At 38.8% G+C, this 72,089-nt stretch overlaps 2 long non-coding RNA genes across 2 annotated transcripts; both read right to left on the bottom strand.

The window, feature by feature from the left end:
* Nucleotides 1-34,080: 34,080 nt before the first annotated feature.
* LOC131612212 (uncharacterized) lies at nucleotides 34,081-35,554 on the bottom strand. Its single transcript, XR_009287320.1, has 3 exons — nucleotides 35,138-35,554; nucleotides 34,953-35,063; nucleotides 34,081-34,686 (listed from the first exon to the last, which is right to left on the bottom strand). It is a non-coding gene; the product is annotated as an uncharacterized LOC131612212 (long non-coding RNA).
* A 15,577-nt stretch (nucleotides 35,555-51,131) lies between these two features.
* On the bottom strand, nucleotides 51,132-52,606 carry LOC131612211 (uncharacterized). Its single transcript, XR_009287319.1, has 3 exons — nucleotides 52,190-52,606; nucleotides 52,005-52,115; nucleotides 51,132-51,738 (listed from the first exon to the last, which is right to left on the bottom strand). It is a non-coding gene; the product is annotated as an uncharacterized LOC131612211 (long non-coding RNA).
* Nucleotides 52,607-72,089: the final 19,483 nt, after the last annotated feature.

Genomic DNA, 72,089 nt, shown 5'->3' with positions numbered 1-72,089 from the left:
TTGCATAAGACCAGTTCCAAAAGAGTTCTAACTCATCCATAGGTTCCCCAACAATCCAAATACGAATCCTATCATAATTTAACATTCCATGGCATACAAAAGCATCAAAAGAACACAGATTTCATCCATAAAATCAACAAGCAAAGTATTGGTCATAATCTAAACCCTTAATCATGCTAGGTTCCAAAATTCTACCCCAAGTTCCTAACTAATGGAACTCACCTGATAAGATATTCTAATTCTGCTTATGATCGCTTGTGCCGCTCCAAAGCTCGATAATTCGCACGCAAATTTTCTGCATAATTCAGCTTCAGACCCCCAACTTCAAACACACATTCCAACCTCAAAACAAACATCCACCTAACAAAATTAGTGTCTAAACTGAAGGGAATTTTGTGTAGATTCCAGAAAATCAAGATTCATATCGATACGAGTTACAGAGAAAAAGTTATCACCTGTTTAGTAGAGGCTAGTCATGGAATCCGAATTTTGCACCCTTCATCAATTTCTTAGAACACCCATTCATGTTTCTTAGTTCTCAAACCCTAAATCTCTTGAAGTATAGATGAAGATGAATATTGATGATCCCTTAAATCTCTTGGTAGTAATCCACTTTTATGGTAGCTTGCTTCACTTGGATGATGAAGATTCTTCAAAGATTCACACATGCAACCCATTTGATCAAGCAAGATGAACTCTTCCTCCCTCTCCTTCCCATTCACGTTTCCTCTCTACTTCTCTCTCACAATTCTGATTTTTTTTGTAACAAATGAATGGTACCAAGTTATTCTACCAAACAACCCCTTACTACACTTATTCAAGTGGAATTGACCAACTTGTCCTTTAACTATGTATAAACTACAAGTTTGCCATTTGGTCTAATTTCAACTAACTTCTTTGATTCCAACCAATCTTCTCTTAACAACTCATAATATATACACTTATGCTTAGACAATTAAGGATGTTACACTCTCCCCCCCTTAAATAGAATTCGTCCTCGAATTCCTTTCAATTATTACGACGATAGTTTCTCACATCTTCTTCTAACGAGGGAATGAATCATTGCTAAAACTCCTCTTTCGGATAACTACGCGATTTCACCTGGAAGTTACTCCACCTAAAGAAAGACAATCAACCAATACACTTCTGTTCTAACACCTTGTCTCTACACATGGTACTGATTCACACTTCTTTTCCTTTGGCTTTTTCCTTTATCTCAAATCCACACTCTTCTAGTGCAGCATCTCTCTCTAATGACGACATTCCAACTTTACTTCCAAACGAATCCTTATTGTGTCATCCAGATGCTTGTTGAATTCTTTGTCCTCACTTCTAATTCCCATATGATCAGATCGACTTGCTCCTCGTCTACCTCCTTGTACTACCAAGCTTCTTACTTTGATTCTTCCTTCAGCCTTAAATGGCATAACTGCCCTGCAATCCACAAGGGTACATAATTCCTGCTACTATCTATCTTGATAGCTAAATACTTCACACAAGGTCTTGCCAACGAAGAGAAAGCTCTAACGGTTGACCTGCAACATCGCTCAAATTCTCCACATACTCTCACAAGTTCACCCGACATAGTCAAATAAACTTCGTCAAGTAAAATCCTCTACTTATTTCCAACATCTCCAATGGTCACAATACTCCTTCCAATATTCATAAGCCAACCCATGAAACTTCCGATTATACCTCGACCACAGCGTCCTTCTATACCAGTCCATCCGCGGGTTTCTCTAGATTATGGTGGATCCTTGAGTCTACAATGAATGAAACATTACTTTGTCGAGTTCATCTTCAGAAGGTATCCCCACACATACCTACTACAGGCAAATCTTATTCTTCCTTGTCTGTTGCACTACTCTGATCTTAACCAGTCACACACTTCATAGAACCCTCTAAGACATATTGTGTCCATAACCCACTTAGCTTCATTACTCTATTACGCTTAATCCCTTAGTAGCAACAATTCCTTCTCGGCATTCGTCCAATCATGACACGTGCTCGAGTCTTAATCACACTTACCAACACTACTATTCGAGGTCGAGTAGTTCTTAACATCAAGTCACTAAGTACTCTGTCATCCTTGGAAAATTCTCCTTAGAATACAACCATTGTGTGGACCTCCGTTTTTTAATCCGGGCCATACCTCTGTTCGGGAGAGATACGTGAACTGACTCTTTTTTATCGCTTAATGCTTTCGCATTTTTGAAAATTCACAGAGTCGCCACCTGACCTTTTATTTTATCCAATTAAGGAAAGGTTTATAAAAGAAACAGAAAAAAGACCTTTAAGAAATTCTGGATAAGGGGGTAGGTTATACAAAGGGAAGGTGTTAGCACCCTTTGTATCCATGGTTATCCATGGGCTCTTAAGTTTGCTTAGCTCACTTGTTTTTCGATCACTTTTCAATTGCTTTAGAATGCTCATATGTGGTTTCAAATACTTTTGTAAATTGAATTTTGTAATGATCCGTGTGTGGATGTATACAAAATGCTTGTTTATCTTTCGAAAGATGTTTTTGAAAAGAACGTTAACTTTGTAATAATCCGTGTTTGGACGTATACAAAGTATTGTCTTTTTGGAAAGTTTTGAAAAATCAACAGTGTATGAGAATTTTGTTTGTTTTGATTTGAGCAAGCAAACTAGGAGGTCTACCCTGAGTTGTAAGGTCTTTATCCTATTTCCTTTAAAAATCTATCCTTTCATCGGATATAAACGCAAGGTTCGATTTTGTACTCGAAACAGTAGAATTTTGACTTTTGATTTTGAAAAGAATGAGAAGGGATTACCTTAAGAGGTGCAAGTGTGATTGTGATTGGATTCAGATATTTTATCTTTGAAGTTAGTGATCTAACGGTTCAATTTTATCTTTGACATACACGCAGTTTATATTTGCTGGAAATTAAAATGCGGAAATGTAAAGTGCAGAAAGTAAATCTACGCTATTACATCGATTGTGCAGGAAATGTAAACTAGCCTATTTACATGAATTTGACATCCTATACATTTATCTAGGAATTTAAATTGCAAGAAAAATAAAAGGCATGTTTTTGGATTTTTTTATGATTGATTTTAATTATGATTAATGCATGATTAATTAAATTAAAATGAAGGAAAAAGATGAAAATATGATTTAAACCTAGAAATTAAGTTTAAAATATGTACAAAATATTTGTCAATTAATTTTAAAACAAAACTAATTTTTTGGAATTTTTGGAATTGATTTGAAATTGATTTAAGTTAATTAAAACATAATTATGCAAATAATTATACAAATAATTAAAACTTAAAGATAAAATTATTCAAAATATGTACAAAATTAGTTTATAATATATAAACAATATTTAACATAAAGAACAATTTTTTTAATGATTTTTTGGTTGATTAGAATAATTAAAAAGTAAAAATATGAATATATACTAATTAATTATGAAAAATATTGAAATTTTGAAGAAAAATAAAATATTTTTATTTCAGAAAATAATATATTATTTTAGAAGTCTAAAAATATTTTTTATGCATTTTTTGGATTTTTAAAACTATTTTTAATTAATTTTACAAAGAAAATTAAAATAAAATAGAAAATAAAAGGATACTGATCAGGTGTGGTTGGATTGAGAGTCCATGGTAAGGATTGCTTGATCTGGTGCGTTGGATGAGCCATTAAATGAGATCAGACGGCCCAGATGGTGAGGGAACATCACTTATGACGCGCCTGCAAAACACTGAAACCAAGGGTTATATTTAAAAAAACGCGCGCGTCAGAACCAATAGGGGGGTGACACGTCTTCGTCTTCAACCTTCAGACAAGACTTTTAATAGCGCTTTTATGAGAAAAGCGCTGTAATTGGTTACTTACTAAACCTGCAAAATAGCGAATAGGGTCAAACGAACAAATAAATTTGGCGCGACCTATCCATTCAATTCGTCTGATCCATACGAACTCAATGGTACCAATTAGAACCTCTAATTTTGCCTATTTCAGAAAGCCCTAATTTTGAGATGAAGAACCCTAAAATGGTATTTTCGTGTATACGTGTTCAAACTTCAATTAAGTTTCCAGAAATGATCTACACCTCAAACCAAACTTAAATATATGTCTACATCTTGTTAAGCATGCGTGAATAACCAGATACAAGTTGATTTAGGTTCGAACAAATTATGACCTGTATAGCTCGATTTAGTGAGCTTCAAGGCTTGCAATTGATTGGGATACGTTTATTGATGTTCAAGGATGATGTTTGAATGCTTAGTTTGAACTGAAACTAGTTAGAAACTAAAATTCGAATTTTGAATTTCTTTCAAAAAGTTCCAAGTGATTACAAGTGTATTTTGAGCAAGGCTTTGTTTTTGAACTTGTCTCCTTTGTTACTGAAGCATGCTAGCCTATTTATAAGCATTGAAGTGCTTAAAATCTAAGCTAGCAAGCAATAAGTGCTTTTGCTAGAATCTTGACTTTTCCACATATGTAGCTTGGCATTTAAGCCACTATGGCTTGATTTTCTTCTCTCCCTCTGCTGTACTTTGCTTTGAGACAGAGTTGAATGAGTCATATTGATGAGTCATGCTTGGAATACAAGCTATCCATTATCCATTCATTTTCTTTTTAATTTAATCTTAAAATAAGATAAAATTATGCCAAAAATGGATAAAAAAGGTGTGGGCCTTGTCTTGGTCGTGGGAGTCCCATAATAACATGGCAAAGATGTTTGAACCATGAAAACTTGGCCCCATTTGGAAAAAATACATTTTTGAGCAATGTTGTTTTTATGCATTTTCCAAAATTTAGCCAACTTCAACAAGGTGTAAATCCTTCAATTTTTGTCATATGAAGGAGATCATGCACTTTTTGGAAACCTCAAAGAGTCCTCTAACTAATGTCTTTGGTCTCATGTCAAAATGATTTTTGATGCTCCTTGTGTGTCCTTTTGAAAAAAGTGTCTTTTTGTTGACTTTGAAAATGACCTGTAATGTCTTTGGTCATATTTTTCAAATGGTGAATGCAATGATCATGGGATCAATGGCATTTGAAAGATAATTGAATTTCCTTCAAAATGAGCTTTGGTTTGAATTTTTTGGATGAAGGATGAGAGAGTTATGATCAGTCAAAGTTGAGTTGACTTTTCAGGCAAAAACCCTAATTTTGAATCTTAGGGTTTTGTTGATTTTTGATCTTTCCTTGATGAATTATGATCATCCAATGATCAAATGATGAATCCTTTGACAAAATATGGACTTTGACAAAAAAATTCATTTTTGACTGTCTGTTGACTTTTTTGGTCAAACGGGTCGTCTGTTGACTGTTTGAGCTGCTGACGGTGCGTCTGAGTGAATTGAAGTTTGAAAATTTTTATGATGGTACTTTGAGATATATGGATGTGTATGAAATCCATTTGAGCTCTCAAAAACTTGTTTCTCCTGAAAAAACAAGAAAACCCTAGTCAGGGACTGTTTGTGTAGGAGACAGTTAAGCGTACCTGATTTTTGTGCAGTGTTGAGTCTCTGCTAATCGCGTGATATTCAGAAGACTTCTAGAACAAAAATATTGGAATTTTGAATTGTGAAAGATTGATTTGATTGATGGTACAAAACACTGAGAATTGTACTGCCAGCAGTTTGGCTGTCAACTGACTGTCCAGGTATTGATGTAGCAGTTAGAGTGAAAAACCAACAGTCAAAGTTAATTTTCTTTTTTGTTGTTTTTGTTTTTGTTTTATGTGAAAAATGAAAGTTTATTTACATGACTTGTTAGAAAAACACAGACATAATAAATAACTAATATTTACTGTATGCGAGCAAAATTACCGATAATAACCCTGAAAATCATTTAATGCACAGAAAAATGAATATTTGACTGGCAGAAAACACACAAAATATTATCTGAGTAATTAAGCAATATTATGACAAATAGTACAACATTTAATACTGAGAGTACAAATATTACATACTATATTGAACAGTACGACGAATAAACGGTACATTTAAGAAATAAGAAATACAGCAAATTTTAAGAATGACGATTGATAACCCATGCTACAAATAGTAACATGTAGATGATTGGGAGCATAAGCATCCCAGGTCCACAGTGTTCCGGGCTATGTAGACAGAAGAAAGACATGATCACCGTAACAATGGTGATGACCATAAGAAAACACGTTTCCCACCGCTTCGCCATTTTGTCGGGGAAGAAGAAAGGATGGATTATGAAGTGGAAATTTGAGAGATGAATTAGAATTTGATGTGAGATTTTATGGAAGAAAATGGGAGGTATTTATAGAATGGAAAGAAGGATAGAGACGTTGGGGAATGATGTGATTCCGTACAAAAGGAAAATTTGAGTGGAAATAAGATTTGAAAGAAAGTGTATGATAGTGTTGGGAAAAAGAGAGATGTAGAGAATAAAGTTAGGATGTGATTTTTGAAAAAGAGATTTGGAAAGATTTTTGAAAATAATGGAATATAGTACAAAAATTAGTGGGAAACAAAAGATAATAATAATCTACTTGTTACCAGTACAGTCTGAGTTTCCTGATTCTGCGCCTGCAAAAAGATTTAACTCTGTACCAATTGTGTCAGTACTATTTATCTGTAAATAAATAAATAGCATGTGTGAAGTAATAAACAGTATTTGGCGTTTGCGTAAGAATAAATTCAACTGCAAGCCAAAATACTGTATAAGAAAAATTCTAAAAACTAAGTATTTCATATGTCAGGATATTTGTTGAAATAAAAATCCATGATTATATGAGACTCTTAATTTTCAGATTGGAGTTTTCTTAAAAAATGATGCGGGCAAATTTTGGGGTATAACAGTTGCCCCTATTCAATCTTCTTAAACCTGAAGAGATTGTCTGAAATCTGAAGGTAGAAGATGATTGAATATTTAGATGCCCTGAAAATTTGCACTTACCTTGATCAGAAGAGATGTTGGAAGTTGCATTTGAATGTCGTCTGCGAAATGTTGTTGGCAGATTGAAACATTACTTGAGATGGGCTTTCAGATGCCACCTGGTAAATGGGTTGATGGTTTGTTCATCAGAATGAATCCATTGATTATATCTTGATGAAGGATTTGAAAGTCTTTGTGTTGACTGTTTCGGAACCGTCCAAGGTTACCGCTTTAAGTCTTGGAAGATAATCGTTACGGAACTTGTCCAAAGTTTTTCCGATTTAGATTTTGGATGTTGATCATTGTGGAACCGTCTGAGGTATCGCTTTAGATCTGCAATGTTAGATCGTTTTGGAACCGTCTGAGGTATCGCTTTAGATCTACAATGTTAGATCGTTCTGGAACCGTCTGAGGTATCGCTTTAGATCTGTGATGTCTGTTTTTGAGTTGGTAAGTGATCAGAATGAATCTTCGGCTTGATTATATCTGAGAGAACCGTTCATGGAATTCAGGTGAACACTGCATGTGATTAAGAATATCTTTGTTGAAGATATCTGTCTACCTGAAAAATCAAGTTAGTGATATGCAATGTTTATGATGCATGTAATGTAAGATATTCCCGGAGAAATAGGCATGTTATGTTGTGTATGAATATGCGTATGAATATGCGCATGATGCATGATGTATGAATATGATGTATGAATGTATGAATGTATGAATGTGAATGTGTGATGTATGAATATGTGAATGTGTGATGTATGAATATGTGAATGTGTGAATGTATGAATGTGATGTCAAGCTTCTATTTGGGAAAATAAATTTCCGCCAGTCATCTGGATATGACTATATTGTGATCGTTGATGATCTTTTGTCTTGTTTGAGTACCCTTGGCTGGGGAAATTCTTTGAGAACCCTGGTATCCTGTTGAAGGATCTTTGACTATTGCTTGGGAATGAAAGGTAGCTGGAAGTTCTGATGCCCTTTCAAATGGGAATGAGGAAGATGCATAATCCTCCGATGCACTATCTGACCAAGTCCGGGTGTGGGGATCACACCTTCTGAAGATAGTAATCTGGAACAACCCTGCTGGGGGATAAGACTTCTTTTGAAGAGAAAATCTTTTTGAGGAATTTGCTGAGAAATGCGTTTCTCTTGGTGGTTTTCTTCTGATGGGATGATGTCCAGATAATTGGGACATTTCCTGAATACCATTCCCGTTTTTCCTGGTAAACATCAATCATATTCAAATGCACATGCTCATCCAAAATTATCATTGGGACGCTTACGTATTTAAACAGAAAAAGTGAAAATGGTGATTTTTGAGCCTAAGCTGCATTGATTTTTGAAAAAGAGACATGATAGGCTGGTTAGCACAGGGAGACAACAATCCTAGAAGTAGGAAACTGTCAGAAAGTTTTGGAAAATATTTATAGAGATAAATAGCTATGTGAAAATGATCCAGTCAAGTTTCAATTCTGCTATTGCCAATCTGTCTTCGAGCATCTCATCCCTCACTTGTTGGAAGAAAGTGATTGGACTGATCGGTGTCTTTGAGGTGTTGAATCTTGATGGTGAGTAGGCAGCTGAACGGAACACAGTTGTATGCTTCATTCCCTAACTTTTGCCTAGGCTGTCCTTTCAGGTTTTCAGCCTACCGGGATAGTATTTGTTTAGTCTCTAATTTTTGCCTGGACCGCCCTTTCGGGTTTTCAATCCACCGAGACGCTCATTTTTTTGCCTAAGTTGCCCTTTCAGGTTTTCAACTTAGCGAGCTATTTTTTTTTCTTTTTAAGAGAAGTATTTTTTGACTATGTCAGCATTCACAGGATGTGGGAAATCCTCACCATCCATGGTGGTAAGCAACATGGCGCCGCCGGAGAATATTTTCTTGATTATGAATGGTCCCTCGTAGGTGGGAGTCCATTTGCCTCTGGGATCACCTTGTGGTAAGATGATGCGTTTGACAACCAAGCCACCAGTTTGGTATGCTTGACTTTTGACTTTTTTGTTGAAGGCTTTGATCATACGCTTTTGGTATAGCTGACCATGACAAATGGCTGCGAGCCTTTTCTCATCAATCAATTTTATCTGGTCCAACCGTGTTTGAATCCAATCGTCTTCGTCTAGATTGGCTTCTTTCATAATCCTTAGGGAAGGAATCTGAATTTCAATTGGAAGAACTGCCTCCATACCATAGACTAAGGAGAATGGAGTTGCCCCTGTTGAAGTACGCGCAGATGTGCGATAACCATGAAGAGCAAAAGGCAACATCTCATGCCAGTCTTTGTAGGTTACTGTCATTTTTTGTATGATTTTCTTGATGTTCTTGTTGGCATCTTCCACCGCGCCGTTCATCTTTGGTCGATATGGAGAAGAATTATGATGTTTGATCTTGAACTGTGTGCAAAGTTCAGTAATCATTCTGTTGTTTAGATTTGTGCCATTGTCCGTGATAATCCGTTCAGGGATGCCGTACCGACAAATGAGATTGTATTTGATGAACCGGGCCACCACATTCTTGGTAACAGAAGCAAATGAAGCTGCTTCTACCCACTTTGTGAAGTAGTCAATAGCGACCAGGATAAAGCGATGTCCGTTAGAGGCAGTAGGTTTGATTTCTCCAATCATATCAATACCCCACATTGCAAAAGGCCAAGGAGCCGTCAGGACGCTTAATGGAACTGGAGGTACATGTACTTTGTCAGCGTATATCTGGCATTTGTGACATGTTCGGGAGTGATGATGGCAGTCTGTTTCCATGGTAGACCAGTAATAACCTGCTCTCAGGATCTTTTTAGCCATTGTATGTCCACTGGAATGAGTACCGAAGGCACCATTGTGTATTTCTTTCATGATCTGTTCTGCTTCCTTCTTGTTTACACAGCGAAGTAAAGTCGAGTCATGGTTGCGTTTGTATAGGGTTCCATTGCTTAGAAAGAATTTGGCAGCAAATCTCCTTAGAAACTTTCTGTCGTTAATGGATGCCCCTTCAGGGTACTCCTGAGCTTCGAGATATCTTTTTACTTCATGGAACCATGGTTTTTCCTCGGTTCCTTCGGTATTGATCTCATTGCAATAGGATGGTTCATCTTGCCTGTAAATGGTGATCATAGGCGCCTCGTTGTCCCACCTGACTTCGAACATGGATGACATGGTAGCTAAAGCATCAGCTAGTTGATTTTCCTCGCGTGGGATGTGTTCGAAAGTGATTTCTTCGAAGTAAGGAATCAAACTCAGCACATATTCTTTGTAAGGAATTAGATTCGGGTGCTTCGTGTCCCATTCCCCTTTGACTTGGTAGATTACCAAGGCCGAGTCTCCGTAAACTTCCAGGAATTTGATTCTTAGATCGATTGCAGCTTTGAGACCCAGAATACATGCTTTGTATTCGGCTATATTGTTAGTGCAATTGAAGCATAATCTGGCAGTGAACGGTGTGTAACTTCCTGCAGGGGAAATGATCACAGCTCCGATGCCATTGCCAAGTGCATTAGAAGCTCCGTCAAAAACCATAGTCCACCGGGATCCTGGCTCGGGTCCTTCTTCTGGTCCTAGTTATTTGTAGTCATTGACTAGCATAATGTCTTCGTCTGGGAAGTCAAAGTTCAATGCTTGATAATCATCCACCGCTTGATGAGCCAGATGATCAGCTACCACACTTCCTTTGATTGCTTTCTGTGAAGTGTATTGAATGTCATATTCTGTTAAGATCATTTGCCATCTCGCTATTCTTCCAGAGAGAGCGGGTTTTTTGAACACGTATTTGATGGGATCCATCTTGGAGATTAGGAAAGTGGTGTGATTTAGCATGTACTGTCTTAGTCGGCGAGCCGCCCAAGCTAAGGCACAACAAGTTTTTTCGAGTAGTGAGTATCTTGTTTCACAATCGGCAAACTTTTTGCTAAGATAGTAGATTGCGTGCTCCTTTCGGCCGGATTCGTCATGTTGTCCTAGTACACACCCCATTGAGTCTTCTAACACAGTTAGGTACATTATCAGAGGTCTGCCTTCCACAGGTGGCAACAAGATTGGAGGTTTTTGGAGATATTCTTTGATTTTGTCAAAGGCTAACTGGCATTTGTCATTCCACCTTTCCACTTGATCTTTCTTCAAAAGTTTGAAGATCGGCACACAAGTAGTAGTCATGTGGGCAATAAATCGGGCGATGTAATTTAGACGTCCCAAGAATCCCCTGACTTGTTTCTCGGTACGAGGTATAGGCATTTCTTGAATGGCTTTAAACTTGGCGGGATCAACCTCAATACCTTTGCTGCTGACGATGAAACCTAAGAGTTTGCCGGATCTTACTCCAAAGGTACACTTATTTGGGTTCAGTCGCAACTTGTATTTCTTGAGTCTGTCAAACAACTTGCGTAAATGACCCAAATGTTCTTCCTCGGTGTTGGATTTTGCAATCATGTCATCGACATACACCTCTATTTCTTGATGAATCATATCATGAAATAGCGCTACCATTGCACGTTGATAGGTTGCTCCTGCGTTTTTCAGACCAAAGGGCATTACTTTGTAACAAAAGGTTCCCCAGGGTGTTGTGAAGGTTGTTTTTTCCATGTCTTCGGGTGCCATCTTGATTTGATTGTACCCTGAGAATCCGTCCATAAAGGAGAATACCTTGCATTTTGCGGTATTGTCAACCAGTACATCGATGTGTGGTAAAGGGAAATCATCTTTGGGGCTTGCCCGGTTCAGATCTCTGTAGTCTACGCACATTCTGACTTTCCCGTCTTTTTTAGGTACAGGCACGATGTTAGCTATCCAAGGAGGATAACTTACAACTTTTAGGAATCCGGCATTAAACTGTTTTTCAACCTCGTCTTTGATCTATTTTGACATATCAGGCCTACTCCTTCGTAGTTTCTGTTTGATTGGAGTGCTGCCTTCTTTGATTGGCAGGCAATGAACTACAATGTCTGTGTCAAGGCCTGGCATATCCTCATAGGACCAGGCGAATATCTCGACGTAGTCTCGCAGCATTTGAATCAGTCTTTGCTTGACGCTGTGTTCTAAATCAGCCCCTATTTTGACTTCTTTCTTTTTTTCGTTGCTGCCTAAGTTGATGACCTCAATTGGCTCCTCGTGAGGCTGTATGGCCTTGTCTTCTTGTTCTAGCAGCCTTGCAAGTTCTCTTGGCACTTCACAATCTTCCTCACTTTCGTCCTCAGTTTGGTAGATCGGATTTTCAAAGTCATGACGGGCAATAGCAGAATCGTTGTTGACTGGATCCAGAGTGTATGTGAATCTGCAAGTTAGTTATGTGAGTGTGTGTGAAGAAAAACATAGCTATTTGAAAGCGAATAAAGAAAGAAAAAGGATCACAAAATTTAAATATGCAAGCGTCCCATGATTTTATTGAATGCACATGATCATGATATGATAAGCCCTTATAGAAGGACCGGTGTGCTAAGGCACACGGCTTTCAAGCTCATGGTTCGATTGTTCAGGAACCATTTTTATCTTTGCACAATATACACAAAGAAAACAGGAAATGGCATTTACTCCTGGTCAAAGGAGATCACATCCTCAGCTTTCCAGTTGTTCAATCCACTGTTGTGAGCAGGGAGTATCCAGCTGTTCCAGTTGCAGTTGTCTTCTTCATCTTCCACAGCATTGATTTCATTAGTGGGAAAATGAGCCGGTGATCCTTCGGGATAAGTGATATACTCTACTGGATACGAGAGCCCAGGCTGAGATATCTCTGTTGGCTGAGCAAGATGCTCGATAAGGCCGTCCCATGCAGTCGGGATGATGTTTTGAATAGAGACTTGTGCATCCGGATGAGGAGTGTATGCTGACAGAAAGCAACCCTCGTTATTTGGTATTTCCCTGGCTTCTTCGAAAGCGAAATTGTCATCGTAATGTTCATCCCATCCAGTTGGGACAATGTCCTTCATAGCAATTTGTGAGCTCGGAGGAGCGGAATATTTCACCATATAGTCATATTTGCCGCTGGGTTCTCCTACCGTGTCCCATACTTCTTTGGGTGGATTTTGATATTGCTCAGTGACGGGACTTGTGAAACTTTCGTCATTTCCAATTTGATCACCCCATCCAGTCGGGGTAAGGTCCTCCATAGCAATATAAGAATTCTGAGGTGCGGCATACTGATAATTATACCCGCCGTTTGGTTCTCCCACAGCGTCCCACATTCCCATGGAAATAGGTGGAATTTCATCTGGATATGGCTGAAGGATATGGTTCATGAACACTCCTTCATCTTCAATAGCGTTTACTTCTTGGCTGACGAAGTGTGACATTAATCCTCCAGAACGAGGACCTTGATCATTCTTTTGATCTTCACTATCATAGCCCAGGCCTAGCTTGTCAGATTTGTAGGGTATATCGGGAAGCTGTCCCCATACTGTGCAATCACCCTGTTCAATCACGGCTTTGGCATCTTTGAGAGAAGCCATAGTTGTAGTTGGAGTAGCAGGAATATGCTTGGTGGTAGAGACATCTGGGGAGACTACCTCAAATGATTGGCATGGAGTTTCGATGAATTCGTCCTCCAACTCAACATATTTGGAATTGCTTAGGTGACTGACCACATATTCCTCTTCGCCATAGACTGTGACAATCTTTCCTTTTACTGGATATTTTAACTTCTGATGCAGGGTAGAAGTTACAGCGTTTGCCCCATGTATCCAAGGGCGTCCAAGTAAACAGGAGTAGGCTGGGTGAATTTCCATTACGTAAAAGATAGAATCAAAGATTTGAGAACCCACTCTGATTGGGAGATTCACTTTTCCGTATACCGTTCTGGTTGACCCGTCAAAGGCTCTTACCACAACATCACTTGGCTGTAACACAATTCCTTCGAAGTCAAGCTTTTCTAGTACTGTTTTCGGTAACACGTTCAGAGAAGAACCGTTATCCACTAGCACATGAGATAGAGTGGTGCCATTACATTCAATGGAGATATGTAAGGCTTTGTTGTGATTTTTTCCAGCAGGGGTTAGATCCACATCAGAGAAACCGAGACCGTTATTCACGGTTAGATTGGCAACACAATTCTCAAATTGGTCGACTGAGATCTCTTGAGGCACATGCGCAGCTTTCAGGAACTTCATCAGGGCTTTGGCATGAGCTTCTGAATATTTTAGCAGAGATAGCATTGAGATTTTTGAACCGGTGTGCCCCAGTTGCTCAACAATATTGTAATCACTCTTGAGAATCATTTTCAATATTTCCTCCATTTCTTGCTTTGATGGATCCTCAGCAGTGATCTCCACCGGGGTTTGAACTTGTTCAACTTGTGGCTCTTTGCCTCGAGCGTTGATATTTTGATTAGGAACTGGGAATCGGACTGGACCAGCAGCAACATTTGGAGAAATTTCTGGTGAAAAGATTCTTCCACTTCTCGTGATCTTGCTGGTACCCACAATATTACTCACAGTTGGAGTAGTTAACTTTGCGGTCTCTTCAGTCAAGGTACTCTGCTTAACTCCATGAACATAAACATTAGTGTCATATCCCCATGGGACAGCTTTGTCTGAGGAGTATGGAAATGGAGTTGGACTAGCAATGACTACTGATGCCACTTTGAGTGTAGCAGAAATTTTGAATGGAGCCTTGGCAGAGATTTTGAATGGTAAGCTGGAGATCACTGAGGCATCCTCTATTCTCATCCCGTTTGCAAAGACTTCGCACAGCACGTCCATAGAAGGGAGCCTCTCAAACATAATGATACGGCGATCCATCCACTTTTGAATTCCCATCCTCAGATTTTCACAACCATTGGGCCAGTATGAGCAATAAAAGCAATCGGGGTCACATCCTGGGAAGTAACCAGCTCGGATTAGCTTTCCTTTGACTTCGCAGAGTGGAGTTGATACTTCGTTCACATCATAAATGTAAACAGTGTCCAGGATAGCGTTAACAGTTTTGTCATGCTTTGGCATAGGTGCAGTGATGACATTTGGAGTTTTTGGAGGATCGAACTCAATTTCACCAGCATCTATCATATCTTGTATTTTATTTTTCAGGGCCCAGCAGTGATCTGCGTCATGTCCTGGAAAGTTTGAGTGATAGGCACATGTCGCATCAGGGCGATAATTCGGAGAGGAAGTGTTGACATTCTTTGGAGGACCTCTTAAGGTGATCAGATCTGCTTTTAGCAAGTGCTGCAATGCCTGAGAGATTGGCATGTTGATTTTGGTGAAATTTCTTCTTGGTGCATCTGGTCGATGCGTATATTTTGGCTGTTGATCTTTTTGAGGTGCAGATGCGGAGATCAGGACTGCCCCTACAGATTGATGCTGCTCACTTTTGCGACTTTTCTGAATTTGTGTTGCATTGACCTCATTTCTCCCGTTGATGGGCCTTTTTGTAGTACCAGAGGAGGAACCTATTTGAATTTTTCCATTTTGAATGCCACTTTCGACACGTTCTCCGGTCAGTATCAGGTCAGTGAAACCTGATGATGAACTTCCCAGCAAATGGCTATAGAAAGGGCCAGTTAAAGTGCCCATGAACATGTCAACTAGTTCGCGATCAGATAAGGGTGGTTGAACCCTTCCAGCCATATCTCTCCACTTTTGTGCATATCCTTTGAAACTTTCTTTTGGTCCCATAGACATGCCCCTTAGTTGAGTACGGGTTGGCGCAAGATCAGCATTGTATTGGTACTGTTTGTAAAAAGCAACAGCTAATTCTTCCCAAGTATGAACCTTGGTATTTTCCAGCTGGTAGTGATAGGAAAATAGCAAGTGTACTATTTTTGCCTATGTAGTAGTAATGGGAAAATCCCAAGTATCGAATCTCAAGGACTGCTTGACGATATAGAGTTTTATCAGTGTTTCAATTAAAAAAAAAGTTCAAAAGGTTGTTTTGATTGGTTTTGCAAATAAAGTAAATAAACAAAATAATAGAACGATGAACAGAGATGAGTAGATTGCTAGGGACGGTGAATGATTCTTCATGCAACGAATTCTCTGTCTCAATACAATAACATGCTTTTCATGGTTAATTATCGGTTCTTTAGAGTATCTAATCCTAAGGCCTTAGTGAAAAGATCTTTGACCTCACAACCTAATTACTATGTCCATAGACAATTACGGTTATGATCAAGCATTCCAATAACAAGAAATTCCGGTTACAATATGATATCCCTAGTCCTAGGTGATATAAATATTATATGTTCTTAATCGTGTCCACAAATAATATGCCGTCCAGCTACACTATTCATTCATATTCAGAATCCGTTTTTCCGACGGATAAAGCATTATTAACGGATGAAGAACAAATTAACAAATATGAAAAGTAAAATAGTTATTGCATCAATTGAATAAATTCATCACAATCAGAATCAGGGTCACCCCCCTAGCAATGGGGGGTTTAGCTACTCATGAAAATAACAAAAACCATAGTGTAAATTGTAGACATTACAGATAAATGAAGGAAATCCAATCTTCAATGGCAAAAGCTCATAGAAATCTTCAATCCTTGCATAGAATCTGAGTTCTCCAGCCTTCTACAGTGTATTTTCGCTCCCAAATTCGTTGAACCCTTGTCCAAACGCATTCTGGTTCTTTTATTACTGTCATTCTGGGCTTTTCAGCAACACAGGCCCAAAAATCACGTGCACACGCGTGTGGACACGCGTCTGGCTCTTCTGGCACGCGTCTGGGGACGCGTCTTGGCAGAGGGACAATTTCCTTTGCAATTCTGGCTGCTGGGACGCGTGTGGACACGCGTGTGGAATCAGGAAACGCGTCCAGGGACGCGTGTGGGCAGGAGGAGCACTTTTCTCTTGCTGGACGCGTGTGGGCATGCGTGTGGACCTAGGAAACGCGTCTTGGGACGCGTCTTGCAAGAGAAGTGCAGTTTGGCTTCAAGAAACGCGTCTGGGGACGCGTGTGACCAGCATATGTGCTTTTCTTCAGTTTCTTCACTTTTTTCACTGATTTTCTCCACTTCATTCATCTGAGTCTGCAATCACTTAAACACAAAACCAAAGCATAAAATGACGAATAATGAATTAAAACATAAAATAAAATACTTCAAAGATAACTAAAAATAACGGTAAAAATACGTGTGAAAACCACTGATCAAACTCCCCCAAACTTAAACCGTTGCTTGACCTCAAGCGACAATTACAAGAGTTAATGACCTTCAAGGCACATCGGTATTCATACGCGAGATATCCAGTTTTATTGATCAAGAAACAGTTGGTTCGGCATTCACATGACGCGACGAGTTTCTGCTCCCACTTTAAACCTTAAGCTCCCCTTTTCGATACCTCTCCAACTATGCTTTGCACTTAAGTCTCTTTCCGATTTTCCTCCTCTTTCATTCAGACAATCACATTCCGGCACTGTATTTCTCATAATAATCATCACATGCATGAGACAGATCAAGACTTTATATTTTCTTTTTCTCGCACCAAACAAGCAGCATTTTCTACTTTCTTATTACTGATGAAATTTTCAAACTTTACAGTTGTATATTGTCCTTTTGGACGACGTTTGGGGATCAACCTTCTTTGGGCTGAATAACCGGGTAAGGGTTACCCAACTTAGCGAGCCGGCTGCCTTTTACCGCCTTTTCATCATTTGGTGCCAACCTTATATCCTTTATTTTATTTTTTATTTTTTTTAACCAATCATCATGCATGTGAATCTGAATTATGCCAGACTGTATCAATAAACTACTCGAGGAGTACTTCTCAGGATACAAGTACTATGGTGCAAATCTACACGTTGGACTCGTATTTCATTTAAGGAACCAAGGGTGTTTAACCAAACCTCTTCTTGTCACATTATTCCGAACTTCCTGTCCTCAAACAATCCTCCCTTCATCTCTATATACTATTCCCGGTCGCTCTTTAAGATCAAAACTCTTCAAAATTTAAAAATTTCGGTTAAAATTTGGGAGAATGATTTTGTAAGTCTTACACATATTATAGCAGCAATATAAATTAAAATGCAAAGAGTAAAACCTCCCCCAAACTTGAACGAAACATTGACCTCAATGTTTTAGAACAAGCCTGAGAGAGGTGACTCACAGAGGGTAATGCACTCCATAGCTTCCACTTGAAATGCCCCTTTTATTTCCTGAAAATAAAACAAACAACAGAGAAATTATTAAAACCGTGGGTTGCCTCCCACGAAGCGCTTCGTTTAACGTCGCATGACTCGACGGTCCATTACCCTTTATTATGGAGGGTATTTCCTATTCCACACCTGGTTGCTTTTCACTTCCGCAACTAAAAACTCATGAAGATGAAAGGCATGGACAACTTTTCTCTTCAATTCACTCACCACATTCTTTTTGACTTTCTTAGCCTTCTGCGGACTTTTGATAGCTTCATGAGTTATCACCACCCGAGAAGCTATGCTTGAAACTTTTTCTTGGAGCTGCTCAGGCCTTTTGTCTTTCTTCTCAGTTTCTATCATACCACCAGAAGTTTGATCTTTTACAACCGCCCTATGGTTCTTAACTCCTAACATCTTCAATGTTACTTCTTCATCAAAAGATCTCAGCAATAGTGTTCCTTTTTCAATGTCGAGGTTGCAGCGGCCTGTCGACAAAAATGGTCTCCCCAGAAGGATAGGAGTTTCTTCGTCCTCCGGAATGTCCATGATGTGGAAGTCAACAGGGAATACAAACTTATCAACTTCCACTAGTACATCTTCAGCTACCCCATATGACTTCTTAATGGTGTGATCAGCGAACCTTAACTGTGTCTTACTCTCACTAATCTTTTCCAATTCAAGCTTTTTGAAAATGGACAAAGGCATTAAACTCACACTAGAACCAGAATCGAGGAGTACCTTTTTAAATGTTATATTATTGATAGTGCATGGTATCGCCACCGCTCCAGGATCTTTCCTTTTTATTGGGATCTTTCTTTCTGACGAGATTATTCCACACTTCTCGGTTGCAATTTTTGATTCTCCTTCCACTAATCTCTTTTTCACCAACACTTCCTTCATAAATTTCTTATACAAGGGCATGTGCTCAAGTGCTTCAAAGAATGGTAGATTTACCTCTAGCTTTTTGAACAATTTAGTGAACTTCTCGAAGTCTTTCTCTTTTGACTTCTTCTTTGTCACTCTGGAGGGGAAAGGTAGTTTGATCGCCGGTTCAACATCTTTCTTCTTTTCTTCAACTGGTTTAACCGGTGGTATCACAACTTCTGGCTCTTTCGGATTCTCTCTTATTTCTAAATCCACCTCTATTACCATAGGGTCATCTATTTCCTCTTTCTCTTTTTCTGATTCAGCCACCCTTTTGCTCCTTGTTGTAACAGCATTAATCTTCTCTTGATCTTTCGGATTTTTCACAGTTGCACTCGGAAAGTTACCTTGTGCCTGTAGAGTGATATGCTGTGCTATTTGACCCACTTGAACTTCCAGATTTTTTATTGAAGCTGTGGTGTTCCTGTGGTTGTTTCTTGTCTCTTCTTGAAACTGAGAGCATTGTCCAGCTAATCTCTCGATAGCTACTTCCCACTCCGCTTTCTGAGGGCCTAGTTGTTGTTGTTGTTGATCTTTCCAAGCGAAGTTGGGATGATTCTTCCACCCAGGATTATAGGTGTTAGAATAAGGATTATTTTGCCGCAAGAATTTGATTTCTTCAACTTGCTTGGGAGTTGCGACACAACAAACAGTTTGATGAGGACCATTGCAAATTTCACAGATTACCTGTTGAGCTTGTTGCACTTGAGCAACCTGTTGAGTACCTATATTGATGGCCTTTAGTCTCTTTTCTACCTCTGCAGCTATCGCATCTTCAACTCGGATTTTTGAGGTTTCCAGCTTGAGATCAATGATTCCTTCTGGTTTGCTAGCACACCTATCATACAGCTCCAAATGCTCATTTGCAGCTATTGCTTCAATGATTTTTGTGATGCCGGAGGCTGTTGTGAAATTTGTTGAGCCTCCTGCTGCTGTATCGTTCAATTGCTTTGTTTTCATTCTGAGCCCATTGACAAATACTTGCATCTGTTCGGTCTTGTCCATATTATGAGTGGGACATGCTACTAGAATTCTTTTGAATCTTTTGTAAGCATCTCCTAAGGGCTCACCCTCCTTCTGCTTGAAGTTCAAAATGTCATACCTCTTTCTTATAAAGACCGAGGCGGGGAAATACTCATTCAAGAAAGCCTTCTCCATCTCTTCCCATGATGTGATACTGCCTGCTGGGAGAGAATAGAACCACTCTTCTGCTTCTTCGGCTAATGTGAACGGGAACATTCTCAGCTTCTTTGCTTCTTCTGTATGCCCTTCAATTTTTAGAGTTGTGCTCATGGTCAGAAATCTCTGTAGGTGCTTGTTTGCATCTTCATTAACCTTTCCGGTGAAAGGTTTTCTTTCCAACTGATTTATTGTGCTCGGATGCAATTGAAAATTTGTCGCATTTACCGGTTGGTTGACAATTGTGAGTCTTCCTCCCGGGTTGTTTGCAACACCGTAGTCACCAAGAAGCCTCTCAGGAGGAGGAGGATTTTCACCCATGGTTTCTTCCTCACTTTCAGACTCTGAATCGGAATGAACTGACACAATTTCCTCTTCAGGTTCCAGATTAGCCAACTGAGCTTGTCTTCGCCTTGCGTGCAAAGTTCTTTCAATTTCTGCGTCAAAAATAAATTCAGCTGAGGCCTTACCTCGCATACACAGATTAGACAAATATTAGAATTAGGAAAAATTAATAGTGCAGAAAATAAAATTTTAGTCGCAGAGCAACAAAATTTTAATTGAAATAAATCTAAAACTCAATTATCTTTGGCAGTCCCCGGCAACGGCGCCAAAAACTTGATAGGAAAATAGCAAGTGTACTATTTTTGCCTATGTAGTAGTAATGGGAAAATCCCAAGTATCGAATCTCAAGGACTGCTTGACGATATAGAGTTTTATCAGTGTTTCAATTAAAAAAAAAAGTTCAAAAGGTTGTTTTGATTGGTTTTGCAAATAAAGTAAATAAACAGAATAATAGAACGATGAACAGAGATGAGTAGATTGCTAGGGACGGTGAATGATTCTTCATGCAACGAATTCTCTGTCTCAATACAATAACATGCTTTTCATGGTTAATTACCGGTTCTTTAGAGTATCTAATCCTAAGGCCTTAGTGAAAAGATCTTTGACCTCACAACCTAATTACTATGTCCATAGACAATTACGGTTATGATCAAGCATTCCAATAACAAGAAATTCCGGTTACAATATGATATCCCTAGTCCTAGGTGATATAAATATTATATGTTCTTAATCGTGTCCACAAATAATATGCCATCCAGCTACACTATTCATTCATATTCAGAATCCGTTTTTCCGACGGATAAAGCATTATTAACGGATGAAGAACAAATTAACAAATATGAAAAGTAAAATAGTTATTGCATCAATTGAATAAATTCATCACAATCAGAATCAGCGTCACCCCTCTAGCAATGGGGGGTTTAGCTACTCATGAAAATAACAAAAACCATAGTGTAAATTGTAGACATTGCAGATAAATGAAGGAAATCCAATCTTCAATGGCAAAAGCTCATAGAAATCTTCAATCCTTGCATAGAATCTGAGTTCTCCAGCCTTCTACAGTGTATTTTTGCTCCCAAATTCGTCGAACCCTTGTCCAAACGCATTCTGGTTCTTTTATTACTGTCATTCTGGGCTTTTCAGCAACATAGGCCCAAAAATCACGTGCACACGCGTGTGGACACGCGTCTGGCTCTTCTGGCACGCGTCTGGGGACGCGTCTTGGCAGAGGGACAATTTCCTTTGCAATTCTGGCTGCTGGGACGCGTGTGGACACGCGTGTGGAATCAGGAAACGCGTCCAGGGACGCGTGTGGGCAGGAGGAGCACTTTTCTCTTGCTGGACGCGTGTGGGCACGCGTGTGGACCTAGGAAACGTGTCTTGGGACGCGTCTTGCCAGAGAAGTGCAGTTTGGCTTCAAGAAACGCGTCTGGGGACGCGTGTGACCAGCATATGTGCTTTTCTTCAGTTTCTTCACTTTTTTCACTGATTTTCTCCACTTCATTCATCTGAGTCTGCAAACACTTAAACACAAAACCAAAGCATAAAATGACGAATAATGAATTAAAACATAAAATAAAATACTTCAAAGATAACTAAAAATAACGGTAAAAATACGTGTGAAACCTGATGATGAGCTTCCCAGCAAATGGCTATAGAAAGGGCCAGTTAAAGTGCCCATGAACATGTCAACTAGTTCGCGATCAGATAAGGGTGGTTGAACCCTTCCAGCCATATCTCTCCACTTTTGTGCATATCCTTTGAAACTTTCTTTTGGTCCCATAGACATGCCCCTTAGTTGAGTACGGGTTGGCGCAAGATCAGCATTGTATTGGTACTGTTTGTAAAAAGCAACAGCTAATTCTTCCCAAGTATGAACCTTGGTATTTTCCAGCTGGTAGTACCACTCGAGTTGTGTACCCGACAGACTTTCTTGGAAGAAGTGAATCCACAATTTGTTATCTGTTGTATGAGGTTGTATCTTCCTCACATAGGATCTCAGATGTAGTTTCGGGCAAGAAACTCCATCATATTTTGCAAAGACTGGAACTTTGAATTTTGGAGGGATAACAACATCCGAGATGAGCCCTAGATCATTGAAATCTAAGCCAGGTATTTTTTGTATCTCCATAGCTTTCATACGGTCTTCCAGCTGTTGGTATTTTTCATCATCCGGTTCGTCCCCAGAATGATCATTTTCTTCATTTGAAGAGAGAGAGGGTTTAGCAGAACCCTGGTTGCTTTGATTGTCTTCTTGTTCATCATCACTGACTGTTTCAGGGATCGGTGGCTTTTTGAACTTTTTGACTGGGATTTTGATCTTCCTTCTCAGGTGACTCACGCCTACAGATCCTTTGGGCTTCTTTTTCTTCTTGATTATCAGGGCTTTCAGTTCTTGTTGCCCCTTTGCCAGTTCCAGAATTGCCACTTGAACTTGGGCATTCTGTGCTTCGAGGTTCTTGATGCTTGTCTCGGATTCCATCCCTTCTGACTGAAATAAACAGCGAGGAGATGAGAAATCCGTCATGTGAACCTGTTATGCAATGTGTATGACTAGATGCCATGTGTATGCAATGTATGAAATGTATGTGCAATGTATATGAATGCAATGTATGAAATGTATATGCAATGCATGAAGTGAAATGTGTGTGCAATGTTTCAAGGATCTTAGAGTTTAGATTTGTTAAAGAAGAAACAAACGTTAGTTAATCAATTTATTTCTCTTTTTTTTTTGCTTCTTTTTTTCTTTGCCTCATTTGGGCTTACAAGACAGAAATAAAATAAATGATCCTTCAGGTCTCCCGTGGACGCTTTCTCTTTGCCCCCAGGAATGTGTTGATCTGTTGTTCTTCTTGAAGCTGTCCGGTGAGCTCCAATATCCTTCTCTCATAGTCTTGACAGTATGATTTGAAGGTGTCTCTTTCCTCTTTGAGTTGAACCCAAGATTTTTGCAACTCTTCTAGGTCAGTTGGCATGTCCGGGTGTAAAATAACTTGAGGTTCATATCCTTCGACCTCTGGTTCAATAGTCACAGGTAGAACAGCAGGATATGGCATAAGGAGTTTCTGAGCATGAGTGCGGACCCATCTGAGGTAGGGTTCCATAGGAATAAAATTCCATTGCCCCAGAGTTTTGCTTTCTATTCTATAGACACTGCCCCATGCATGTATGAACCTTCGTCGGTGTCTATGAGAATCATTCTCGTAATCAAACACAATGCCATGGATAATCATGTCATGAGGACCGTTGCTCCTTGCATATCCGAATTGGCGTAGAGCTAAAGAGGGATTGTAAGTGATGCCTCCTTTGATGCCAAGGAGTGGCACATTAGGGTACTCTCCATAATGATCAATGATAGTAATGTCTCTTTGAAAGAAGTTGTTCCACCGGATATCTGAATGAGACAAAGACATAATTCTGCGAGACCATTGCATTCTTTGTTCATTTCTCAACACTGATCGGGGAAGATGAAATGTAAACCACCTAGCCAGTAGTGGTATACAGCACATGAGAGTTCCTCGTTTCTTTATGGTACGAGTGTGTAGAGAATGTAGAATGTCTCCCAGCAAGGTTGGTACCGGGTTACGGATTAGGAAAAGGTTGATGATGTGTACACTTATGAACTGGTCGGGATTAGGGAATAAAACCAACCCATAGATCAAAAGTGCCATAACTTCCTCAAAAGCTGGATAACTTTTGTTTTCTAGCAGTAGTCGAGCCTTTTTCAACAAGAACTTGGCAAGCAAACCCTTAACTCCACTTTTTGTTTCCCAATTGGACTCGATTTCTGATTTTCGCAGATGTAAAGCAGCAGCAATGACTTCAGGCTTTGGAATCCTTTCTAAACCAGTGAAAGGTAATTGATTTCGAACAGGCAATCCCATTAGTTCAGAGAATTCTTCCAAAGTGGGTACCAACTGGTAATCAGGAAAGGTAAAGCAATGATGTTCAGGGTCAAAGAACTGGAACAGGACCCGTATCATGTCTTCTTCAAATTTTGAGGTAACCAAATGGAGTAGGTGACCATGCCTTTCAGTGAATTGAACATTCCTGGGGAATTCTGACACTAAGTCTTTTAGTTCAGATGGTATCGTTGAGATGTTGATTCGGATGTAATCTTTGGTGGCGGGAGCCATTACCTGCAAAAACAAAGGTAAACTCTTTGATCCTTGAAGTGTTTGGTGCAAAAATGATATGCTTATGATGCAAACATGTGGCACACAAAAACAAATCAAACAATAGCCTTAGGTTTAAAGGCTTGCATGGAGCTGATAGGTGATACCCTCCCCACTGAAGTTGAGTTGGTTAAAACCTGTCCTAGAATAGTATTCGGGTTCTATGATCCTTGGAAGTAACATCTCAATACGGCGCTCGAGCGGCCGATCAAAATATTCCTCGAGGATAACTAACTTCGATCAATTTCAAAGCTAGCCACTTAAAAGGCCACAAGTCAAGTTCAACTAAAAAGGTTCTAAGACAAATTAGTGTTTAATGACATTTCGGAAGCCTAATATACTCCTTGATCGTTTTCAAGGGACATCAGTATAAACCAAAGTATCGCACTAATGATGACTACCAGATCAACCGTATCGGTACATGCCGTACAGTTTCCTTGGTCTATTGTCATATACTTAAGGTATCTCGAGATTCGGGTTAGAATCTTTCACACAAGCAAAATACCCAAACAAACCTTTGAAAAATAGAGCAATCAAGTCAATCAATTGAAAACATCGAAGTGATCTATTCTCTTAAGGTAACCCCTTTTGAAAACATTTTGTTTTTGAAAGTAAATCCCCAGCAGAGTCGCCAGTTCTGTGGACCTCCGTTTTTTAATCCGGGCCATACCTCTGTTCGGGAGAGATACGTGAACTGACTCTTTTTTATCGCTTAATGCTTTCGCATTTTTGAAAATTCACAGAGTCGCCACCTGACCTTTTATTTTATCCAATTAAGGAAAGGTTTATAAAAGAAACAGAAAAAAGACCTTTAAGAAATTCTGGGTAAGGGGGTAGGTTATACAAAGGGAAGGTGTTAGCACCCTTTGTATCCATGGTTATCCATGGGCTCTTAAGTTTGCTTAGCTCACTTGTTTTTCGATCACTTTTCAATTGCTTTAGAATGCTCATATGTGGTTTCAAATACTTTTGTAAATTGAATTTTGTAATGATCCGTGTGTGGATGTATACAAAATGCTTGTTTATCTTTCGAAAGATGTTTTTGAAAAGAACGTTAACTTTGTAATAATCCGTGTTTGGACGTATACAAAGTATTGTCTTTTTGGAAAGTTTTGAAAAATCAACAGTGTATGAGAATTTTGTTTGTTTTGATTTGAGCAAGCAAACTAGGAGGTCTACCCTGAGTTGTAAGGTCTTTATCCTATTTCCTTTAAAAATCTATCCTTTCATCGGATATAAACGCAAGGTTCGATTTTGTACTCGAAACAGTAGAATTTTGACTTTTGATTTTGAAAAGAATGAGAAGGGATTACCTTAAGAGGTGCAAGTGTGATTGTGATTGGATTCAGATATTTTATCTTTGAAGTTAGTGATCTAACGGTTCAATTTTATCTTTGACATACACGCAGTTTATATTTGCTGGAAATTAAAATGCGGAAATGTAAAGTGCGGAAAGTAAATCTACGCTATTACATCGATTGTGCAGGAAATGTAAACTAGCCTATTTACATGAATTTGACATCCTATACATTTATCTAGGAATTTAAATTGCAAGAAAAATAAAAGGCATGTTTTTGGATTTTTTATGATTGATTTTAATTATGATTAATGCATGATTAATTAAATTAAAATGAAGGAAAAAGATGAAAATATGATTTAAACCTAGAAATTAAGTTTAAAATATGTACAAAATATTTGTCAATTAATTTTAAAACAAAACTAATTTTTTGGAATTTTTGGAATTGATTTGAAATTGATTTAAGTTAATTAAAACATAATTATGCAAATAATTATACAAATAATTAAAACTTAAAGATAAAATTATTCAAAATATGTACAAAATTAGTTTATAATATATAAACAATATTTAACATAAAGAACAATTTTTTTAATGATTTTTTGGTTGATTAGAATAATTAAAAAGTAAAAATATGAATATATACTAATTAATTATGAAAAATATTGAAATTTTGAAGAAAAATAAAATATTTTTATTTCAGAAAATAATATATTATTTTAGAAGTCTAAAAATATTTTTTATGCATTTTTTGGATTTTTAAAACTATTTTTAATTAATTTTACAAAGAAAATTAAAATAAAATAGAAAATAAAAGGATACTGATCAGGTGTGGTTGGATTGAGAGTCCATGGTAAGGATTGCTTGATCTGGTGCGTTGGATGAGCCATTAAATGAGATCAGACGGCCCAGATGGTGAGGGAACATCACTTATGACGCGCCTGCAAAACACTGAAACCAAGGGTTATATTTAAAAAAACGCGCGCGTCAGAACCAATAGGGGGGTGACACGTCTTCGTCTTCAACCTTCAGACAAGACTTTTAATAGCGCTTTTATGAGAAAAGCGCTGTAATTGGTTACTTACTAAACCTGCAAAATAGCGAATAGGGTCAAACGAACAAATAAATTTGGCGTGACCTATCCATTCAATTCGTCTTATCCATACGAACTCAATGGTACCAATTAGAACCTCTAATTTTGCCTATTTCAGAAAGCCCTAATTTTGAGATGAAGAACCCTAAAATGGTAGTTTCGTGTATACGTGTTCAAACTTCAATTAAGTTTCCAGAAATGATCTACACCTCAAACCAAAGTTAAATATATGTCTACATCTTGTTAAGCATGCGTGAATAACCAGATACAAGTTGATTTAGGTTCGAACAAATTATGACCTGTATAGCTCGATTTAGTGAGCTTCAAGGCTTGCAATTGATTGGGATACGTTTATTGATGTTCAAGGATGATGTTTGAATGCTTAGTTTGAACTGAAACTAGTTAGAAACTAAAATTCGAATTTTGAATTTCTTTCAAAAAGTTCCAAGTGATTACAAGTGTATTTTGAGCAAGGCTTTGTTTCTGAACTTGTCTCCTTTGTTACTGAAGCATGCTAGCCTATTTATAAGCATTGAAGTGCTTAAAATCTAAGCTAGCAAGCAATAAGTGCTTTTGCTAGAATCTTGACTTTTCCACATATGTAGCTTGGCATTTAAGCCACTATGGCTTGATTTTCTTCTCTCCCTCTGCTGTACTTTGCTTTGAGACAGAGTTGAATGAGTCATATTGATGAGTCATGCTTGGAATACAATCTATCCATTATCCATTCATTTTCTTTTTAATTTAATCTTAAAATAAGATAAAATTATGCCAAAAATGGATAAAAAAGGTGTGGGCCTTGTCTTGGTCGTGGGAGGCCCATAATAACATGGCAAAGATGTTTGAACCATGAAAACGTGGCCCCATTTGGAAAAAATACATTTTTGAGCAATGTTGTTTTTATGCATTTTCCAAAATTTAGCCAACTTCAACAAGGTGTAAATCCCTCAATTTTTGTCATATGAAGGAGATCTTGCACTTTTTGGAAACCTCAAAGAGTCCTCTAACCAATGTCTTTGGTCTCATGTCAAAATGATTTTTGATGCTCCTTGTGTGTCCTTTTGAAAAAAGTGTCTTTTTGTTGACTTTGAAAATGACCTGTAATGTCTTTGGTCATATTTTTCAAATGGTGAATGCAATGATCATGGGATCAATGGAATTTGAAAGATAATTGAATTTCCTTCAAAATGAGCTTTGGTTTGAATTTTTTGGATGAAGGATGAGAGAGTTATGATCAGTCAAAGTTGAGTTGACTTTTCAGGCAAAAACCCTAATTTTGAATCTTAGGGTTTTGTTGATTTTTGATCTTTCCTTGATGAATTATGAGCATCCAATGATCAAATGATGAATCCTTTGACAAAATATGGACTTTGACAAAAAAATTCATTTTTGACTGTCTGTTGACTTTTTTGGTCAAACGGGTCGTCTGTTGACTGTTTGAGCTGCTGACGGTGCGTCTGAGTGAATTGAAGTTTGAAAATTTGTATGATGGTACTTTGAGATATATGGATGTGTATGAAATCCATTTGAGCTCTCAAAAACTTGTTTCTCCTGAAAAAACAAGAAAACCCTAGTCAGGGACTGTTTGTGTAGGAGACAGTTAAGCGTACCTGATTTTTGTGCAGTGTTGAGTCTCTGCTAATCGCGTGATATTCAGAAGACTTCTAGAACAAAAATCTTGGAATTTTGAATTGTGAAAGATTGATTTGATTGATGGTACAAAACACTGAGAATTGTACTGCCAGCAGTTTGGCTGTCAACTGACTGTCCAGGTATTGATGTAGCAGTTAGAGTGAAAAACCAACAGTCAAAGTTAATTTTCTTTTTTGTTGTTTTTGTTTTTGTTTTATGTGAAAAATGAAAGTTTATTTACATGACTTGTTAGAAAAACACAGACATAATAAATAACTAATATTTACTGTATGCGAGCAAAATTACCGATAATAACCCTGAAAATCATTTAATGCACAGAAAAATGAATATTTGACTGGCAGAAAACACACAAAATATTATCTGAGTAATTAAGCAATATTATGACAAATAGTACAACATTTAATACTGAGAGTACAAATATTACATACTATATTGAACAGTACGACGAATAAACGGTACATTTAAGAAATAAGAAATACAGCAAATTTTAAGAATGACGATTGATAACCCATGCTACAAATAGTAACATGTAGATGATTGGGAGCATAAGCATCCCAGGTCCACAGTGTTCCGGGCTATGTAGACAGAAGAAAGACATGATCACCGTAACAATGGTGATGACCATAAGAAAACACGTTTCCCACCGCTTCGCCATTTTGTCGGGGAAGAAGAAAGGATGGATTATGAAGTGGAAATTTGAGAGATGAATTAGAATTTGATGTGAGATTTTATGGAAGAAAATGGGAGGTATTTATAGAATGGAAAGAAGGATAGAGACGTTGGGGAATGATGTGATTCCGTACAAAAGGAAAATTTGAGTGGAAATAAGATTTGAAAGAAAGTGTATGATAGTGTTGGGAAAAAGAGAGATGTAGAGAATAAAGTTAGGATGTGATTTTTGAAAAAGAGATTTGGAAATATTTTTGAAAATAATGGAATATAGTACAAAAATTAGTGGGAAACAAAAGATAATAATAATCTACTTGTTACCAGTACAGTCTGAGTTTCCTGATTCTGCGCCTGCAAAAAGATTTAACTCTGTACCAATTGTGTCAGTACTATTTATCTGTAAATAAATAAATAGCATGTGTGAAGTAATAAACAGTATTTGGCGTTTGCGTAAGAATAAATTCAACTGCAAGCCAAAATACTGTATAAGAAAAATTCTAAAAACTAAGTATTTCATATGTCAGGATATTTGTTGAAATAAAAATCCATGATTATATGAGACTCTTAATTTTCAGATTGGAGTTTTCTTAAAAAATGATGCAGGCAAATTTTGGGGTATACAATGTAGAATCCAAAATTCTCAAGCGATTACGACCACCCAAGATCTCCTCATAAGCGTAGCATTAAAATCTAATCCACTTTATCATCGTCCGCTCGCATAATCCTCAATCACCGAGTGCAGCATGTGGATTCTTATCCCACCTACCTTATGAGAATCTGGATCTGAGTATCACGAATACCAATCTCATCCTACCTTGAGTTCCAGATCAGCATGTCCCACATTTGTCAGTAAAGGTCGACTCATGCGTCTTGTGCATCATAGCGATACTGTGGCGGTATAGCTGTCTGGTAGTACTAACATGGTGGTCCAAATCCGAGGCCATGTACTCAAGTAACCTATCCAGTAGCGTATAACAATCTCCACCTGTATCCTATATCCACGGACGACTAACCGAACATGTCTCAACTGAGGTCATCTCTACTCAGATTCTTCTAGTCACACGTTTAAGGTTAACCTCCACTGAACACAACAAACTAGATCTGACTCACTACAAATCCAGTTCGAGTTCCTATGCCAGGTGTGTACTCACTCACACAGGGCACACACAAGAGATTCCTAATGATAATTCCCACCATATAGGAATATCATGGTTACAATTAACAGTCACCTAATGCGGTCAACTCACCGATGCTTTAGACAACCACTAGTGTAGTTCACATAAGTATCCAACACATAGCGTAGCTTGATGTCTTCACTCGGGATTAAATGATTCATAACTAGTAGGAAACATGGATTGCTGCCCTCTGTATATCCCTCTATTCGGTTTCCGCATAGAGTAGTTCTAGGACTCACGCATTTCAGAATACACAAGGAGATGTAGTAGTTTCTTCCACCCTATCAGGCATCTCAGATTTCCCAATTTGTAGATCACCACTTCCACTCGTTCTACCAACCATTCACTAGATAACTACCCGCATCTTAAGGTACACCAAAACGAGTCAGAGGTAATAATTTTGTTCCTCCAAATACTGTCAAGGCAGGAGTAATTAGAAAGATCCAATATCTTTGTTCAACTCCCAAGGTTTTCCATACAACCGTTTCTCTGTCCAAGTCTGGTACTGGCACCATGTTCAAGTAACGAATTCCTAACAGCTTCAAGCTCAGCTCCATCACAGAATTCCCTTACTCCATTCCTACTTAGGTGCTTCATGGATCTACTTTACTACTACCGAGATTCCAGAGAAGGTTCACTACATCCAATCAAAGTCTTGGAACTTCCAGTCGTCTTAGACCATATCACGACAGCTGGGTTGTCAACTATTCTGTGACAATTTATCCTCTTATGTATGACAGTCCAAACATTCTCCCAACTTAACCGAATTCAACCACTTCAACTGATTCCTCTAACATAACTTTGTCTGGAAGGTTCACTCTGTCCCATAAAGTATTCTGGAATTTCCAACTTCCTGATTTCTTTTGTGGAGACTACTATCGCAACTACCTTGCATATGCGACACTATCCACGTCCGACAATTCTCCACAATCCCTTATTGCACTTCTGTTACTACATGAGTTACTACGGGCTAACGCGTCCTCGTGGCGGCTCTGCCGCAATCCTGCCTATCACGTTGATGAGTTGATCAAGTTCATCAAATGAATAACGTGACCGTAGAATCGAGCCAGCAACACACACTTGTGAGGAAGAAAGAAATTTTCTAATGATGCCTCACGGCTAGGTCGAGGGTCGACCTGCTCTGATACCAACTGTAATACCCTACCAATATGTGTCTAGAATCATATCAGTAGAATACTAATAACTGGTACTAAGTACATAAAAAAGTCAGGAATAATAACATAAGTGTATACATTTCAAAATCATCTCGAAGATGGATACAATTGATATGTCTACACAATGATAATAATACACAGCGGAAGAAAAGATCAAGCACAGTCTTCACGACATCCGGTCAAAAGCTCTTGATCCAAGCATCTAGCAAAACTCAATCTTGCATGGTACCTGAAAAATAATAAGATGAATGGGGTGAGATTACTAAATCTCAGTGAGTTCCCCTATCTTATGGGTTCTCTCGGCTCTACATGGTATATACATCAACTACAAATCCATGACAGATCCTAAGGTTTCATCACTATCCAGTACAGGAAAGCATGTCAACTCGTAGCACCATGATTAAATGTCCACTGACCATCCGATTAGATATTCTGAGAATATATCACATGTTCGGATATTAGGTACATGTTTCCTCCAGAATAGGTCTTCCGGTTTTACCTGCCAACCTTCTGTCGGGAGCTACCCTCAAGGTCTGGTCTTCCGGGTTTACCTTCCTATCTGCCCTCGAAACAAGACCCCAAATCATACCTTTTCAATCTACATGGTAAGTAACTCATATGACTATAGAGAACCATGGAACCAAACTTGAATCGCTACAACGATTCAACTCGTCCAATTTCCTGGGTCCAAATCTCACATAGAAATTCACCCATAAGGAAACAACAAAAGGAGAAGGTGAGGTACACATCCTCGGGAGTTCATCCCCGGAGAATAACTCCTGAACTAAGGAGCCGACCCATTCCCGAGACCAAAGCCCAAGAATGCCTGCAATACATGTGGCACAGGGGCATCCTTGGAATTTCTTCACAAGAAGTAGCCAACATGTATGTAACGTGCCTACTCGCAGTTACTGTCCTTTTGTCTGTCCTCTAACCCCTCGTCTCATACTTACTACACCATTAGATTGTAGAATTTCAAAAGAAGTCGCTTGATAGGAAATAGGAAATATCATACTAGAATATGTTCATATATCTTAGTTTAGGTATCCTAAGGCTCAGCTTACCATATCCATATTTTGTTAATTGACGTACGCAAGTTGCACCAAGTTATAAGACCTCCTCGCCTCTTGGTTCACATGCTTAGCTTCACAAGCTCTAAGACCTCAACATCTTTAGTGTACGTGGATGACTTGATTTACATTACCACTCATTCCATGATCCCTACAACCCAATTGAAGGAACATTTGGGCAGCAAGGCCCTTAGAATGATTAAAGAATCAATTATTCGAGCATTATCGTTTAGTAACCACGATACAAGAATATTCACATGGGTTTAATTAATACTTAAAAGTATGCTAAGGTTGTGGAAGCTTAGGCATCTCGTAGCCCTTTCTGTTAGCTTTCCAATGCCTCCGACGGCGCCTAATTCCGAGTTACGAAACTCCAGTTATGGTCAAAACAATAAAAGGATGATTTTCTGTCAGGTGCAATCGATTTGCACTGGTGTGCAATCGATTGCTCACTGAACCAGAAGCGCAAAATGCCATTTTTTCACAGTGCAATCGATTGCTTGTGTCATACCCTAATTTTTGACCCCCCTGAGATGTCACATCCTAGGCGTCAAATTCAAAAATGTTTCTTGATCGGTTTGGAAGCCGTGATCAAGATCTCATTCGTTCACTCATTCTTTGAAAGAAAATTTCGTGTTCATGGAAGTTTTCATTTAAAAGCGCCATTACCATTGGTTTGATTTAAGAGACTTGTTTAAGATTTATTCCATGGTTTTTGGGCACGTGGATTGCTCATGGTGAAGAAATTGATTCATATGGATTATTTGATCATTCATGGAAATTTAATCAAAAGTTGCAAGAAATATCTTTTAATCCATTTTGTTGAAGAAATTATTTCAAGTATGGTCTAAAACCATGAATTGAAGAATTTCAAGTTCAATATCTTTTCAAATTCATTGGTGCAAAGACATTCTTCAAATCACTTCAAGGAATTTCCATTCAAGATTTATCATGGTTCATTTGAATTTGCAAGATTCAAAATTTCATTCAAAGAATATCCAAGATTCATGATTCATACAATTTCATTCAAAGAATTCTAAAGGAAATTCAAACATTACAAATGATGTTCTTTTATATGAAACAAGTTCTAATTTCTAAACAAATTACAAGGTTTCATCCAAAATTCAAGAATTACATCATTCCATTCATACAAAGTTCAAGTTCATACAATTCCTAAAGTTGGAATTCAATTGGAAATTACATGAACAAAAGAAAATACAAAGACATTCTTGAATTCATTCTTCCATCTTCAAGTTTCCATTCTTCATTAAAGTTTCTCCATGCTTTCTTCAAGAATTCTCATGCAACATGAAAAAGAAACAAAAAGGGTGGAATTAGCAAAAGTCAAATAAATAATTCAAAAGCCCAAAGCCCACATGGAGGCCATGTTTTTCCGAAAAAAAAAGGAAAAAAGGAAAAAGAAAAAAGTCAAAAAGTCAAAGGAAGATATATATTATATCATAACTACTACACATTGAAGTTGCTAACTTTATGACATAAAACAATGCTATGTCGTGGAACTTTCTTGCAAGAGTTATGAAGATATTTCCATCCCATGTGCATATTCCTCCATGTGCACAAATTGTGATACTTGGCCATTAAGAAAGTTTAACAACTAAGGAACTTTGGCAATGATTATTTTGGAAAGAATATTCTTTGCAATGATGAAAACTTAGTAACTAAGTGAGCTTAAGGACTAAGCTTGGGTGCAAAAATGACCAAAATTATCCCTCACTTTTTCCTCTATAAATAGAGGAGAGACACACAAAGGGAAAAAACGAAAAAAGAGGGCAAGAGTAACACATAGAATTCTCATACTTCTAAGTGTTATTCTACAAAAAAAGAGAGAAAGAGTGAAAAGGTAGTGGTTCTTCATACCTTACTTGAAGTTCTTCATCTTCAAGCTTTCAACAACTTGAAGTTCCATCTTCAAGTTCTCCCACAATCCAAAGAGGTGTTATGGCATCACCTTCATCAAAAGCCTACAACAACAAGCAAAGTTGTTAGAGAAAAATTGTTACAATCAACAATTTCAAAACTGTTGGTAACAATTCAAACAATTCGGGACAGCATCAACACCAACAAAGCAAAAATTCAGCAACACAACAACGGTTCAGAATCACTCAACAACAACAAATTGCAACAAATTCAGAACAACATCATTCAACAAAGCAGTAGCAGTTCAAAAATTCAGCAACAACAGTTTGCAATAAAGTTTTCCAGAAGCAGTAGAAATCAAAGCACGTACCTTCAACAATAATCCGGCGAACGTCTCCTCGCCGCAGGTAAGTCGTTTCTGCTCTCACACTCGGTATTACTACTAATTGTTACTGCAAAATATGTTGTTTTTGTTCATCATCTGAAAATCAAAATAGAGAGATAATTAGTTTGCTGCTATGTCATAAAAAGAAGAAATTTAAATTAAAAACTAACCATGAGCCATGAGAATCCAAGATTGATAATTGTTATCACTCAACCGTTGTTGTTGTTCACTGAGTAAGTGAAACTCGGTTGACACACAAGTTATCGCTGCTGTTGTTGTTCACTGAGTAAGTGAAACATGAGCTCCCTTGTTGTTTAGCCGAGAGAGAAAACGAGAGAGAGAACCGCGAGATGTTTGAGGGCTTCGTTGTTGTTGTGAGCGGAGAGCAACCGAGAGAGAGCTGAGCCGTCGTTGTTGTTCACTGTGAGAAGAGGAAAATCGAGAACCTGTTATTGTTTGTTGTTTGCGAGCAAGAGAGAACAGAGAGCATCGGAGAGAAAGAGAGAACAACCGAGAGGATGAGAGGAAGTAATTCTCGGTTCTTCCATTTTGTGTTTTTGTTCTTCGTAAACGAGTGAAAGAGAGAGTTAGAAGCACTGCTGCCTCTTTCTCTATTACTTAGGGTTTTCAAAACCCAACCTTGTTTTGTTAAGTGATGGATCCGGGTCACACTGACCCGACCCGGTCCGGTCCTCCTTTTTTTATTTTGTTCAGCTTTTTAACGTTTGGGCCTACACCTTCCAATTCGTTTTTCATACCCCTGGCCCAATTATTCAGGTTTTTTATTAACTATTTCTTTTAAGTTTTCTTTAGAAAATAGTTTTACATAAAAAGACTTAGTATTTTAATTTAATATAGGATTTAGTTTAATTTTCTAATCCTTATTAAAAATGCCAAAAAAATATATTAGATACATATTTAATTTTATGTTTTCTAAATATTTTCACATGAAACTACAAAAAATATATTTTCTTATATTAATTTTGTTTAAGTTTGATGTTTTCATATAATTTTTGTGTAGTTAATCATTTAAATTTTGATTTGATTACTGTTGCACATTACTCGAATTTTCTCACTTTATCCGAGACTTCGAGATTATTTCTCTGTTGTTCTCTGGATTTTGTCTGTTTGTTTGGTCTTCCATTTGCTGTAGAAGTCCTTAAACAATTACTGAGTGATCACGGAATGCTGTAAGCTGTGAGTTTATCCGACGTTCTTTTCTGCTGGTGTGGATGCTCAATAACTGTTGAGATCCCAATTTACTCTAAGCATATCATTTGAGGATTAAGGTAACACCTCAAACTCAGAAATCCAATTTCTCATTCTTCGAGGTAAGCCTAAAACTCCATAACTGTACAAAGGAATTACTTGCCTGTTTTCAATCAACTGTTTTCACAACAGTATTTCAATCATCTGCTTTCATAAACAGTAAATCATTTTTAAGCTGGGCCTCTAATAGAGTGTAAGTCCCAAACACCTTCTCTTCTTAGCTTGTTTTCAAAACTGTATTTTCAAAATCTTCTTTCTGTTTTCAAAACATTCTTCTGGTATTTGAAGGGCATTATTCCCGGTGAAACTCTTCAGATACCTATGTGACCTTTGTCCATCTTCACTTCTTCTGTTTTCAAAAATCATTAACTGTTTATCATAAAGTACATTCAACTATTATCCACCAATTACTGTTGAGGCTCTGTACATACTTCTTCAATGGCCTCCACTCCATCCAGGTTAGGCTTTACAAGCTTTCAATTTACAGTCTTTATTTAAATTACTGTCAAATATAAACTGTGCATATATTAGTTTAGAACTGCGTTTGAGTATAAACCTTAGGACAGTTAAACTATATATATATTATAGGAATATGACCTAGGATTGAGAATGTCTTCCCGGTGAAGGCTCTTTCCTAATTAGAGATCTGTAGTTCAAACCCCCAAGATGAATTATTCCCGGTGAAACATCTTGGCAAAAACCTTAGAATCCAAGTAATAGGACACATCCACCCAAAGAGGAATTATTCCCGGTGAAACCTCTTACCCATTTGCCTAGAGCCAAAATAAGTTCAAAACCACATAAGCTTTCTCTTGTGCTATAACAAGGACCCTCGATTAGCCTCCTCTTGGGCTTTGTACAAGGACCCACAGGCTTCTTAAAAGCATTTCCAGCTTCCTCTTGAGCTTGTATACAAGGACCCATCAGGTTTCTTACAAACATAGGAACAGGTCTTTAGTCACCTTTTAGCCTACCCTGGTGAGTTTCTTCCAATTTAAACCAGACTTTAAACGAGCTAAGTTTGTCTCAATTTCACATTGAGTACATTTTTGGAATGAGAGACATGGACAGTCTCTGTCACCCTTATCTTCATCAATCCTCCTTAGTAGAGTCTAGGATCTATGTTTTGGTCATCCTCAGCATTGAGTCAGCCTTCATCTTGGGCTTTAAACAAAGAGTCTCCACTAGATAATCTTTCTGCCATCCACTTTTCAATCTTAAATTCCCTGGAAAGGGTTAGCCTCCAAAGTCATTTAAAATCAATCCATTCCTTCATTTCAACAAAAAACCCCTGGAAAGGGTTAGCCTCCAAAATTAATAAATAAATAATAGACTTCATTCTCTTAGGTAACAATTTCCCCAAAAGAGTCAAAATCCCTGGAAAGGGTTAGCTTCCAAAAAAAAACATGATAAAAGTCAGTCTTTTAATAGACAAATTCACCAGCTGAATCAAAATCCCTGGAAAGGGTTAGCTTCCAAAAGAAAAACAGTCTTTTTAATCTCCAGTAGAGTTAAAACCAACAAAAACAGTTAGCCTCAACCTTGGGCTTCATACAAGGCACCCAAACAATAAAACTCCCCTGTCAAGAGTCAGCCTCAACCTTGGGCATTGTACAAGGCAGATAATAGAGTCTCCCCCAGTGAGTTCTTCATCACTCAGTAGCCACAACCTTGGGCTTTGTACAAGGCAGATAAACCATATCTTTCATGTGTCAAAGATTCCTAACACTTAGGATCTTTTCCCCATATAGTCATCCATACTTAATTCATTTAAGAGTCCGCCACAACCTTGGGCTTTGTACAAGGCAGAAAATAATGTTTTCCCTAGCTAGAGTCAGCCACAACCTTGGGCTTTGTACAAGGCACATAAAATAAAGTCATTCATTCAATTATCCTCAACAGTCAGCCACAACCTTGGGCTTTGTACAAGGCACACAAATAGAGTCTCCCTAAACAGAGTCAGCCTCAATTCTGGGCTTTGTACAGAACACAAAAATACCCTGTAATTAACCCCCAGTGGAGCCATCTCCCAGAGTCAAATAATACATTAATTAATCAATCAAAAAGCCTCAAGCTTGGGCCTCATACAAGCCAGCTAAAGTCAAATCTTTCATACAGTAGATAGACATAGCTTATCTCTATAGAGAGATATTTTTTACTACTCTACCACATTCAAACAAACAAACATTTCAATTTCAATTTCAATCAAAGTCTCCCATTTAGGACTCTGAAAGACATGCTCTGGCACATCCCCAGACTTGTACACTTTCCCTAATTTGGACGAGCATTTTTCTTTCATTTAAGAGGCATCTGACTGGCATACTTGTACACCCAAGTAAGGTCCCCCTCTTGAATGAAATGAATCCAGTTATTCTGTCACTCTTTCAAAATGTTTGTGGTAGAATAGTACAAATACCTCTCTGTAGAGATAATTTCATGTCTCTTTACTGTAAACAGAGATTTAATTCCAAGCTTCAACCTTGAGCTTCAAGCAAGGCACCAAAAAACAATTAATTTCCCTAGTTAGTTCCCCGAACTACATTAAGCTCTGACTTCCACTAGGGATATGTAGGCATGAGGTTCACAAGGAATCTCAGCGAGCTAATAAAATACCAAAAATAGTCAGTCTGTCTATCTGTCTGTCTTTCTTCAATCAATTCAATTCCTTCTCCTAACACAAAGGAGAAACTTTCCCAATCATTAGCAATAAACACAAACACAATGACACAGAGAAGGTTCCTGTAGAGTACTACAGATATGTAGGGTGTTTAAACACTTCCCTATGTATAACCGACCTCCCGGACTCCAGAATTTCTAGTCTAGGTGTAAATCCCCACACTTAGCAAACTCCTAGGGTTTAGTTGAGATCTTTTTTCCCCTTTCCTACTCGTAGGACAAATAAGAAAGTTCGTGTGATATCGTAGGAAGAACTGAAATAAAATTCATCCCACCACGGGCGCATTCTCCTTCCAAATTTCGCGTGAAGGGTCTAGCGTGCCGTCCTCCCAAGTGAAACGGGGAGGTAAAAGAAAACGACCACCACAGAAAAATGGCGACTCTGCTGGGGATATAAGTGTTCAAAACCTTGGTTTTTCATCCAAACCAATGGTTGACCTGTTGCTGGTCCAGCCCCAATGAGGAATTAGGGATGCCAAATTCCCCCTCAAACAAGAGAGGTCCTGCCTAACCTCTGTGTCATATCATGTGTTTGTTGCATATATATTTGTTTATTTTGTTTATTCTGTATCGGGAAAGGGCTTGATTCCCCCTTGTGGTGAGAAATCCTATACCCGGATTTGAGTGCAACATAAGATAGGATGGAGGATGTCTTCCCGGTGAAGGCCCTCTAATCTTGGTTTCCAAGTCTACTCTTGGGATTTGCCTGGCTGGTTGTGATTAACTGCGCCACTGCATTCCGAGACTGATTTGTACCAGGAGGACCTAGAAACACATTAACCCCACTTAAAGCCTTTTTTAGGACGTAGAGCGGTGATTACGGAAGTAATTGTCACGCAGATACTACACTCAGAGAAAACTCTCTTATAGATACCAATCAACGTATCTTTAAGGTTGAGCAAAAACTCTGAGACCCCTAGAACCCGTTCTACAGGTACAAAAATCCGTAACCTTAGTTTACCATTGGGGCGGGATCTGCGTTTTGACTTCATGACCACTATACCCTTCAACGCCATGTTTGTTTAAAACTCTTGTGTGTGCATTCATGCATCATTCATTAATAAACAATTAAAAACAAAAAGAGTCTTTTTCGAGTCGTTTTTTCAAGGAAACTAAATAACGAACGTTTTGAACTTCAGAGAAAGAGAGAAACGGAGAAAGGACTTAAGGATCTATACCATGGATTATGGGAGAAAGAGAGCTAGGAAATACACCTTCAAGATTCCCCAGGTCGAGGAACTGGGAAAGCTCGGAAAACTGGTGGTCAACCCCCAGGCTTTCAAGGAGAAGTATGGAAAACTTCTGCCTTTGCTCAATACCAACATGGTGGATGGGATCCTTCCCACCTTGGTGCAGTTTTACGATCCAACGTATCACTGCTTCACCTTTCCAGATTATCAGCTCATGCCTACGTTGGAAGAGTACTCTCGTCTGTTTGAGATACCCGTGTACGCGCAAGATCCGTACTCCGGTTTGGAAAAGAATCCTGATGACGTTATCATTGCTGCAACTACTCCTTTGAACGTAGTCGACATCAGAACTCATATGGTGAGTAGAGGAGGAATTCAAGGATTACCCTCTAAATTCCTGTTTGATCAAGCTCGGTACTTCGTCAGCATCCAAGATATGAGCGCTTTTGAGGAAGTCTTGGCTTTGCTTATCTACGGATTGTTTTTGTTCCCTAACATTAACGATTTCGTCGACATCAACGCAATTAAGATCTTCTTAATTGGAAATCCAGTTCCAACCTTGCTTGCGGATGCTTATCACTCTGTGCACTCAAGAAACCTGCAGCGAGGAGGATTAATCACATGCTGCGTACCGTTGTTATACGAATGGTTCGTTTCGCACCTGCCGAAGTCTAGCACTTTCTGGAACATGAGGGATGGCCTTTACTGGTCACAGAAAATTATATCTCTCACTCATACAGACATTGATTGGTGTAGTCCTGACAACGACGAAACCAAGATCATCTTCAGTTGCGGAAGTTTCCCCAACGTACCCCTTATTGGAACTAAGGGAGGAATTAGTTACAATCCAGCTTTAGCCCGTCGTCAATACGGCTATCCTATGAAAAATATTCCAAGTAACATCCAATTGGAGGGTCTGTTCTTCAAGAACATCGACGATCATGGTAACATGCTGAAGAAGGAAATTGTCCAAGCCTGGCGTCTTGTACACAGCAAAGGGAGAAGATTGTTAGGAAAACATCTTTGCATCTCCCTGGATCCTTACCTTCAATGGGTACGCGTCAGAGCATTCAAGCTCAGGATGCCATATCAACATCAAGAACCTATTCCCCTAAGGGAACCAATTTACCTTTTCTCCACCGATGTTGAAAAACTGCAAGCGGCATTAAACAAGGTATGCCAAGAAAGGAATGCTTGGAGGAACAAGTATCGAATTGTCAACACGGAAAATGTTGAAATTCAAAACATCCTAAGAAGGAAGGATGAGTTACTTGAAGTACTCGATCGACAAGTGACACAAACGTCACTTTCTCATCATATCCCTCCTGCTTCCTGGATCATCGATCAGCTCACGTCAGAGAACGCTCAGCTCAAGAAACAGAAGAAGATGTTAGAACGTGAAGTCAGCTCATCATCAAAGTTTTAGAGTCCTTTCTCTCAGTTTCTCTGTATTTCCATTTTCAAAGTGTGTAAAAACGGCGTTTTCGCTTAATTAATAAAAGTTTGATGTTTCATAACGTAATTATGGTGTTTCCTTGAAAAAATAATAACTTAATTGCATATCATACATCGCTTTAGTCGTACGCACTGACACGAGAATTGTCGCGGATCTAATAGTCACTTTCCTTTCTCCAGAAAGAGAGGAGGAGAAGGAGGTGAACCAAGACTTTCAAGCTGTCTCATCCATACAACACTCGTTCAAGTCGCAAGAAAAGAATGGAAGACTTTGAGCAAGAGAATGAAGAGCTCAGGGAAGAGATTAATACTCTCAAAGGTACTGTTGAAAGACTCAATAGTATGGTAGAAGCCCTGGTAGTTGCGCAGAATCGACCAACGCCAGAAGAACCACAAAGGACTGTGGTTTCCGAGATTGTTTCTACTCCTATTCCTCAGTATACCATGCCGCCTGATCGACCTTGGGGCATGCCGTATAACTTTACTCCAGAAGGGTACATACCTCCAGCTTCTGAAGCTCCAAAAGTCACCATGGATATGCGTCCACCGGAGGGTTACAAACCTCTGGAAATTGAAGTTCCAAGAACAACGGCAATGGGTTTCACACAACAGAACGCTGAGATTCCAAGATCTGCTGTCATGGCTTCTCCGCAGCCCATTATGCATACTTTTCCCCCGCAGGGCGGACAAGTATATCATCACGCTCCAAGTAAGGATGCTGGCGTGTATGAAAGATTGGACGAGTTCCAGGAACAGTTTCTGCAAATGCAGAAGGAACTCAAGACTCTCCGAGGACAAGATTTATTTGGAAAGAATGCTGCAGACCTCTGTCTGGTTCCAAATGTTAAAATTCCTCACAAATTCAAAGTACCAGAATTCGAGAAGTACAAAGGGAATTCATGCCCACAAAGTCATCTCGTAATGTACGCTCGAAGAATGTCAACTCAGACTGATAATCAACAATTGCTCATTCATTATTTTCAAGACAGCCTGACTGGTGCTGCACTCAAATGGTACATGAACTTGGACAGTTCAGAGATTCGTACTTTTCGAGACCTCGGAGAGGCCTTCGTCAAACAGTATAAGTACAATCTGGATATGGCTCCCGACAGAGATCAACTCCGGGCCATGACTCAAAAGGATAGAGAAAGCTTCAAGGAATACGCTCAGAGATGGCGTGAAGTTGCTGCTCAAATTTGTCCACCACTTGAAGAGAAAGAAATGACAAAAATCTATCTCAAAACTTTAAGTCCATTTTACTACGGACGAATGGTTGCAAGTGCACCAAGTGACTTTACCGAGATGGTAAACATGGGTGTACGTTTAGAAGAAGCAGTTCGAGAAGGACGCTTGAACAAAGAACCAGAATCTTCTATTGGTCCAAGGAAGTATGGAAATACTTTCCAGAAGAAAAAGGATCAAGATGTCAGCAATGTCTTGCACAAAATCAAGAAGAAATTCCAACCTCAAGTTGCAACAATAACTCCGGTTGTTAACTCAGCGCCAGCTTATCAACCTCAGGTCCCGCAACAACAAACTCAACAAAGGTCGCAGCAACCTCAGCAGCAGGTTCGACCTCCAAATTACAACAATCGGGCTCCAAGGTATCCTGCCTTTGACCCCATACCAATGCCGTATGCAGAATTGTTTCCAACATTACTGGCAAAAGGACTCATTCAGACAAGGAGTCCTCCAAATCCTACAAACAGTTCCTCACCATGGTACAAGGCTGACCAATCTTGTCCCTATCATCAGGGGGCACCAGGTCACAATATTGAGAACTGTTTCTCTTTCAAGATTGACGTCCAACGATTAGTGAAGAGCGGAATGCTATCCTTCAAAGATACTAATCCAAACGTCCAAGCAAATCCTTTGCCGCAGCACAAAGAAGCTTCAGTAAATCTGATAGATCAACACCCCAACGTCATTCAAATCTACGACATTCGTCAGATAGGGGAAAATCTTGTCAAGATGCACGCTAAACAAGCTGGGTATGGTCATGTACCACCTCACAACTACTTCACATGTGAAATTTGTCCAAAGAATAATCAAGGATGTGCCGTAGTTCAAGCTGCATTACAAGAACAAATGGACTTGGGATGGATTCAACATATCCGAGTCAGAACTGAACATGACATCAACATGGTTCAAGGATGTCCAGGAGAATACAAAATCTACAAAGTTGAAGACCTTGAAGGATCGGTAGTCAGGTTCCACAAAACTTTAAATGGACTTGCCTACTTTGGAACAGATTTCCACGCTTACAGTAGATGCAGAATCTGCCGAAGAGATTCACAAGGATGTTTGCGTGTTCGCAACGACATTCAAAAGCTAATGGATGACAATACCATTACTGTTCTTGCCAACAGAGAAGATGATGAAGTCTTTACCATATCTCCTCAAATTAATCAAGGTGAACCTATGCAAGTCAAGTATGATAGCAGGAAGGCAGCAGTTGCACCGCTAGTTATCTATTTACCAGGTCCTGTACCGTATGAGTCCAGCAAGGCTATACCATACAAGTACAATGCTACATTCGTTGAAAATGGTAAGGAAATACCATTACCGTCTGTTGTCAACATTGCTGATGTTAGTCGAGTCACCAGAAGTGGACGAGTCTTCAACAGAACAACAGAAAATGTGGAGAAACCTTCGGAGGAAGTACCACATAAGCAAGACAACCATCCGACCAATGCTGTTCAAGCGAAAGAAAATGATGAGATCTTGAAGTTAATCCAGAGGAGTGAATACAACATTGTAGATCAATTACTACATACTCCGTCTAGGATTTCTGTTCTTTCCCTGCTATTGAGTTCTGAAGCTCATAGGAAAGCTCTACAGAAAGTTTTGGAACAAGCTTTTGTAGAACCAAGTGTTACTATAAGCCAATTCAACAACATCGTTGCCAACATCTCCGCCGGAACTAATCTGAGTTTCTGTGACGAAGATCTTCCTGAAGAAGGGGTGGACCACAATCTTCCACTTCACATCTCAGTTGGCTGCATGGGTGATACACTCACAGGAGTCCTAATAGACAATGGATCCTCGCTCAACGTCATGCCGAAATCAACATTGTCAAGATTATCTTTCGAAGATTACCCTCTAAGAAAAAGTCATGTCATCGTCAAAGCATTTGATGGATCAAGGAAGTCAGTTTTCGGAGAAGTGGATCTTCCCATAACTATTGGACCTCAGACGTTCAAAATCACTTTCCAGGTTATGGACATTCCAGCACAATACAGTTGTTTGCTAGGTCGCCCATGGATTCATGAGGCTGGGGCAATTACTTCAACACTTCATCAGAAACTGAAGTTCATAAGAAATGACAAATTGGTAACCGTATGTGGAGAACGAGCTCTGATCGTCAGCAACCTGTCATCATTCTCCGACATAGAACCAAAAGAAGTTGTTGGAACTAAATTCCAAGCACTTTCCTTGGACAAAGGAAAGGAGAAAGCAGCGTCTATCTCTTCATACAAAGATGCAATCCAAGTTGTAAAAGATGGCACTACCAGTGGTTGGGGGCACATTAATATTCCTACCAACAACAAGAACAGAACAGGGATTGGATTCTTTCCAACATCATCAAAGACTATCCCAGGGATTGAGGTAGTTCTCCCTATTCAAGAAACTTTCTGCAGTGGGGGTTTTCTTCAACCTGTTCAACAAACAGTCAATATCATCGATACGGAAAGCACTGACGAAGAGGAATGGTTATCCTATCTCAACAAATCAGGATACATCTCCCTATCAGAATCTGAACCACTTTGCTGTTATCCGACTAAAGGATCTGAAAGTAAGACTCAACCAAGCAGTGATGAAGTTACTGACAGCTTCACCACCAGAAGTCATGGTTCATCAGAAGAAGTTCCTCCTATCCCCGAAGAGACTTGGGATACATTAGGAGAACCAAGCGGAAAATTCGACTACATGGTGAAATACTCCGCTCCTGAAAGTTCAAGAATCTCTCTTGAAGATATTGTTCCAACTGGATGGAACATTGATTATGAGTACCTCTCTCAGCCAAAAGAGATGTATAACCCTTGCTATTCATCATCAGCATCTGGTGAAATCGTCATTGAGGATTATATCCCCAAGTCACCTTCCGAGGCTACGGATACAGAGTTCACATATCTAGTCAATGCCATCTTGGGAGAAGAGCAAGACCAAAATACAGAAGAGGATGATCTCGAAAGTGTCTCCGACAACGAGTCTCTCCATTCAGAAGATTGGAAGTTTCCTCAAAAGAAAGTCCGACATACTCCACTTGGAAATGGGTATGCTCACACCGCTCAGTCTGCTGAAGTAGAAGAAGATCGTCTGAGTGTTGCAAAGACAGTGGTTGGTAAATCAAGACCTACCACAGGCCAGCTTAAGCCTAAGGTTCCAGATTACTTAGTGCACAATGGGGTTCGCCACTATTGGACAGCTGTTGAAGTTACAACTGTTGTTCGCACTCCTAAGTAGGAACTTTCACCGTTATTTTGTCCTCTCACCATAGCCCAGGGTGAAGAGAGGTTTCATAGGGCTTTGCATTTTACTATTTCGTAGGAAAATGTCCCTCTTTGCTTCGCCCAAAGCAATAGAGTTTTGTTTTATAGGGTCTTTGTTTCAAGAAATGACTGTCCATAAATAAAAATGTCATTCTGTTCCTTCGTTTAGTTTTTCCTTTTCTTTTTTTCGGAAATTGGTAATCCTAAAAAACACCCCTAAAAAACATCAAAATTATTAACTGCATACACCGAGTCTTCCCTCGTTGTCTAAATAAAACTTATCACACATATGCAGATTAATCATAAAATACCCCGTTGAAACGTACGACCGTATGACTTCTCCAAGCTTTGGGTTTCCTGTATTCGAGGCAGAGGAAGAAGAAGACGAAGAAATATCAAAGGAAATTTCACGGTTACTTCAACAAAAGGAAGAGGCCATTCAGCCATACAATGAGCCTCTAGAGATCATTAACATTGGTTCCGATGGAAACAGAAAAGAGGTTAAGATTGGAGCTTCGCTCAGTTCAGAGATCAGAGAGAGTTTGATACAGCTGCTCAAAGAATTCTCAGATGTCTTCGCTTGGTCTTATCAAGATATGCCAGGGTTGGATACCAGTATAGTGGAGCATCACTTGCCATTAAAAGCAGAATGCCCTCCGGTCAAGCAAAAATTAAGAAGAACTCATCCGGAGATGGCCATGAAAATCAAAGAGGAAGTTCAAAAGCAGATCAACGCAGGTTTCCTCGTCACTTCAGAATACCCTCAGTGGTTAGCTAATATTGTTCCCGTTCCTAAGAAAGACGGAAAAGTCCGCATGTGCGTCGACTACAGAGATTTGAACAAAGCTAGCCCTAAGGATGATTTTCCTTTACCACATATTGATATGTTGGTAGACAGTACAGCAAAATCCAAAGTTTTCTCATTCATGGACGGATTTTCAGGATACAACCAAATCAAAATGGCACCTGAAGACATGGAAAAAACAGCTTTCATCACCCCCTGGGGCACGTTCTGCTACCGTGTTATGCCTTTTGGACTAAAGAACGCAGGGGCAACATATCAAAGAGCTATAGACTATTTCACCAAATGGGTTGAAGCAGCTTCATATGCAAACGTTACAAGACAAGTTGTCGTCAGGTTTATCAAGAATCACATCATCTGTCGCTACGGCATTCCTAGCAAGATAATCACTGACAATGGGTCAAATTTGAATAACAAAATGATGAAGGAGCTTTGTGAAGAATTCAAGATCGAACATCACAACTCATCTCCTTACAGACCAAAGATGAATGGAGCTGTAGAAGCAGCTAACAAAAACATCAAGAAAATCATTCAGAAGATGGTCATCACTTACAAAGATTGGCATGAAATGCTCCCGTATGCTCTTCATGGTTACCGTACATCAGTACGTACTTCGACTGGAGCAACTCCTTTCTCCCTTGTATATGGCATGGAGGCAGTCCTACCAATAGAGGTTGAGATTCCATCAATGAGAGTCTTGATGGAGGCAAAATTAACAGAAGCCGAGTGGTGTCAAAGCAGATTCGATGAATTGAACTTAATCGAAGAAAAGCGCATGACAGCTTTATGCCACGGACAACTATATCAACAAAGAATGAAGAAAGCTTTCGACAAAAAGGTTCGACCTCGCACAATCAAAGAAGGCGACCTTGTACTCAAAAAGATTCAATCTTTTCTCACAGATTCGAGAGGGAAATGGACTCCCAATTATGACGGCCCCTACGTGGTCAAGAGAGCTTTCTCAGGAGGAGCCTTAATACTCACGACTATGGATGGAGAAGAATTCACCCGTCCTGTGAACGTCGACGCAGTCAAGAAATACTTCGCCTAAATAATCAAAAGAACAGCTCGCTAAGTTGAAAACTCGCAAAGAGCGACCTAGGCAAAAAAGAGCGTCTCGGTGAATCGAAAACCCGAAAGGGCGATTCAGGCAAAAGTTAGAGACATAAAAAAATAATTAATCAATCCCGGTAAACTTAAAACCCGAAAGGGGTAGTTTACGCAAAAGTTAGGGATATATGGCAAGTAACTGTGTTCAGGACAAACTTGATCATTCAAAATCCATAGCGGAGTGTTCATCAGCAGCAGGTCATCTTCTACGAAGCACGAATACAACGCAACTTGGAGTGGAAGGGAGAGATAACGGTCGTCACGTTTCATCGTAGCCCTTTTCCCGAAAATTACCAATTTCCAACTTTGTAAATACTCCATGGAATCAAGCATTTGGCTGATTACCATTCCATATATAATAATTTGAGCCTTGTGCTTTTCCTTTGCAATCTAGTCTTATTCAGTTTCTTGAAATGCATTTTAAGTTTAAACAGTCATTTTTCTTGAAACAAATGTTTTCATAAAATAAAAATGAATTTACTTGCAAAAACAAAGGTGAAATTTCTTTCTAAAGGTTTACAAACAATAGGAAGAATGCAAACAGTTGCTCCGAGAACGGTTGAGACTCCGGGAACCAAGTTTTCCCCATGAGGTCGCTTTGCGAACATCTCCCGATGACGGATCTTTACTTCAATTCATATTACTTACTTCGGACAGCGGACAACTGATAGCCAGATATTCCCAACAGAGTTCGAACTCCAAGAAGAGGACATCTTCTGATCAACAAGAATTCAAGTCGTATCATTAGGGTTTTACATCTGCGACAATTCTATTCACTTTCACTTTACACTTTACAATTGTCATAACATTCATGCATACATTACATCATAACTGCATAGTCAAGTCAGGCTTTGATCATGAGAATGCCCGAGTCATGAGGGCATGAACTCAAGTTTCCCCTGCAAGTCCTGGAGAAACTTTTTCCTTCAAGACAATGATCCATATAGAGAGATTTCCCCAAGCAAGTCAATAAATGGTAGTCTCCCTCAAAGAGATAGTTTGTTCACTTTTGGAATTCCTCAGCCGAAAATCTCCTGCAGAGCGACATTCGACAGTCTTCTTCAGATAAGATAGTCTGCTTCACTTTCCGGAACTCCCTACAGGTTTGGTATTTCCCCAGCAGGGTCAAGAGGTGCCACTTCTTGTCAAAGGAAAATTCAGAATCTCCCAGCAGATCGACAAATGATTCCCCGGCGGAGTCAGTGAATGATAGTCTTCGTCCAGAAGATAGTTCAGATTCTCTAACAGAGTCAGCAAATGGCAGTCTCTTTCAGCAGAAGACAGTTTGCTCACTTTCTCACAGTAAGGTCGACAAATGGCAGTCTCTCCCAGTAGAAGACAGTTTGTTTCCCCAGGAGTCAGCAAATGGCAGTCTCTTTCAGCAGAAGACAGTTTGCTCACTTTATCATAACAAAGGTCGACAAATGGCAGTCTCTCCCAGTAGAAGACAGTTTGCTCCCCAAGCAATTGGCAAATGGCAGTCTTTTCCCAAGAAAAGACAGTTTGTCTGCTAAATACTCAAGAGATCGACAAATGGCAGTTTCTTCAAACAGTTTGTCTATTTCTGGGATGTTTAACTCCCCACAGAGTCAATGAATGGCAGTTTTCCTCTTAGGAAAATAGTTCGTTGATTCCCCAGGCACCAATCGACGAATGGCAGTTTTCACCCCGAAAACAGTTTGTCCGCCTTCAAACCAAGTCATTAGCCCCTCAAAAGATCATGAGGCCATATGACATTCTTCCAAAGACGTCAAGTCAAAAGGGAAGATGGTGAAGTTTCTTTACAGCCGTCAAATGGCATCTTATCTCCAAGCGCTGGTAAGAAGTTTGACGAGGAAACAAACCTTTGAAGTTTCTCTACTACCATCAAATGGCGTCTCGTCTCCAAGTACTGATGAGAAGTTTGATGAGGAAACAAACCTTTGGAGATTTTCTCTTTATCTGAGATATTATCCAAATGCAACTGAGACCAGTTTCGAGATATGGACATCCGAAACGAGGAGAGGTTGTTTACCTTTTTCTAAGTATCAGCACTTAGTTAAAGAAGATGGATTGCGCATCCTACATTGCCATCCATCCGCCAGAATCCACATCAAGTATTTCTGCAGGAGTTTTGTCTCCTCATCCCCCGCCAAGCGCGACAACGGGATCAAGTCATGCAAAGACTATGTCAATTACAACATCTCAGGAGCGCCCAAAATTCGGGCATTCTTTGATATTTAAGTCTCTTTTACGCAGGAGAGATCGAGATCTCAATCTCTCTCCATCCAGATAAAAGAAACTTAAATAGGGGCATCTGTCATACCCTAATTTTTGACCCCCCTGAGATGTCACATCCTAGGCGTCAAATTCAAAAATGTTTCTTGATCGGTTTGGAAGCCGTGATCAAGATCTCATTCGTTCACTCATTCTTTGAAAGAAAATTTCGTGTTCATGGAAGTTTTCATTTAAAAGCGCCATTACCATTGGTTTGATTTAAGAGACTTGTTTAAGATTTATTCCATGGTTTTTGGGCACGTGGATTGCTCATGGTGAAGAAATTGATTCATATGGATTATATGATCATTCATGGAAATTTAATCAAAAGTTGCAAGAAATATCTTTTAATCCATTTTGTTGAAGAAATTATTTCAAGTATGGTCTAAAACCATGAATTGAAGAATTTCAAGTTCAATATCTTTTCAAATTCATTGGTGCAAAGACATTCTTCAAATCACTTCAAGGAATTTCCATTCAAGATTTATCATGGTTCATTTGAATTTGCAAGATTCAAAATTTCATTCAAAGAATATCCAAGATTCATGATTCATACAATTTCATTCAAAGAATTCTAAAGGAAATTCAAACATTACAAATGATGTTCTTTTATATGAAACAAGTTCTAATTTCTAAACAAATTACAAGGTTTCATCCAAAATTCAAGAATTACATCATTCCATTCATACAAAGTTCAAGTTCATACAATTCCTAAAGTTGGAATTCAATTGGAAATTACATGAACAAAAGAAAATACAAAGACATTCTTGAATTCATTCTTCCATCTTCAAGTTTCCATTCTTCATTAAAGTTTCTCCATGCTTTCTTCAAGAATTCTCATGCAACATGAAAAAGAAACAAAAAGGGTGGAATTAGCAAAAGTCAAATAAATAATTCAAAAGCCCAAAGCCCACATGGAGGCCATGTTTTTCCGAAAAAAAAAGGAAAAAAGGAAAAAGAAAAAAGTCAAAAAGTCAAAGGAAGATATATATTATATCATAACTACTACACATTGAAGTTGCTAACTTTATGACATAAAACAATGCTATGTCGTGGAACTTTCTTGCAAGAGTTATGAAGATATTTCCATCCCATGTGCATATTCCTCCATGTGCACAAATTGTGATACTTGGCCATTAAGAAAGTTTAACAACTAAGGAACTTTGGCAATGATTATTTTGGAAAGAATATTCTTTGCAATGATGAAAACTTAGTAACTAAGTGAGCTTAAGGACTAAGCTTGGGTGCAAAAATGACCAAAATTATCCCTCACTTTTTCCTCTATAAATAGAGGAGAGACACACAAAGGGAAAAAACGAAAAAAGAGGGCAAGAGTAACACATAGAATTCTCATACTTCTAAGTGTTATTCTACAAAAAAAGAGAGAAAGAGTGAAAAGGTAGTGGTTCTTCATACCTTACTTGAAGTTCTTCATCTTCAAGCTTTCAACAACTTGAAGTTCCATCTTCAAGTTCTCCCACAATCCAAAGAGGTGTTATGGCATCACCTTCATCAAAAGCCTACAACAACAAGCAAAGTTGTTAGAGAAAAATTGTTACAATCAACAATTTCAAAACTGTTGGTAACAATTCAAACAATTCGGGACAGCATCAACACCAACAAAGCAAAAATTCAGCAACACAACAACGGTTCAGAATCACTCAACAACAACAAATTGCAACAAATTCAGAACAACATCATTCAACAAAGCAGTAGCAGTTCAAAAATTCAGCAACAACAGTTTGCAATAAAGTTTTCCAGAAGCAGTAGAAATCAAAGCACGTACCTTCAACAATAATCCGGCGAACGTCTCCTCGCCGCAGGTAAGTCGTTTCTGCTCTCACACTCGGTATTACTACTAATTGTTACTGCAAAATATGTTGTTTTTGTTCATCATCTGAAAATCAAAATAGAGAGATAATTAGTTTGCTGCTATGTCATAAAAAGAAGAAATTTAAATTAAAAACTAACCATGAGCCATGAGAATCCAAGATTGATAATTGTTATCACTCAACCGTTGTTGTTGTTCACTGAGTAAGTGAAACTCGGTTGACACACAAGTTATCGCTGCTGTTGTTGTTCACTGAGTAAGTGAAACATGAGCTCCCTTGTTGTTTAGCCGAGAGAGAAAACGAGAGAGAGAACCGCGAGATGTTTGAGGGCTTCGTTGTTGTTGTGAGCGGAGAGCAACCGAGAGAGAGCTGAGCCGTCGTTGTTGTTCACTGTGAGAAGAGGAAAATCGAGAACCTGTTATTGTTTGTTGTTTGCGAGCAAGAGAGAACAGAGAGCATCGGAGAGAAAGAGAGAACAACCGAGAGGATGAGAGGAAGTAATTCTCGGTTCTTCCATTTTGTGTTTTTGTTCTTCGTAAACGAGTGAAAGAGAGAGTTAGAAGCACTGCTGCCTCTTTCTCTATTACTTAGGGTTTTCAAAACCCAACCTTGTTTTGTTAAGTGATGGATCCGGGTCACACTGACCCGACCCGGTCCGGTCCTCCTTTTTTTATTTTGTTCAGCTTTTTAACGTTTGGGCCTACACCTTCCAATTCGTTTTTCATACCCCTGGCCCAATTATTCAGGTTTTTTATTAACTATTTCTTTTAAGTTTTCTTTAGAAAATAGTTTTACATAAAAAGACTTAGTATTTTAATTTAATATAGGATTTAGTTTAATTTTCTAATCCTTATTAAAAATGCCAAAAAAATATATTAGATACATATTTAATTTTATGTTTTCTAAATATTTTCACATGAAACTACAAAAAATATATTTTCTTATATTAATTTTGTTTAAGTTTGATGTTTTCATATAATTTTTGTGTAGTTAATCATTTAAATTTTGATTTGATTACTGTTGCACATTACTCGAATTTTCTCACTTTATCCGAGACTTCGAGATTATTTCTCTGTTGTTCTCTGGATTTTGTCTGTTTGTTTGGTCTTCCATTTGCTGTAGAAGTCCTTAAACAATTACTGAGTGATCACGGAATGCTGTAAGCTGTGAGTTTATCCGACGTTCTTTTCTGCTGGTGTGGATGCTCAATAACTGTTGAGATCCCAATTTACTCTAAGCATATCATTTGAGGATTAAGGTAACACCTCAAACTCAGAAATCCAATTTCTCATTCTTCGAGGTAAGCCTAAAACTCCATAACTGTACAAAGGAATTACTTGCCTGTTTTCAATCAACTGTTTTCACAACAGTATTTCAATCATCTGCTTTCATAAACAGTAAATCATTTTTAAGCTGGGCCTCTAATAGAGTGTAAGTCCCAAACACCTTCTCTTCTTAGCTTGTTTTCAAAACTGTATTTTCAAAATCTTCTTTCTGTTTTCAAAACATTCTTCTGGTATTTGAAGGGCATTATTCCCGGTGAAACTCTTCAGATACCTATGTGACCTTTGTCCATCTTCACTTCTTCTGTTTTCAAAAATCATTAACTGTTTATCATAAAGTACATTCAACTATTATCCACCAATTACTGTTGAGGCTCTGTACATACTTCTTCAATGGCCTCCACTCCATCCAGGTTAGGCTTTACAAGCTTTCAATTTACAGTCTTTATTTAAATTACTGTCAAATATAAACTGTGCATATATTAGTTTAGAACTGCGTTTGAGTATAAACCTTAGGACAGTTAAACTATATATATATTATAGGAATATGACCTAGGATTGAGAATGTCTTCCCGGTGAAGGCTCTTTCCTAATTAGAGATCTGTAGTTCAAACCCCCAAGATGAATTATTCCCGGTGAAACATCTTGGCAAAAACCTTAGAATCCAAGTAATAGGACACATCCACCCAAAGAGGAATTATTCCCGGTGAAACCTCTTACCCATTTGCCTAGAGCCAAAATAAGTTCAAAACCACATAAGCTTTCTCTTGTGCTATAACAAGGACCCTCGATTAGCCTCCTCTTGGGCTTTGTACAAGGACCCACAGGCTTCTTAAAAGCATTTCCAGCTTCCTCTTGAGCTTGTATACAAGGACCCATCAGGTTTCTTACAAACATAGGAACAGGTCTTTAGTCACCTTTTAGCCTACCCTGGTGAGTTTCTTCCAATTTAAACCAGACTTTAAACGAGCTAAGTTTGTCTCAATTTCACATTGAGTACATTTTTGGAATGAGAGACATGGACAGTCTCTGTCACCCTTATCTTCATCAATCCTCCTTAGTAGAGTCTAGGATCTATGTTTTGGTCATCCTCAGCATTGAGTCAGCCTTCATCTTGGGCTTTAAACAAAGAGTCTCCACTAGATAATCTTTCTGCCATCCACTTTTCAATCTTAAATTCCCTGGAAAGGGTTAGCCTCCAAAGTCATTTAAAATCAATCCATTCCTTCATTTCAACAAAAAACCCCTGGAAAGGGTTAGCCTCCAAAATTAATAAATAAATAATAGACTTCATTCTCTTAGGTAACAATTTCCCCAAAAGAGTCAAAATCCCTGGAAAGGGTTAGCTTCCAAAAAAAAACATGATAAAAGTCAGTCTTTTAATAGACAAATTCACCAGCTGAATCAAAATCCCTGGAAAGGGTTAGCTTCCAAAAGAAAAACAGTCTTTTTAATCTCCAGTAGAGTTAAAACCAACAAAAACAGTTAGCCTCAACCTTGGGCTTCATACAAGGCACCCAAACAATAAAACTCCCCTGTCAAGAGTCAGCCTCAACCTTGGGCATTGTACAAGGCAGATAATAGAGTCTCCCCCAGTGAGTTCTTCATCACTCAGTAGCCACAACCTTGGGCTTTGTACAAGGCAGATAAACCATATCTTTCATGTGTCAAAGATTCCTAACACTTAGGATCTTTTCCCCATATAGTCATCCATACTTAATTCATTTAAGAGTCCGCCACAACCTTGGGCTTTGTACAAGGCAGAAAATAATGTTTTCCCTAGCTAGAGTCAGCCACAACCTTGGGCTTTGTACAAGGCACATAAAATAAAGTCATTCATTCAATTATCCTCAACAGTCAGCCACAACCTTGGGCTTTGTACAAGGCACACAAATAGAGTCTCCCTAAACAGAGTCAGCCTCAATTCTGGGCTTTGTACAGAACACAAAAATACCCTGTAATTAACCCCCAGTGGAGCCATCTCCCAGAGTCAAATAATACATTAATTAATCAATCAAAAAGCCTCAAGCTTGGGCCTCATACAAGCCAGCTAAAGTCAAATCTTTCATACAGTAGATAGACATAGCTTATCTCTATAGAGAGATATTTTTTACTACTCTACCACATTCAAACAAACAAACATTTCAATTTCAATTTCAATCAAAGTCTCCCATTTAGGACTCTGAAAGACATGCTCTGGCACATCCCCAGACTTGTACACTTTCCCTAATTTGGACGAGCATTTTTCTTTCATTTAAGAGGCATCTGACTGGCATACTTGTACACCCAAGTAAGGTCCCCCTCTTGAATGAAATGAATCCAGTTATTCTGTCACTCTTTCAAAATGTTTGTGGTAGAATAGTACAAATACCTCTCTGTAGAGATAATTTCATGTCTCTTTACTGTAAACAGAGATTTAATTCCAAGCTTCAACCTTGAGCTTCAAGCAAGGCACCAAAAAACAATTAATTTCCCTAGTTAGTTCCCCGAACTACATTAAGCTCTGACTTCCACTAGGGATATGTAGGCATGAGGTTCACAAGGAATCTCAGCGAGCTAATAAAATACCAAAAATAGTCAGTCTGTCTATCTGTCTGTCTTTCTTCAATCAATTCAATTCCTTCTCCTAACACAAAGGAGAAACTTTCCCAATCATTAGCAATAAACACAAACACAATGACACAGAGAAGGTTCCTGTAGAGTACTACAGATATGTAGGGTGTTTAAACACTTCCCTATGTATAACCGACCTCCCGGACTCCAGAATTTCTAGTCTAGGTGTAAATCCCCACACTTAGCAAACTCCTAGGGTTTAGTTGAGATCTTTTTTCCCCTTTCCTACTCGTAGGACAAATAAGAAAGTTCGTGTGATATCGTAGGAAGAACTGAAATAAAATTCATCCCACCACGGGCGCATTCTCCTTCCAAATTTCGCGTGAAGGGTCTAGCGTGCCGTCCTCCCAAGTGAAACGGGGAGGTAAAAGAAAACGACACCACAGCTTGACCCTTGCAATCGATTGCTTACTGAACCAGAAGAAAAAATCACATGTTTCTTGCATAAAACCAGTTCCAAAAGAGTTCTAACTCATCCATAGGTTCCCCAACAATCCAAATACGAATCCCATCATAATTTAACATTCCATGGCATACAAAAGCATCAAAAGAACACAGATTTCATCCATAAAATCAACAAGCAAAGTATTGGTCATAATCTAAACCCTTAATCATGCTAGGTTCCAAAATTCTACCCCAAGTTCCTAACTAATGGAACTCACTTGATAAGATATTCTAATTCTGCTTATGATCGCTTGTGCCGCTCCAAAGCTCGATAATTCGCACGCAGATTTTCTGCATAATTCAGCTTCAGACCCCCAACTTTAAACACACATTCCAACCTCAAAACAAACATCCACCTAACAAAATTAGTGTCTAAACTGAAGGAAATTTTGTGTAGATTCCAGAAAATCAAGATTCATATCGATACAAGTTACAGAGAAAAAGTTATCACCTGTTTAGTAGAGGCTAGTCATGGAATCCGAATTTTGCACCCTTCATCAATTTCTTAGAACACCCATTCATGTTTCTTAGTTCTCAAACCCTAAATCTCTTTAAGTATAGATGGAGATGAATATTGATGATCGCTTAAATCTCTTGGTAGTAATCCACTTTTATGGTAGCTTGCTTCACTTGGATGTGAAGATTCTTCAAAGATTCACACATGCAACCCATTTGATCAAGCAAGATGAACTCTTCCTCCCTCTCCTTCCCATTCACGTTTCCTCTCTACTTCTCTCTCACAATTCTGATTTTTTTTGTAACAAATGAATGGTACCAAGTTATTCTACCAAACAACCCCTTACTACACTTATTCAAGTGGAATTGACCACCTTGTCCTTTAACTATGTATAAACTACAAGTTTGCCATTTGGTCTAATTTCAACTAACTTCTTTGATTCCAACCAATCTTCTCTTAACAACTCATAATATATATACACTTATGCTTAGATAATTAGGGATGTTACATATAAAATGGGAAAGAATAATTTTTTCTTGAAATAAATAACACACACATATATAAGGGAAATGATCAAATGACACTAATGTGTCAAATATAGTAATATTACACCTCTATGAACTCTTTACCTCATACCCATATAATAAAATCCACCGTTGGATTGAAAGTTATAATGAGATAGATCATATCTATAAAATTTAACATTAATCGAAAATCAATTTATATGTCAACGAGATGCATAAAAACTAACATATTACAAAACTTCGACAAAACCGTTAGTTTTAATAATTCTCTTTAACATATCAAATGATTTCCAATTGATGTTAAATTTTATGGACATGATCTATACGATGTTACCTTTTAATTAATCCAACGGTGGATTTTGTAATAGATATATAAGTAAAAAGTTATCGGAGGCGTCATGTTACTTAGTTTGACACCTAGGTGTCATTTGATCCTGACCTATATATATATATATATATATATATATATATATATATATATATATATATATATATATATATATATATATATATATATATAACTTTTCACCTCATATCCATAAAAAAATTCCTCCGTTGGATTGAAAGTTATTATGATATAGATCATATCTATAAAATTTAGCATCAATCGGAAATCATTTGATATGTCAACAAAATACATAAAAACTAACGTCTTACAAAACTTCGACAAAACCGTTAATTTTGATCATTCTCGTTAACATATAAAATGATTTCCAATTGATGTTAAAATTTATGAACATGATCTATACGATGTTAGCTTTCAATCCGACACGTTGGATTTTGTTATACGGATATAAGTAAATAGTTATCTGAAGTATCATCTAACTAAGATTGATACCTTGGTGTCGTTTGATCCCGACCCATACACACACACGGAAATATATATGTAAGAGTATTTTTCTCAAAAAAACTATCTTTTCTACCATATTTCCTTTTTTTTTCTTATATATATATATATATATATATATATATATATATATATATATATATATATATATATATATATATATATATATATATATATATATATATTAAATAACATATAATTGAAAAATATTACCGTATCGACCATAACTACAAATATTGAGATTAATCTATAATCGATATTTTAATTTATCTAAATTGTGAACCTTAAAAAATATGAAAAAGAGACCATAATTGTTTTCATATCTAATCATTTTTTTTTAATTATAAAAATTGTGAAACATATATAATATCAAAGAGTAACTAAAATAGTTTGAATTTGAAAAGAGGGAATCAAGTGTAGATAAGCCTATTTAATTGTATAAAACAACCACCATATATATGACATAATATATTTGAATAACTTTTTGTGATATTTTACAAACTACATTAGAAATTTTTACAATAAAAATTTGACTTTCAAAATATATATTGACAGATTGAATTTTCTTTAAATATCTTTATTAAATGAATGACACCAACTTATAAAATACGAAAGAACAAATTTTTCTTATTTTGAAGTAAATAATATATATATATATATATATATATATATATATATATATATATATATATATATATATATATATATTGTACTTGTATTTCTCTAAACAACTATCTTTATATACCATATTTATTTTTTTATCTTATTTATATATTATTTTATTATTCAATGACATATATATGAGGAGAGATTAAATTACACACTAGATCGTTATACCCAAACTTACACTCGCGACATATCATTATGTCAGATAAATATTTTTTTTATATTAAACCGTTGAATTGAAAAATATTATCATATAAATTATAACTACAAATATTGATATTAATCTATATTCAATTATTTTAATAGTCCATGAAACTTTAAAAAAATGAAAAAGAGACCGTTATTGTTTGAATATCGACTTTCAGAATTTGCAGAAACTAATTCCTCATGTAAAGAGAAAACACAATAGGCGGCAAATGACACCCTCAATTTTTTATTTAAAAATATTTTGTCTTAAAACATTTTATTTATTTATATGATAAATACATATAGGTTATACAATGTTATGGATTAACATATATTAATAAATAAACAATTATTAAATTATGTGTTTAAAAAATAAATATGTTTGTACATTTCTAACAACATGTCATGAATATTATTCAAAAATTTATAAATATTCTAATTTATAAATTTCATAACAAAATTTCGCTATAAATAATGTTCTATTAATCACCTTTTGTAGGGTGAGTAATAAGCGAGATTTTAGACTTAACAAAGTTGTGAATTTGAATTGAGTTTTAGAAGAGCGATGGGTGCAAGTCAAATTAAAAATTGTGTTATGATGATCTTGGTGATAAGTTTAGTTATAGTACAAATTGAGAGCATCGCTCAATCTCAAGAATTTAAGTTAAACAAAATTAATGAGCCTTGGTGCACAATGAGGTGCGAGGTGGTGTGTGGATATCCCTCTACTCCCCATTTTCAAGAGTGTATGGCAGATTGTAGAAAAACAAAATGTAAACAACAACATTGATACGATTCTTTGCATGACCAAGGTTATTTTGTTTAACTTTATTTCACCAAAAATTTTATTTACCTTGTAACACCCCATACATAATTGACTAGTATATTATGCATGAAATGTTAAATATGATACTGAGTACATACAAAAGCTTAGATATAGAAAGATCCATATTACAATACAACATGAAATTCTAATAAGAATTACAAAACATTTGTCTTCAATGGATCTGCACAGCGAAAAAAGAGATCTGACGAGGTCTCCGAGCCATCACCACTTCCAAGACTTCAGTCCAAACCTGCTACTGACCAAATGCTACTAAACCGTACCTGAAAAAAAATATAAGTTGATTGGGGTGAGATTACTAAATCTCAGTGAGTTCCCCTATCTTATGGGTTCGCTCAGTTCTACAAGGTTCATGCAATCAAACGAATTCACCGAGAATCCGGGTTTTCCTCACGGCTAGGTACAAGTACAAACAAGGGTACACCGTCAATGGAAGTCCCATAACTATCCAATGAGGCAAAAACAACAAACAGGCTCAACGCCATCGCAAACAAGTATGCAGACCCGTACCCATGTACGAGGAATCCAAGAGTAGAATCTGCCCGTCTACCTAGGCTGCCAAACCACACCCTCGATGAGTTACTCCTGTACATCGCGTCAAGAGACTCGCACAAGACCACCGCACTATGAGTCAGATGAATCCCATGTGAATCACACCTACTTGGCTACACAATCTCATCCGTGATGAGTTACCGCAGTGACTTCCTAAGTGGTGTCACTACCCCATCAATCATGTATATACGCAGGTGGTTATCCAAATGCGAAAAACGCCTTCATGACAGTACAAGCCCACCGGGCGAAAGCCTAGTGATTATCTACGTGACATCACTAGAGGTGAGTCCGAAGTGATGTAGCCTACGTGGCATCACGACCCCACCATACCAAGCACGCCAATATGTTACATCAAGGTGGGAAACGCCTTTCAAGACCCTCACCTTCATATTGCAATGGTAGCTCAGGTGCATAAACATACCGAGCACGCATGTGTGTCACATCAAGGTGGGAAACGCCATTTCAGACCCTCACCTTCACACCGCAACGGTAAATGATGGAACTAAGTCCATAAACAGGCCTTACCACCTAGTAGCTTAAGCTTACTCCGATTCAAGCATACACACATCATCAAGATCACACAGCACAATATCAGCCACCATACAGGCAATCACATCTGAATGTTCAACCGGAACAAACAGAAAACAATGTATAATCATACATAACATTACATGTGATTTATAACTCATCCAACATGCATATCAATGTCATAACCACAGTGTAATCATGCATTTAATCATCATAGAAACACATATTTACTCATACAATTCCATGATAATTCTCAATCCAAAACAAGAGGCTTTCGGTTCCCAATTCGGAACCAAACTGCACTCAATAGGGAAAATTATCAATTCTGTATCAGACTAGTTCGCTACAGCGAACTTTTGTTCGCTACAGCGAACTCAAACAGAAGCTAAACTTCTTTAAATCCAGGTCAGTTCGCTACAGCGAACTCCCAGCGAAGCCCCGATTCGCTACAGCGAAGGAAAGTTCGCTACAGCGAATAAATCAATTCAACTCCCAGGTTTATTCGCTACACCATTCGCTACAGCGAACCATTCGCTACAGCGAATGAAAGTTCGCTGCAGCGAACTCTGCAAAAACAGCAAAATGCGGAAACGCATTTGGGGTCCCCAAGCCCCAAATTTCTACATACAGCCATTGATGATCGAATAACAAGCTATAGTAAACCTGCATACACTCCTTTAGGATGACATTATACCACCTAATAGTTAAGGTAACATCCTAGTCTAAGTTCAACCCAAGGATAACATCTCATTGACATAAACTCAAGGCTAAATTGTGCTTATTATAATTCTAAGCAACACCAACTCATGTGCCATAATTTATCTCTGCATCAAAAGCATTGTATCTAAGCATTATCATATAGAGCACTGCAAGACCTTTCCAACGCTTCTGACGGCACTCCGTTTCGAGTTGTAGAACTCAAGTTATGGCCGTTTTAGTGAAAACACAATTATGCAGTCTGCAGCCATTCGCTGCAGCGAACACAGAGTTCGCTGTAGCGAACCTGACAGTGCAGAACACGAATTTTAGGGTTCTAACCTCCATTTTTGCATCTTAATCAATCCTACTTCAAACTCAAACATGTATCAGTATTCCAAACAGGTAGTGGTATCATAAGAACACAATTTTCATCATATGATCAAGCATGCAACATTGTTATCTCAATCTAACCCATGATCATGTAAGGTTCCCAAAATCCTACCCACATTCCTAACTATGGAACTCACCTTGGATCAATGGAGGTTAACATCATGCTCTTTGCTGCCATTGAACTCCCACCATAGTCAAAGTTCCACTCCATCCTCATCAGACCCGTAATCCACTCTTGTACCCACTTTCAGCATCACTGACACAACTTCAAGGTCAATTTTCTCCTTCGAAACAGAAGCTATGAATGCAAACCATAGGTGCAAATCGAAGAGAAATTCGTTAGGTTTCCAATGGGACCAGAATCATTACAATCGGAGTTACGAGTTGAGAGTTATACCTGTTTTAGTGGAGCTGTATCAAGGGTTGCGAAAATGACTTTGATGAACATAAGCTCTTCTTTCTCCTCCATGCTCTTAAGCTCTTTTCTCATAAATTCTGATTTTTTGTAAGTCTTTCACCAAACATGGCCTTATGTTCACATGCAAGTGGTGTTTATGGTCTCTTTTATCCTCCAACTAAGTGGTATTTACCATTTTGCCATCTAGTTCATTTCTAACCAAACTCTTGATTCTAACCATTCTAAATAAAATCTTTTCTTAGGAATTTCTCAATAATGCTTAGTGTTATATTGACACTTAGTTGTCATAAGGTCTCAATATTTATTCTTTTTTTTTTTTTTTGAGAAATGGAGATGTCACATTCTCCCCCCCTTAAATAGAATTCGCCCTCGAATTCATCTCAATCGCCACGAAACCCAATTCTTCTTACTTCTTCCAACGAGGGGATGAACGTTCCTTACATTCCTCTTTCAACCAACCTTACGACTCTGCTTGAGTGTCGCTCCATCCGAAAGAATATAATCCACCAAACACTTGCATTCTACTATTCATGGTCAGAAGCCCTAATCCTCACACAATACGTCTATTCAGATGCTTCGTCTTAACATTCCTGACCGGAAACCTTAGTACTCGCCCAACGCATCTCCTCTAGAACTTCATCTTAATAACCCTGAGAAATATCTTTTAATACTCTTAATTTCTGCTGACCTACACTGGACTTCCATGACTTCGAAAGCCGTAATACTCTATTCCTGTCGGGCGTCCTTAGTTTCAATCCTCGCTGAACTTATCCTTGCTCAACACACATTACTAATTCTTCCTCAGCTCCTCGAATCGCTTCCTGTTCATGAATCCTCGCTACCACGTTGCTCTCCATAACGAGACGTCGGATTACCTCCTACATTAGTCCATTCAATGATGTTAAGATGACTGCCAATTCCCTTGGTCTCAACTTCCAACTCCCTGATGCTTACGACGACTCACTCCAAGTTCCCATTTGCGTATGCAACTAAGGCTTCTTACTTCGATTTCCGTTTCGGTATTATCCGTAACAATCGTCACTACCATCCACAAGGTGAAACACTCTGCAACTACAACCTGGTTATTCCACCACCTCACACATAATTCCACTGATGAAAGGTGAAATTCAGCAGTTAACCTGCAAACATTGCCCACGCCTTCCTGCACGATCGTACTGCATAAGGCATAGCCACAAGGAACTTACGCCAATCCGGCCCATTGACGACACCTCTCGAGATTATGGTGGATCTCCGAGAGAGACTGACATAAACGAAACGCTGTTTCGACGAGTTCCTTTTAGGGAGATACTCCCATCCCAAGAGAAGATCCTATAATTAGTCCGCCCGTTCCTACCCCAGGCTTATCCGGTTCTTCCTTTATCCGTTGCGCTACCCTGATTTCGACCAATCACAAATGTTTCAAAATCTTCTGAGTCACGCTTTATCTATAGTTCACTTAGTTTCCATTAATACCTTATCTACAGTTGTCCAATTACAACACGTTTCAGAACTCCATGTACATCCATTGTCGACCACTACTCTTGAAAGTTGCATACTCTCCAAAATCAAGTTTCTACTTACTCTGCCATTCCATGTAGTTAATCTACTATAACTTAGGCACACGTTTCGACCTCAGGACATTGAAACACAAACACTCACTGAATTAGAGGCTCGTCCTTGTCACTGATTTCCACAGTGTACATCTGCTATGTTTTTCATTCCAACCAATCTTTGCTGCTCAACTGGTATATCGAACCCTTCACGACGTACTGCAACTCATGATAACTCTAGTAGTTTTACACAACTTCTCTCCAACCATACACCTTCATTCTCTTAGCGTAGTATCACCTCTGATAACTCGTGCGACTTACTGATATAACGAACCTCCCATAGCCACACTCCATTTCACACAGTCATCTAATGTCTGTTCCACCTTTGAATCAGACAATAAACTGACTTCCTCGGTGGCTGGATCCTTCATTACAGTGCTTCTAACAGTCAGTGTGTAGCCACAGTGCAAGAAATTGCACTTCGAACATCTCTCTTATAAACTCCTTAGCAGTTCTCAGACCAAAATGTCCATGCTTTACCAAGATTAACACTTATCCACTTAGAGCATCTAGCAATACCTTACCAGGCACATCACACATCGAGCCGATCCAAGATACAACTTGCATATTCCATCACCGGTCGCCAATGGTATATGATAGCCACTCACCATGCTGACCAGGATATCATGACCGCACATGAGGCCCACCCTAGACACGCATGCAAAATTGCCAACTTAACACTTCATGAAACAAGAACATCCCAAGGTACAATCTGATACTAACTCATGCGATCACGATCACTCAGGGTCTCCATAAGTATAGTATTGGATCTTGATCCATTTCACCATCGGATGTCTAGTCACTCCTCTACTATCGAGCGCGACGTATGGATCCTTATCCCACATACCTTATGAGAGTCTGGATCTGTGTCTCACGAGTGCCGAATCAGAATTCTACCTTGAGCTTCAGGTCACCTTTGTCACACACACGTCGGAAAAAGGATGACTCACGCATCTTGTGCACGATAGCGATACTGTGGCATATACCCGTCTGGTAGTACCAACATGGTGGTCTAACTCCGAGGCCATGTATCCAGGTAAACTACCTCAGGGGCGTATAACGATCTCCAAGCGTATCCTAAAGTCACAACTAACAAGTGTCTGAACGGCTTCCAATAGGCTCATCGTTCCTCAAGTCCTTAGAATCACACTCCTCAGGATGCTAAAACCTGAGAGTACTACACATCAAGGTTTACTTACTCGGAAAGCCAAAACTTCAAGTACGAAGATTTGAAGTTCAACTTCGGATTATCATGCCGTGCGCGTACCCACTCGTCCCACGCATGTATGAGATTCCAAAGATAATTCAGTTCAAATAGGAATGCTATGGTTTCTAACAACCAACATAATTGCGATCATCCTACTGACGTTCCGGATAGATCTTAGTTCTTACTCGCCTGGACTCCCAACGCCAAGCGTAGTTCTATGGCTTCACTCGGGGTCAGACAAACAACAACTAACAAGAACTTAGGTCACTGCATTTCACGCTTCTACATCATTTCATATTCCATCTAGCGTAGTTCTAGAACTTAAATACAAAATGATAAGAACGGAAATGCATGCCCTCTTCCACCGACAAGGTATTCAAGCTTCGCCAATCTTAAGTTACCACACTCATACATTCCACCAATATCTACTAGGTAACTACTCTCGCTTAGGGTACTTCAAGTTGGATCAGGATCTAATACTTCATCCATCTAATTACTGTCCGTACCAGCGCAATCAGAAAGGTCTAACTCTTCTGTCCGCATTTCCAGAGGTTATTCTGTCCTATCAGCTCACCAGTCACGCCTAACACCAACGGCATTATCAATACTGAAACCTACTAATTCCCAGCTTAACACCTTCGTAGAATTTCACTTACGAGGCCCTATCTCAATCCTTACTGGATCTCCCTTGCTATTACCAAGACTTAGAGAAAGTTTCACTCCGTCCAATCAAAATTCCAGGGGTTATAACTGCCTCAATCTCCACCTTGACAGTTTGGGTATCACTACTTCGTGTCGAACGCTCTCCTTAATCTTGATGACTCCAATATCATCCACTTAAAACGTACAACAATTCATTACTCATCTCACTCCAACAACTTAGGTTCACAACCTTGCAGGTTTTACGAGTCCTCGTGGCGGCTCTGCCGTAATTCTACTGTCTCACGCCCAGTCGATGAGTTGATCAAGTTCAACAACTAAATGAGATATCAGTAAAATCAGGATAGCAACGCACACTGAGAGGAGGAAGAGAATTGCTAGTGATGTCTCATGGCTCGGCCGAGAATCGACCTGCTCTGATACCAACTGTAACACCCCATACATAATTGACTAGTATATTATGCATGAAATGTTAAATATGATACTGAGTACATACAAAAGCTTAGATATAGAAAGATCCATATTACAATACAACATGAAATTCTAGTAAGAATTACAAAACATTTGTCTTCAATGGATCTGCACAGCGAAAAAAGAGATCTGACGAGGTCTCCGAGCCATCACCACTTCCAAGACTTCAGTCCAAACCTGCTACTGACCAAATGCTACTAAACCGTACCTGAAAAAAAAATATAAGTTGATTGGGGTGAGATTACTAAATCTCAGTGAGTTCCCCTATCTTATGGGTTCGCTCAGTTCTACAAGGTTCATGCAATCAAACGAATTCACCGAGAATCCGGGTTTTCCTCACGGCTAGGTACAAGTACAAACAAGGGTACACCGTCAATGGAAGTCCCATAACTATCCAATGAGGCAAAAACAACAAACAGGCTCAACGCCATCGCAAACAAGTATGCAGACCCGTACCCATGTACGAGGAATCCAAGAGTAGAATCTGCCCGTCTACCTAGGCTGCCAAACCACACCCTCGATGAGTTACTCCTGTACATCGCGTCAAGAGACTCGCACAAGACCACCGCACTATGAGTCAGATGAATCCCATGTGAATCACACCTACTTGGCTACACAATCTCATCCGTGATGAGTTACCGCAGTGACTTCCTAAGTGGTGTCACTACCCCATCAATCATGTATATACGCAGGTGGTTATCCAAATGCGAAAAACGCCTTCATGACAGTACAAGCCCACCGGGCGAAAGCCTAGTGATTATCTACGTGACATCACTAGAGGTGAGTCCGAAGTGATGTAGCCTACGTGGCATCACGACCCCACCATACCAAGCACGCCAATATGTTACATCAAGGTGGGAAACGCCTTTCAAGACCCTCACCTTCATATTGCAATGGTAGCTCAGGTGCATAAACATACCGAGCACGCATGTGTGTCACATCAAGGTGGGAAACGCCATTTCAGACCCTCACCTTCACACCGCAACGGTAAATGATGGAACTAAGTCCATAAACAGGCCTTACCACCTAGTAGCTTAAGCTTACTCCGATTCAAGCATACACACATCATCAAGATCACACAGCACAATATCAGCCACCATACAGGCAATCACATCTGAATGTTCAACCGGAACAAACAGAAAACAATGTATAATCATACATAACATTACATGTGATTTATAACTCATCCAACATGCATATCAATGTCATAACCACAGTGTAATCATGCATTTAATCATCATAGAAACACATATTTACTCATACAATTCCATGATAATTCTCAATCCAAAACAAGAGGCTTTCGGTTCCCAATTCGGAACCAAACTGCACTCAATAGGGAAAATTATCAATTCTGTATCAGACTAGTTCGCTACAGCGAACTTTTGTTCGCTACAGCGAACTCAAACAGAAGCTAAACTTCTTTAAATCCAGGTCAGTTCGCTACAGCGAACTCCCAGCGAAGCCCCGATTCGCTACAGCGAAGGAAAGTTCGCTACAGCGAATAAATCAATTCAACTCCCAGGTTTATTCGCTACACCATTCGCTACAGCGAACCATTCGCTACAGCGAATGAAAGTTCGCTGCAGCGAACTCTGCAAAAACAGCAAAATGCGGAAACGCATTTGGGGTCCCCAAGCCCCAAATTTCTACATACAGCCATTGATGATCGAATAACAAGCTATAGTAAACCTGCATACACTCCTTTAGGATGACATTATACCACCTAATAGTTAAGGTAACATCCTAGTCTAAGTTCAACCCAAGGATAACATCTCATTGACATAAACTCAAGGCTAAATTGTGCTTATTATAATTCTAAGCAACACCAACTCATGTGCCATAATTTATCTCTGCATCAAAAGCATTGTATCTAAGCATTATCATATAGAGCACTGCAAGACCTTTCCAACGCTTCTGACGGCACTCCGTTTCGAGTTGTAGAACTCAAGTTATGGCCGTTTTAGTGAAAACACAATTATGCAGTCTGCAGCCATTCGCTGCAGCGAACACAGAGTTCGCTGTAGCGAACCTGACAGTGCAGAACACGAATTTTAGGGTTCTAACCTCCATTTTTGCATCTTAATCAATCCTACTTCAAACTCAAACATGTATCAGTATTCCAAACAGGTAGTGGTATCATAAGAACACACTTTTCATCATATGATCAAGCATGCAACATTGTTATCTCAATCTAACCCATGATCATGTAAGGTTCCCAAAATCCTACCCACATTCCTAACTATGGAACTCACCTTGGATCAATGGAGGTTAACATCATGCTCTTTGCTGCCATTGAACTCCCACCATAGTCAAAGTTCCACTCCATCCTCATCAGACCCGTAATCCACTCTTGTACCCACTTTCAGCATCACTGACACAACTTCAAGGTCAATTTTCTCCTTCGAAACAGAAGCTATGAATGCAAACCATAGGTGCAAATCGAAGAGAAATTCGTTAGGTTTCCAATGGGACCAGAATCATTACAATCGGAGTTACGAGTTGAGAGTTATACCTGTTTTAGTGGAGCTGTATCAAGGGTTGCGAAAATGACTTTGATGAACATAAGCTCTTCTTTCTCCTCCATGCTCTTAAGCTCTTTTCTCATAAATTCTGATTTTTTGTAAGTCTTTCACCAAACATGGCCTTATGTTCACATGCAAGTGGTGTTTATGGTCTCTTTTATCCTCCAACTAAGTGGTATTTACCATTTTGCCATCTAGTTCATTTCTAACCAAACTCTTGATTCTAACCATTCTAAATAAAATCTTTTCTTAGGAATTTCTCAATAATGCTTAGTGTTATATTGACACTTAGTTGTCATAAGGTCTCAATATTTATTCTTTTTTTTTTTTTGAGAAATGGAGATGTCACATTCTCCCCCCCTTAAATAGAATTCGCCCTCGAATTCATCTCAATCGCCACGAAACCCAATTCTTCTTACTTCTTCCAACGAGGGGATGAACGTTCCTTACATTCCTCTTTCAACCAACCTTACGACTCTGCTTGAGTGTCGCTCCATCCGAAAGAATATAATCCACCAAACACTTGCATTCTACTATTCATGGTCAGAAGCCCTAATCCTCACACAATACGTCTATTCAGATGCTTCGTCTTAACATTCCTGACCGGAAACCTTAGTACTCGCCCAACGCATCTCCTCTAGAACTTCATCTTAATAACCCTGAGAAATATCTTTTAATACTCTTAATTTCTGCTGACCTACACTGGACTTCCATGACTTCGAAAGCCGTAATACTCTATTCCTGTCGGGCGTCCTTAGTTTCAATCCTCGCTGAACTTATCCTTGCTCAACACACATTACTAATTCTTCCTCAGCTCCTCGAATCGCTTCCTGTTCATGAATCCTCGCTACCACGTTGCTCTCCATAACGAGACGTCGGATTACCTCCTACATTAGTCCATTCAATGATGTTAAGATGACTGCCAATTCCCTTGGTCTCAACTTCCAACTCCCTGATGCTTACGACGACTCACTCCAAGTTCCCATTTGCGTATGCAACTAAGGCTTCTTACTTCGATTTCCGTTTCGGTATTATCCGTAACAATCGTCACTACCATCCACAAGGTGAAACACTCTGCAACTACAACCTGGTTATTCCACCACCTCACACATAATTCCACTGATGAAAGGTGAAATTCAGCAGTTAACCTGCAAACATTGCCCACGCCTTCCTGCACGATCGTACTGCATAAGGCATAGCCACAAGGAACTTACGCCAATCCGGCCCATTGACGACACCTCTCGAGATTATGGTGGATCTCCGAGAGAGACTGACATAAACGAAACGCTGTTTCGACGAGTTCCTTTTAGGGAGATACTCCCATCCCAAGAGAAGATCCTATAATTAGTCCGCCCGTTCCTACCCCAGGCTTATCCGGTTCTTCCTTTATCCGTTGCGCTACCCTGATTTCGACCAATCACAAATGTTTCAAAATCTTCTGAGTCACGCTTTATCTATAGTTCACTTAGTTTCCATTAATACCTTATCTACAGTTGTCCAATTACAACACGTTTCAGAACTCCATGTACATCCATTGTCGACCACTACTCTTGAAAGTTGCATACTCTCCAAAATCAAGTTTCTACTTACTCTGCCATTCCATGTAGTTCATCTACTATAACTTAGGCACACGTTTCGACCTCAGGACATTGAAACACAAACACTCACTGAATTAGAGGCTCGTCCTTGTCACTGATTTCCACAGTGTACATCTGCTATGTTTTTCATTCCAACCAATCTTTGCTGCTCAACTGGTATATCGAACCCTTCACGACGTACTGCAACTCACGATAACTCTAGTAGTTTTACACAACTTCTCTCCAACCATACACCTTCATTCTCTTAGCGTAGTATCACCTCTGATAACTCGTGCGACTTACTGATATAACGAACCTCCCATAGCCACACTCCATTTCACACAGTCATCTAATGTCTGTTCCACCTTTGAATCAGACAATAAACTGACTTCCTCGGTGGCTGGATCCTTCATTACAGTGCTTCTAACAGTCAGTGTGTAGCCACAGTGCAAGAAATTGCACTTCGAACATCTCTCTTATAAACTCCTTAGCAGTTCTCAGACCAAAATGTCCATGCTTTACCAAGATTAACACTTATCCACTTAGAGCATCTAGCAATACCTTACCAGGCACATCACACATCGAGCCGATCCAAGATACAACTTGCATATTCCATCACCGGTCGCCAATGGTATATGATAGCCACTCACCATGCTGACCAGGATATCATGACCGCACATGAGGCCCACCCTAGACACGCATGCAAAATTGCCAACTTAACACTTCATGAAACAAGAACATCCCAAGGTACAATCTGATACTAACTCATGCGATCACGATCACTCAGGGTCTCCATAAGTATAGTATTGGATCTTGATCCATTTCACCATCGGATGTCTAGTCACTCCTCTACTATCGAGCGCGACGTATGGATCCTTATCCCACATACCTTATGAGAGTCTGGATCTGTGTCTCACGAGTGCCGAATCAGAATTCTACCTTGAGCTTCAGGTCACCTTTGTCACACACACGTCGGAAAAAGGATGACTCACGCATCTTGTGCACGATAGCGATACTGTGGCATATACCCGTCTGGTAGTACCAACATGGTGGTCTAACTCCGAGGCCATGTATCCAGGTAAACTACCTCAGGGGCGTATAACGATCTCCAAGCGTATCCTAAAGTCACAACTAACAAGTGTCTGAACGGCTTCCAATAGGCTCATCGTTCCTCAAGTCCTTAGAATCACACTCCTCAGGATGCTAAAACCTGAGAGTACTACACATCAAGGTTTACTTACTCGGAAAGCCAAAACTTCAAGTACGAAGATTTGAAGTTCAACTTCGGATTATCATGCCGTGCGCGTACCCACTCGTCCCACGCATGTATGAGATTCCAAAGATAATTCAGTTCAAATAGGAATGCTATGGTTTCTAACAACCAACATAATTGCGATCATCCTACTGACGTTCCGGATAGATCTTAGTTCTTACTCGCCTGGACTCCCAACGCCAAGCGTAGTTCTATGGCTTCACTCGGGGTCAGACAAACAACAACTAACAAGAACTTAGGTCACTGCATTTCACGCTTCTACATCATT

The sequence above is a fragment of the Vicia villosa genome, linkage group LG6, assembly GCF_029867415.1.
Source record: "Vicia villosa cultivar HV-30 ecotype Madison, WI linkage group LG6, Vvil1.0, whole genome shotgun sequence".
NCBI lineage: Eukaryota > Viridiplantae > Streptophyta > Magnoliopsida > Fabales > Fabaceae > Vicia > Vicia villosa.
This window is presented reverse-complemented; position numbering and strand designations above follow the sequence as displayed.